General features: G+C 37.7%; 3 protein-coding genes across 4 annotated transcripts in view; all 3 read left to right on the top strand.

Annotated features, from left to right (window-relative positions):
- The window catches only part of ATP6V0E1 (ATPase H+ transporting V0 subunit e1), a 14,552-nt gene extending 7,874 nt beyond the window's left edge, over nucleotides 1-6,678 (top strand). Inside the window, exons 3-4 of the mRNA XM_039352179.1 lie at nucleotides 3,561-3,690; nucleotides 6,399-6,678. Coding sequence (XP_039208113.1) covers nucleotides 3,561-3,654 — 94 coding nt within the window. The 3' untranslated portion in view covers nucleotides 3,655-3,690; nucleotides 6,399-6,678. The remainder of the gene's footprint in view (nucleotides 1-3,560; nucleotides 3,691-6,398) is intronic.
- A 2,915-nt stretch (nucleotides 6,679-9,593) lies between these two features.
- Nucleotides 9,594-38,024, top strand: CREBRF (CREB3 regulatory factor). Its single transcript, XM_039352104.1, has 9 exons — nucleotides 9,594-9,750; nucleotides 22,228-22,423; nucleotides 23,081-23,206; nucleotides 24,246-25,299; nucleotides 26,996-27,190; nucleotides 28,334-28,523; nucleotides 29,513-29,586; nucleotides 30,278-30,400; nucleotides 32,203-38,024. Exons 2-9 carry the CDS (start codon nucleotides 22,310-22,312, stop codon nucleotides 32,316-32,318), a joined length of 1,992 nt encoding a protein of 663 aa, XP_039208038.1. The 5' UTR covers nucleotides 9,594-9,750; nucleotides 22,228-22,309; the 3' UTR covers nucleotides 32,319-38,024.
- Nucleotides 38,025-41,394: 3,370 nt separating this feature from the next.
- Nucleotides 41,395-47,836, top strand: BNIP1 (BCL2 interacting protein 1). 2 transcript variants are annotated; one of them, XM_039352126.1, is made up of 6 exons: nucleotides 41,395-41,526; nucleotides 42,196-42,270; nucleotides 43,356-43,447; nucleotides 44,677-44,778; nucleotides 45,835-45,953; nucleotides 47,271-47,836. In XM_039352126.1, the coding sequence occupies exons 1-6, from the start codon at nucleotides 41,443-41,445 to the stop codon at nucleotides 47,465-47,467; spliced, it is 669 nt and encodes a 222-aa protein (XP_039208060.1). In that variant the 5' UTR covers nucleotides 41,395-41,442; the 3' UTR covers nucleotides 47,468-47,836. The 2 variants fall into 2 exon arrangements, with proteins under 2 accessions (XP_039208060.1, XP_039208051.1); XM_039352117.1 differs by having other exon boundaries at nucleotides 42,196-42,288.
- Nucleotides 47,837-70,094: the final 22,258 nt, after the last annotated feature.

The following is a 70,094-nucleotide window of genomic DNA, read 5'->3' as shown; positions in this document are numbered from 1 at the left end:
CAGTTTTTCTTGTGTCCAGTGACTAAATCTATTTTTCAATGTATATTGTCTTCCATGTTCAGAAGATTTTAAACTAACTCTTAAAGAGTCCTTGGTGCTCTCTGAGCTTGACTGTTTTCTTGCAGACATTTCATTACCCAAACTAGGTAACATCATCAGTGCTAGTAAGGGGTGCTATTTGCTGTTGGTTTATATTCTAGTGCAGTGGTTTTCAACCTTTCTAATGCCGCGACCCCATAATACAGTTCCCCATGTTGTGGTGACCCCCAACCACTTATACATCACCGGGTGCCAGGGGCGTGACCAAAGAAAAGGGGGGAAAAATGGCAGACAGCCTTGTTTGGCGACCCCTGTGAAATGGTCGTTCGACCCCAAATGGGGTCCCGACCCACAGGTTGAGAACCACTGTTCTAGTGGCTCGCCCTGTCAATGTTGGTGGGGGTAGTCTTAGAGTTTCTTTGGTTGGGCTGTTTACTGTTGGCTTGTTTGAGAGTTCCTTGATTGGGGTATTGTTTATTAGATTGTTGGTTTGATGTTAATCTTGGAATTGATCTGTGCTTATTTGGGTGCTGATTGTTAGTGGGGAGGTGTTTGGGATTTTTTTGTTCCCTTTTTGGCTTATAATTTCTTTTGCACAGTATATAAATATTCTTTATGTTTGTGTGTCTATTGATGGCTAATTTTTCAGAGGGCCAGGCTTCTAGAAATTTCAGAGGGCCAGGCTTCTAGGATGGTCACAGTTTCCCATTTGAAACTATGGTTAAGTCTGTGTTCAAATGTTGTGAAATTAAAGAGTTTTCATCGTATCTTCTGTCTGCTAATTGATGTTCATGGATGCATTTTGACAATATTCTGCCTGTTTGTCCTGTGTAATGGCTGTTGCAGTCATTAAACTCTTGCCCAAAAAGATTGTGAGAAATCCAGGGTAATTTGGAAACTGGGTAACTTACCCCTGAATAAGATAGAAAACTGTTTATTAGCCATGGTACTTCAATGGGGAATTCACAATAAGTGCACTGTGCAGCATATTTGTGTTTTTGTGCATATGCTTTTCCAAAAGTCTTGAGTAATACTACTCTTCTTTGTAAAAACTCAGTATTCAGTACAACAGAAAGAATCTGTTTATATTTATTCAGTTCCCACCCCAACCCCATTCACTTTTGTAAGCTAGGAATGCATTTTCTTTTTCAAAATAATCAATTTTTGGAAACATTTCCTACATTTTTGTCATCAAATCTCTGTTAGTTTAAAAGAGTACATTCCACAGTTGGTTGGAATGAGGACTTATAATTAAGTGGCCAGGAACTAAATCCCTGTGTTTGTGAACTAAGTATAGACCATAGAATGCATTCCAAGCTTTTTGTTGCTGCACATGACAGGAAATAAATATTGGTAAGAGCAGAGACCATACCCTGTAGAAAACACTTTATCCACAACTTCTGAAGGACTGTTTCAATTTTTTGAAATATAAATTGATAGAAATATATTGACTTAGGTAGCCATAAGTAAATATTTGCAATGGTACTTGCACGTTATATGGAAAGAAGATAAGAAAATATGAGTTTTTTTTCTAGAAAGGACCACATATAATATTGTGCTACTAGAGGTCCTATTAATTTGATGTTGATAAAAATATCTGTAATGCAGCTGTCTATCCTGCAGTCCCTGTTGATTATCTTGTACAGGTAGCAGTAAAATAAGTAAAATGCTAATGTCTCTTAAGGTCCTATATTTTCTTTTAAAGGTTTAGACTCTTTTTTGTTTACTGTTTAACATATATCTAAAATTAGAGGGAGAAGTTGATTAACAAAATCTAAAGAGTTAATCTTGTATCTGTCTGTGGATGCTGTTGTTTTATCCCCCATCTGATCAGTATTTCATTTCCTGGTCCAAGCATCCAGGTTTGTGTGGAATTTTCCATGACTGCCAAAGCTCTCTGCATTTATAGCAGCTCCCATTACAAAGCTGCTTTGCTGTTTCTCCTCCTTCAAAAGCATTCTAGAAATAGCAGTTAGATGTGCCATTGTGTTTACAAAGTGTTTTGTATACTGAAAATTAGTTCAGCAGTAATTTTATAGATTTTAAAGTCTATTTTCAAATCTGAATTGTTAAATTGAGTGATTCAAAAACAAATGTGCTGCATTTTCCTCTGTGTTTTCCATTGTGAAAAATGTTTGTCTTAACTATGATTTCTGTTTGGTTAATGTGACCATTGCTTTGAGAAGGAAAGTCATGTACTATTGTAATATACTGCTGGGATTTCAAAAGCTCTTAAGAGCAATTTTGCATAACATTATTAAAATACGTGAGTATAAGCTTTTTCTTTGCAAGAGATGCATGATAAAAATAATTAACTTTTCTCTTATGTTTTTTTCTTGTATCCAAGGCAAAAAAGTCACCAGCAGTTAAGTGGCATACAGATATATACAGATTCTCTCTTTTTTTTTAATTTATTAGAAGATTTTACAAAGATTTTTTAAAAAACTACAGAAACATAGAACTATAAAAAGAAAGGTAAAAGAAAAAGTAAAGAATAACAAAAAAGAAAAATATCTAAAAAAGCAAACTCTAATCATCTTTGTAGCAGATATAGACATGATAATTACCATCTCCACCTTCTCATATTACATATCATAGTTTCCTTCTTTCTATAAACAAACCTTTGTAATCAGTCCCAAAATCATTTAATTTTTTTCCATTCTTAGGCAGAAATCTATAAAGGAAAGATACTTAAAAAAGCAAATTCTGATCATATTTGTAATATTTATAGACATGGTAATTACCATTTCCACCCTCTCATATTACTTAGTTTCCTTCTACAAATCTTTGTAACCATCCCAAACTCTCTTCATTTTTTTCCATTTTCAGCAAAAAGTCTGTAAAGGAAAGTAAATATGTATTCTCAAAGCAGGACACATTTACGTAGAAAACAAAATACAAGATAACTTATAGTTCAGATTAATATGTATACTAAAGAGGTCTGCAACAAAATATTGCAGTTTATAGTCCTCTTGCCAACTTTGCCCTTCTCGGTGGTATTCCTTTCAAATTCCTCTGATGTTCTCCTTTTCCATTTTTTTCCCCTCAGCATTCCTGTGGCTGCTTGGGATACTTATTGCCTGATTTCAGGAGCAAGGGAGGAAAGACTCCCCTCCCCCTTTTTTTTTCTTGTACTTCAGTTTTTTCCATGCATGTACGATGAAGTCATTTGGCTACAAAAACATAATTCAAAATCTAAAACTTGGGAATTTGGTAGGGGAAATTATTGGGATGTTAAACATGATATATCTTTAGTTTATATTATATAACATTTTATCCCTTTTCAAAAAAGTATAAACAAAAGGATAATTGATAGGATTATCCATTCCTTGAAATGAAAAAAAAGCATTTTCTAACAAATATATCCTGGACTTCTAAGGAAATCCTAAGACTATTATAGTTCTTTTCTTTTGAAACTATAGTTCTATTAGTATTTGTGTAGATGCTAGACTTATTCTATTTCTGCCTTGTCAATATTCTTTATTAGCCAATTCTTTAATAAATCTGCTCTTATTTTGCAGCTGGCTAATTGCCATTCTGGCTCAGTTGAACCCACTCTTTGGACCACAGTTAAAAAGTGACACAATCCTGTATCTGAAGGAACACTGGCCTTAATAATTACGTCTTTTTCTATGGCAGTATATGAGCTAGGTAAATGCCATTTTATTCTTCTTGTTTTTTACTATATTTATATATCTCTTTTTGTTCAAGGAGTGAATATTGTTCTCCCTGTTCCATCATTATTATTATATAGTTTTGTGATTACTTTAGTGTATGTGTGCAGCATATCTGAGATGACAGAACATAAACTGGGAGCTCAAAGCAATAATCTTGCCAAGTTAGGATAGTTATTGCATAAGATGAAACCAACTCACTTTGCTGAAAAAAATATAATCATAAAACTTTCTCTTATTGTGTAAGAGAAAAGACTTAGCTTTTCAGACTCAGCTTCTAGAGTTTGATTGCAGTTCATCAGACTTAGAAACTGGAATTTGGTTGGTCACTGATTAAAAGAGTTTGGATAATAGTCCAGTGATAGAAGGTTAATTATAGAAGGCCAAGGAAAGGACTAATGGAACTGGAATTGGCATTCTGGTCAACATATAGAACAGTTTCTCTTTAGATTTGTTGACAGATTACTTAATATAGTGTGCTGTATGAACATAGTGACTATATAATATAAATTGAGATTGATATTTATGTGCAGCTAATGGTCTCAACCAAAATATTGTTTTGTACCTGTTTCAAAACCACAATAAAAGATTTCCCTAGAGAATTTAGTTATGGTCATTTTTTTTAAGTTTATTTTTTCTTCAATTATTCCTTAATATTATTTTCATATGAAAAATAATGGATATTTTCTTTTACATTACTGAAAACTAGTAATAGCATGGATCCTTTTTATTATTGGCAATATCTTTTTTTTTTAATAATTTTTTATTTTTCCAAACTCTCCCCCATACATATACCGTAATACTTATCAGATATTAACATACATTCCCTCCACACTCACATACAGATACTTTTAACAAAATGAAATAAATACATACACATAACTTTGGTGTTGCTCGCCCATTTCCCCTTTCACCGTATCCACACTCCTTCTTCTTTACCTTCTTTCTCCCTTTCTTCTCTTCCCTACTTCCCTCTTCTTCCTCTCCTCTCCTTCACCACTCTCCTCCCCTTTCCTCTTCCTCCAACCTTCCTACTTCCTTCTCTCCTCCTTTACTCTTTTCTCTCTCCTTTCTTCCCTCTCATCCCTCTTCAGATACAATTCAGGGGTAATGTCCGAGCAACTCCCTATCTGTATTATATACAATAAGATTAATACTTCTATTTATCTAACCTTCTCGGTATATACTTCTATAAACATTTATACAACCCCCAGCTATTCAATACTGTGTCGCCTGGGTCTCCCTCCTTATCTGCTCCTTCTTCTTCCATCTAAATTGATGTTAACTATCTTTTAACTGTATTCTCTTTTCAGCCAATCATAAAACGTTCCCCAAATTTCATAGTAGTCTGACTCTGTCTTATCTTTAATTGTCATTGTTAGTCTATTCATTTGTGCATATTCCAGTATTTTCCCAATCACCTCTCCCTCTGGGGGGGGGGGGCTTTCAGTACTTTCCAATTTTGTGCAAACACAATCCTGGCTGATTATTGGCAATGTCTGTGTAAACTGAATTCTAAACTTCATATTGACATAGAAGACTTTTACTATACCTACAGAGTTATCAATGAGAACCTCAAAAATCAGACGTAATTATACTAATTATCTAAGCCAAACAGGCAAATCAGTCCCCTTTCTAAGCCATCATAAGTTATTAATTCACAAATACTTTTGTTCATTGCTACTGGCAATACTACAATATTCATTTTGTTTGCATTTTATATACAAAACAATAGAAATGCAGCCATGCCACTTGGAGTTTAAATGCACTGTATGGGATATGAGCAGGTTTTTCAGGTCCAGAAGTTAGGGAGTACTTCTATGGGGAATCTGGGGGATGGATAATATTGTTGATCATTTGAGCAGAAATGGTTTTGAGTGTGGAATGGCGAAGTTTGCCACACAAATATGATTATAGAAATACCAAACCATGAATCTGATTTCTGCTATAACCAGTTCAGTTTAGAAAGCTTCTTTGCCTTTTACTTCCAGAACTTTGAATTCCCCAAATATCTATCATTTGCTCTGTTAGAAACAAGCTGATGAGAGATGTTACACTTTTAATTATCTGTTTCTTCCCCCCCCCCTTGAGACAAAGTGTTAGTGTTTTCAAATCAGACATGGAATGAATTTGGGTGATGACTCGGGATTGGGGATGTATTTAAAATTTTAGTAGTTCATAAAAGTCAGCGATCATACTGTGCCTTTGCAAAGAGAAACCTTACACGATGAAGCAATGATCTTTGTCATATTTGTTATGGTGAATTTGCTCTTGCCAAATAGCTTTGATTTGGAAGTACGGAAATGTCAACAAAAGATTTGGAATTAGCTAGGCTCTCAGCCTTATTAGTCAAAACTAATACTCTGCCTCTAGGTTCAGTTTTCATTTTAGATGGCTTCTTTTAAATTTTTTTTAAATTAATATTCATATATTGCTGCATTTATCACATTTTCACCAAGGAGTAGCAATTATATTGAAGCAAAAACTAGTATTTCAACACCCAAATGATACTGCATATTAAAATAAAACTTTAAAGTAAAGTTTTGCATGTTAAAGTAAAACTTTACTTGGAACTGTTGCAGTGTCTTGAATATTAGAAGCTTTCTATCAGAAAACCTTATTATTGTTTGACTTTTGGATTAAATGCTTCGGAAATAAAATAAATTGTTTTTTCTTTCTTTATAGGTTATGATAAAAGTTCCATTAATTGAATGATGCCTTTACTGTATTTGAATCGATCCATGTCTACCTTAATGCCTCTGTTCTGTTAATGAAGAATATTTAACTCAGACATTTTTAATATTCCTGAAGTGCCTAAAGGATACTTTGTACCTGATTTCTGTAAACTTTTGCTTGAATTTCAAGTGTTACAAAATGTTCCATCATTTCCTGTGATGGCTAGGTTTATCGACAACACCTATATCTCACCAGTCAAACTTGGAATAAATTTCTATTCTGTTAACTTTTCTGGCTTTATTTGAAATGTTATTTTTGCATAAATATATAGAAATATAAGTTTTGAATCACACATTTATGAATTGATGACTTTTAGAGTGCTGTTAGTTTTATTCAAATACTCTCAATGGTTTAGTGACGCTTATCTAGGCTATTTCTTTATGGCTTCATTGATGGTATCCTTCCTCTTGCAGATATACCTGCACATTCAGAAAATCTAGATCTCATGTCCAATATCTTCTCAATATTATTTTCTCAAATCAGTTCCAGGGCCTAAATATCATAAGATAATTGAAATCTGAATAGCTTCATTGGATTTATAGAGTACAGCAGAAACCTGTAAAATTGTGTCCTAAAGTCCAGTGTAATAATGTCCAAATTACAAATAAGTGAATTTAGCTAGAAATTTCAGTATTTATATGTAGAAGTTAAGGTTACCAGTATTTGTTATATTCAAAATTAAATTATAAAGAGATCTATTCATTAAATAGCTAAAATCGTTGTTTAGGTCAGATCAGAATTTACAGTAGGAACATTGGTGTTGATTGAATGGTCAGAGCTGAATGATGTGTATCTAATTCGAAAATATTAATAAATTATGTCAGGTACAAAAGATAATTCAGTGTAAATGGTAACCTTGGATACATTTTTAAAGCAATATGATGCTCATGTGGAAATACTGCAAGGGAATGACTAAGCTTTCTGAAGACAATCATGAACCAAATCCAAATCCTAGGGGTTTGGACTTGTGGACTTCAGCTCCTATAGCTGGCTGAGGAATTCTGGGAGCTGAAGTCCACAAGTCTTAAAGTTGTCAAGGTTGCAGATCCCTGGCCTAGGCTGAATCCATATATGTGTATACTTTCCTCCCTCATCTCTGTATCATTTGCACTAGGGTGTATGAGCAAACTACATTGAAGAACACTCTTAGAGCTAATAAGAAATATTTGGTCCAGTATTTTGACCTCTGAAGGTATATTTATACATATAGGTAGTCCTCAACATACAACCACATTTGGGACCAGAATTTCCATTGCTAGCAAGTTGGTGGTTAAGTAAGTTGCGCCCAGCTTTATGACTTTCTGGATACAATTAAGTGACTCATTGCAGTTGTTAAGTGAATCATACAGTCATTAAGTGAGTCCAGCTTCCCACCCTGACTTTGCTTTGGAAGCATCTGGGAAGGCTGCAAGTTGTGGTCATGTGACCCTGGAATGCTGCAACTGTTGTAAATAAATACATGCCAGCTGCCAAGCACCCAGATTTTGATCACATAACTGTGGAGATGCTGCAATGGTAGTAAATGTGAAGACCAGTTGTCACTTTTTCAGTACTGCTGTAGCTTCAAGCCGTCACTAAACAAAGGGCTGTAAGTTGACAATTCCCTGTATTTAAATATAACCAACTTTAGTCAACTACAGATGACTCAATCCTATATTGAGATAAGATTTAGAGAATCATTTGGAGAAGACAATGCCTCCTTGGGATCTATTTGTAACTTTGTTATTAGAATTAAACAATTTTGCAACCACTGAGCAGTAATTTGCTTTCAGTAGTTCAGATCCCATAGGCTAGACCACAGGTCGGCAACCTGCAGCTCTAGAGCCCCATGCGGCTCTTTGAGCCTTCCCCTGTGGCTCCCAGCCTCCTCTGCCATTTGTAGACAGAGACAGAGAGAGGCAATTGCGCTTCCCTGCTTCTTTCTCTCTCTCTCTCTCTCTCTCTCTCTCTGTGTGTGTGCGCGTGTGTAAAAGAGAGTGCACTCACAGTGTTCTCGGAGGAGCTGAAAAGCTTTTTGGGCATGGTTCCTCCCTTTGCTGTGTCTCTGCAGGAAGCAGGAAGGGCAGGAGAGAGCTAGCTAGCCTAGCTATGATGACTCAGGAATTCTGGGAATTGAAGTCCATGAGTCATAAAAGAGGAAGGTTGCCTACCTCTGAGCTTGTTGGAGAACAGCTTGAAGCCAGCTTGCCAAGTGAGCAGCAGATAGGAGAGGGGGGGGAGAGAGAGAGAAAGAAAGAGAGAGAGAGAGAAAGAAAGAGTGGGGGAAGAGGACTGGCAGACCAAGGGCAGAGAGAGAGAGACCCTTTTAACATCTAAAATGAAGATAACACTGCATATACCTTTTTTACCTGTGTGTGTATGTATACACACACAAACCTAAAATAAAGGTAAAAAAGGATATATGCAGTGTTATCTTCCTTTTAGATATCAAAAAGGTTTTGTGGCTCCTGGTGTTTTGTTTTAGGTGGGAAACGGGTCCAAGTGGCTCTTTGAGTGTTTTGGGTTGCCTACCCCTGGGCTAGACATTCTGGACCCTCAATCCTGCAGCCAAGACTTGTGCAGTTGAAGATAGTTGCACAAGGAACAGGCCTTTAAGATTGTCGTCCTGACCCTCACTAAGCACCTGCAAAGCAACAGGACTATACATCCTGCATCTCTGTATTTAAAAAGATTAGGCTGAGACCCCATCATTCTGAATTAAGATTGCATGATCGACTCGGTGGGCCACGTACAGAGGTGTCGGGATTGCACCTCTCATCATCCTACAGGAGTTTGGCAAGACTGGAGACAATTTAGAGATCACTACAAATCAGCTGGGATTGATTAAAATCGGGCCCTTTAGTTCTCGCCCCATGAACGAGCGGCCAATGTAACTACTTTGCAATTAGGGGCTATGTTAGTGTTCCCCCCCTCTCTCCCCCGTTGAATTCCCGCCGTCGCCCCCGTCAGCTGAGCAAGAACCTTCTTTTCTCCCCGCCTTCGCCCTTCGGTCCGTCACATGAGAAGGGAGACCAGTTTCTGCGACCGCTGATTGGTCCTTGACCGCGCTCTTTCTGATTGGAGGCCTCGGCGGCCTTACTTTCTTCCTCGACTTGGCTGTGCTCGCCCTTCCCCCCTCCCCGTTTTTAAAAGGCCACGTGATGGGGGCGAGTCACGCGATTTCCGGGAATCCGTCAGGAAGGGACATAAACAAAACAAACCCCAGAGCGGCATGGAGGGGCCGGGCCAGAGCTATAGCCCCAGCAGAAGCTGGGACCACAAGTGAGACGTCCTCTATCCCCCCGCTGGGTCGGGGTACCAGGTGAGCAGCCACGAAGGGAGATGGAAGCCGTTGAAGCGCCGACAAAGAAGGAGGTGGGAAGGGAGGGAAAGAGAAGTTTGGGGGGGCTCCATGCCCCCGCGTCGGGGCGGGAGGGAGCAGCGGTGGCGGGGGGGGTGACGGGGAGAGCGGCGATCCCAGCAGGTTCTTGCATGAGCCGGGAAGCCCTGCGGCGGCAGAAGGATGCGGCGGCTCCGGCGGGAGGGAGGCGCCGAAGGTCCTTGCTGCCCGGGGCAGCAGGAGGAAGCAGTGAAGGGCGATTTAGGATGGAGGCTGCTGAGAACGGCGCGGTCGAGGTCGTCTTCGTGGGGGCAGCGAAAGGGGTGCTGTCCATCCGCAGCGTGGCTTGGGAGAGGAGATCCGGGGCAAGTGTGCATTGACAGCTATCGGCGGAAGGAATAGTTTAAGCAAATAGGCTATTTATGTTTAAAGTTAAGATAAAAAGCGGCTTTTTTCCGTGTTTCAATCCTGGAGGTGTCATGTAGGGTGGACAAGAACATGCCCGAATTCTTCGAGCGCTCGCCCTGGGTGGAAAGAGACCTTGAAGGGGGCGTGGGCTTGCCTGCCTTTCCTCCTCAGACTGCAGAGGAGTCCGGGGGTTTGTTTAGTCTCCTTTTCCATGTAAAGTGAAGGAGGGACTTCAGGCTAGGCGGTTTATTCAGACATTGGCATTGAGTCCTTGGATTAATTTAGTAAGGAACTTTTTCGTGTTAACCTCGTTTTCCCAAAAATGGATTTGCTCGGTTATAACAGTAGGAAGGAGAGACTTGGGAAAGGAGGAGACCTAGTTATTCTGTTTCCTGCAGGCTTCTGCATGTTTCCTTTACTAGCTGGGCGTTTGAAAGAAAATTCTGTCAGCTGTTCTAAAGCACGCTCAGGTCTTGTGAGGTCCATTCGGTTTGGTTCGATTCAACATTTTCCTCTTCAGAAGAGTTGCCTGTCTTAGATACGGATAAAAATATGCTCTCGTTTTTGTTAATAAGAAAAATCTGTAAACGCTGTTGAGTACGATTGACGAAATGGTGAGAGTTAATGTTCGAAGAATTTCATAGGTTATAAATCGAATTCACTCCAAAGGCTGCACACATTGTCCTAGCCTAGTGTGATAACCCCAATTTTACTTCCCGCTTAATTCATATGGGAAGGAAGTGAAACGAAGATATCTGGCTCGGCCCTCGTGGTTGTCAAGTTGGGTAATACCGGCGAGGGAGAAAGCCGAGTGATTGGCATGGGAGCCAAGAAAAAAAGTATGTGATTCATACAGAGCAGACATTGATTAGAAAGGAGAAAACCTTTCCCATCCATTTTGCAATGCTGAATGACTGGACGGTGTGTGTGAGGAGTCCTCGTATGCATTGCAATGTTAGGAGTTTGCAAAGTTCAGTTGTAGCCTTAAGGAGGAAAAGGGAGGTATCTTAGATTCACCATCGCTACCTTCCTTTAGTGCGGACACTTCTTCTCTGTGATTCTCCTAGGCGGCATACAAATATTTGTAATAAAATATGAAGAAACCCCACCCATCCCGCATTGATAGGCTACAGGTATCTTATCCCCCTTTTTTTAAAGTAACTTTGTAGCTCAAAAAAAATTTTTTTATTTCCACGATGGCATGCAAAGGGCTGCTCAGATCTCTTCCCCTCCTTGGCTTCGGGTCTGGCGTGGGTCGGCGGAGTTCTGATTAGTTTGGAACATCCAGAAAGTGATTTGTTTACATGTCGCGTCAGTCTAACTTGAGGGAGGCCGCTAGTCAGAAAGAACGACACCGGCCGCGCCCAATAGCGGCAGAGTTTCGAATAGAAGGAGCCAATAGGATTACAGGGAGGGCGCAGCGAAAGACATACAGTTAGGGTGTGTTTCGGTCCTGTTTGGTGGAGCGGCCATATTGGATGGGAGGTGTGTTCAGCTTAGTGATATGAATTGACGAGTTTCGACCACCGGAATATTTAAAAAAACACAATTAGAATTGAGGGATGGTTTTTTAAAAAAGCTACAGCTGTGAAACAACTCCATATAGGCATGCAGTATTGTAGAACTGGTAGGCAGTAATCAGGGCACCTTTTTCATAGCATAGAGGAAAAAGTTGTAAGCTCCATCATTACCACCAAAGTGCAAGAACACTAAATAAAAAGTAGGCAGGACTACTTTGTTTTGTGCTGTGTGTATAACTTCCCTCCCTGGGTTAATGGATGCACTTCAAATGCAGTGCCAGATTTCTATTACCATTGTACATTGATTAGGTAGATGATAGAAATGACTAGCTAGAAGTGAGGATGAAGATAAAAGTAAATGCAAGCTGCTCATTGAACTGATGTCCTTCATTACAGGACATTTTGTTCATGTGGTCACTGAAGATGGATTAGTGGATACTTTGGGTGGAACTTCTTTGCAAGCAGGACCTGTCCTAGGTTGTAGAATTTTGAATGGAAGAAATACAATTATTTTAGATAAGCAATAGATTGTCCAGTTTAATTGCATTTTAACACTGCTTGATATTGTGTTTTGTAACTTTAATTCTGATTGCAGCTTGTAAATTTTTTCCATGCATCTTTTTTAAAGAGGCAATGGTTCTGTAGATTTAAATCGGACATATTCATCCTAAAATAAGCATATTCTTATTCAGGCTCTGAAGTAGGCAGGTTTTAAAGATTTAAATCTTGAATTGACACAAAATAATTAGCAACCAGTACATATTTTTCAAATGTTATTGGATTATAATTTCAGTAGTATAAGTCTAGCTGCATTTTGTATTAGTTGAACCTTCCAGAGGCTCTTTAAATGGTAGTTCTATATAACACGTATTGCAAACTTCTAAATATGTTATCAGGGATGGAATAATGGTCAGCTAAGTATAGAAAAGGTTGAAACTTGTACACTGAACTTTAAGATCCAGTCCAGTACTGGTAAATCTTAATTCCTGAGCATTCAGATATATCACCCATGTTTTTGGTATTGTTCAGTAACATCAATAAATTGGTGCCATCTCATTTTACAGTCCCCAATTATCCAAAAGATTCAGATTTTAAACAGTAATTGGGGCAAAATAGAACCTGTAGCATGTCAAAGGATATGGTATCAAAGGATATGGTGCCAAACTTTCTTCAATAGGACTGAAACTGTTGCTGCTGTATAGCATCTGAAAAATCTTGTCTTTTCTAGGTGATAAAGACAGATGTCTTGGCTAATACTATAATACAAAACCCCCTGAGTTAATTTCAGAAGAATTAACGGACTGTACTTTTGTTTTGTAAATTTTAAACTAATACAATCAAAACAGTTTTACCAATAAATTATTGAAATGAATACAGTATTGTTTACAGGTAGTCCTTGATTTATAACCTTTCACTTAGTGAAGTCTGATATTTTATTATATTTGTACTGCAAAATCAGAAATTGTTCAAAGTTAATCAATTTTTAATTGCATTGATATTTTTATTGTCAACTCTACAAAATAGAAATGATTGTTGCATACAGTATTTCTAAATCAAAAAGAAAAAAGACATGAAGATCAAACTCTTTGTACTATGAAACCTCTTATTGCCTGATTTTGCTTAATTTAAGTCCCCACTTTTCCTTCTTGGTATGTTCACTTAAATACTATTTTAAATAAAGTAAAATAAAATAGCATTTTATTTTAAATTGCTATTAGTATTACTAATAAAAGAATGTACTGTGGTCTTCATTGCAGAAGCAACATGAATAATAGTAGTTTATGCCTGACATCTTAAAACTTTAGTTTATTATAAGATGGATTAATTGTCCCGCTACTACATCAAATTTGTATGTTTTCTTGGTTTATTTCAGCCTCTACCTCTTGTAATCCATTAATGCAGGCTATTATGTATTCTGACCTTTCAAAGGTTTGAGTCCTCAGGTGCAATCTTCAGCTTCAAACATAAGCAGGCAACATGAGATTTGATGAATCAGAGATTAAGCTAGTTATATTAACAATTACTTTTGAAAGCAGAAAAACCCTTGTACGGAGCTGATCATGAAAAATATTCAGTATTTTTGAAGAATCAATGAAGTAGAACTTTTAAGTTCGTTTACTCTTGGTAGACTGGAAGGTGCAGGAGAAATTTGCCTCTGCTAGAATTTTAGCTCATAGATATAAGAATGCTTCAGTACACATAATCAGCAGAATATAAATTTTAACTACACAAATACCAGACCTCATAAACTAAGGGATGCATTACTGATGAATCTCCTGCTTCACTTGTGATTCATCCATATATTTTTACAAAACGATTTATTGATGTTCATTATATAGTATATCTATAATGTTATGTTTGTAATGCATTGTCAGGCTGTACCAGGAAGATTTTTCATGACAAAGTAATCTCTGTTTTGGCTGATATCTCTTAGGCCTACAACAACAAACGTATCCTGAGCTGGAAACAGCAAGTCTATGAAGCAAGCAGGGAGAACCAGTTTATGAAAAATCAGTTTATTCACTCTTTCTTAGATGAAAGATCTCAAGTATCTTGATTTAGAATTGAAAATTAAGAACTGATGCAAGAAAAGTTATTTGCTGAGGATAAAAATTACATGAGTACCCTTTTATTTTTATTGCTGCATAGGGCTCTCAGGCAGAAATGGAATGAAACCAAATATTTGCAAGCTGCTTTAACAATTTGTATTATGTATTGAAAAGTATGTACTTTTACTTTGATTTTTCTTTTTAAAAACCAATTTTTGTTTTAAATATTTTCCCTCAACTTTTAGTTTTATTTCAGGGTTGCGCAAATTTGGGGGGGCAAAGATTACAGTTTGTTTTTAAGTAGTGTGTTTGGGGTAGCACTTCAAAAAATGAACAGGACCTAGGCATTAATAAAGGCAAATAAAATTACAATATAATTAAATGATATTACTTTCCATGTTTTTTTAAAAATGTGCCTTTTATGACAGAGTAAATGCCTATCTATTTAATTTTGCAGCAGCTGTTGACTAGATCTCCAGAGCTAAACACAAGTACCTATAATATAGTTGTATAATCTGAGGGGAAATCTGGGTCCTGCCTTATACACCAGTCAGGTTTTTCAGTAGTGAAATATTGACATACTTATGTCATTCAGCTTTTAACTTACCAGTACATGTGATGAGTGTTCCATACATGCAGTTAGTCCTCTTTCCCCTTCCCTACAAAAATTGTGTCTCCTGTATTAAACCGTGTTTGCATTGGAGAAGCTAAGGCAGCTAAAGTTTTAAAACTCCTTTGAAGAAAAAGAAAACAACTCTTAGCATTGATAGTATAACCCAAGAGAAACCCCAAATCACAAGTATTATATTTTGAAAGTAAATTTGTATTGCACTGAATGTGAATTTTTCTCTAGATTGATTTATTTTCTTACAAAATTGCTATAGTTTTTACTATATAGTAGTGAAGAGATTGTTGTGTTTTGTTGGGAGTTTTGATGCACTTAGAATGGTAAATAAGCTAAAATTCTGCATTAGTTTTTTTTTAAAAAAATCACAGCTGTCCTATGCCGAGAGTTATGTAAATTCCAGTTGGGATTGTAAAAAATAATTATTAGATAATTGTTTAGTTGCAATTGTTAACATCTGTCTTCAGAAGGCCTATCGTTTATGGAACCTCAAATGACCACTTGATAGCAACAAAGACAATTTCCAACCATATAATGCCATCTAATGATAATCTGGAGTTTGCAGTCTAGATATGTTACCAAATCTCAAAACTAATTTGTGTTTTAGAAATAAGGGCTAGTTCTGCAAATTATATCTGAACTATACCTAAAATCAATGTAGTAGTTAATATATCATTTTCAGCTCATCCAGTCAACAGCTAAGAAGTTATAAGCTATCTTCCATGAAAACTGACATTTAACTAACATAATAAAAGGATTACTAATACCCGGTTATCATTGAATAGATTGGGATTTGGCAATATGTTGCTCTCCAGATGTACTTTACATAATATCTTACTACTGCTTTTAGTGGCTGGAGATGATGAGAACTATTCAAAACATTTGGAGGGCACTGGATTCTATATCCTTCCACTAATCATATTTGTTCAGGAGGAATTACATTAGTCCCACCATCCAAAGGTGCTTCATATAATACAAAATATTTGTGCAGGAATACTTGAGCCTGATCTGATTCATTATCAATTAAAGCATTTACACTACTTTACTTGGAGGGGAAAAAAGAAACATATTTGAATTATTCTGGCTTGGTCATGTAGCTTGGGCAAAGAATCAGTGATCTCTTAGACATTGCTGAATTACAGCTTCAAACATCCCTCACTATTGATATGAAAGTCATGAGACCAACAATATTTAGATAGCCAGAAATCTTCAATTCATTGTATACTTAATAGACTACTATAAATAGCCTTTATATTAAATTATAAATGTTGGGTTCCAAACTTACAAGCAATTTGTAATTTTATTTCAAATTACTTCAAACAGGCTTGTTGGTATGCAAATTCAATAAAGCATCATAACTTTAAAAATGCCATAATTTAGCCACAGAGTTAGGGCAGGTACTGAGTTTTATGTGTGTTCCATTAAGTTTGCTCTGACTTTTCTTCTGTTTTAGGTCTGATTTATTAGAGGGTCAGGGTAGAACACAGGAAACGGTAAACTCAAAGCGAACTTTAAAAATTCAAGAAACACTCAGAATTGTCAATTACATAAAACTGAAAGAGGAATGCTCTGTCCTATTCTTTAATACTTTATCCTCAAAGCTACTATCCTGATCATAAAAGAGAATCTATTAAGCATTAAGTAATTGATTTTGCAAAAGCTGATGGGGTGAGATGTGGTTAGTATTTGCATGGTAAGTCACCCGAAATCTGAGACCTGAAGGCTCAACTGGAAAATAAATAGAAAATTACCAGAAAATGGCATTGGCAAATCAAATAAACTACATTGACCTGCCCATGTCAGTAGCACTGGAGCTTTTCTCAAAAAATTGATTCTTCAATACAGCAGGATACAATTGGATGGCAAGAGACAATTTACAGAGTAGTTTGAGTTATTTGGGTTGGGGGGAAAAGTCCTTTAAACATTTCTCTGTGATATTGGATCCCTTAAGTTGATGGATGCTACATTTCTTAGGTATGTCTTGATTAAGCCTGCAGAAATAGATGGTAAGTCACTAAAGTCAATGATACTAAAGTGCAAGTGTGTTTTTTTTTAAAGAAACCTGTACTATCATGTTTAGATCATGTTTCAATTTTGCTTTCTATCCCAACTTCCAAATATTTTAGAGGAACTGGCTACTGCTTTTTCTTAGAACAAGACTAAATTCACAATTAGTCTTTCTGCACAGTTTTATTGCTACAGCATTTCTGTTTTTTCAGAGTATTATCACAGCGATTGTATCTCACAAACACTGTAGCTGTGCTTTTCCAGACTGCTACTTATCAATAAATCCTCAGTTTAGTTATGAAGGATTTAAAAATAATTGGAATATTTCTGCTTGAACATGAAATTAACTAGGTGATTCTTGTCATGCTTGTTCACTGGATGTATTGTTGAGGAAATTGTAATTGTACATGCAGGGATTCTCTGTGCCACTGCAGCTAGACTATGTCATAATGAAAGTAAGGACCCTGCACAAGTTGAGAAAGGGAGGCATAAATGGAGCTTTTCATTGTCAGCTATGATAATTGATCTATAGTAGTATTATGCACAAGCAGAATCAATGTTGTCATTCTGAATAAAAGGTCTATACAGTATACATTATGCATAAGGACACATTCATAGCATAAAGCATAATTTTTATAATCTGGCATAATAGTCATGAGTGCCAAAGTTGTTTGTCAAAGTTATTAACAGAGAAAATTACTTTTGTGTGCACATTTGAAGTCTGTGTTGTGTTCTGTACACCAAGCTGTACACAGGAAAAAAAATTTTTTCCATAAATACCACTCTCAAGAGTGTGAAAGGCCATTTTCTGGAAGTCAGTTTTAAAATAAATGAAGGAAGCAAGAACTCTGGAACTAGAAAAATGAAGACTTCCTTATTCTTTTTTAAAAACCCTATTGTTTTGAGCAAAGAATTCTCATAGTCCTTTAAAATTTCAAAAAGAAAAAGAACATTTTCCAAGACTAAATAGTCTATGTGTGGTTTGTAATTTTGCTTTTCCATTGAAGGCAAAAATAGAAAGCAAATTGAAAAATTAGATGCCTCAGGATGCTACTCTGTTCAGCTGCTTAAAGCAGTTTAAAGGATGCAAGCAGGATGATTTGAGTAGTCAGAACAAAGGATGATGGAATGCTACTTAGACTTAAATCTGTGCTCATTTTTCCTTGCAATAATTATTGTGAATGGACATTATGATGACCTATATCTTTCATTTTTCCTCATAGCAAAAAAAGTCAGATGTTGCTCTCTTTTTCTTACATTACAAGCAATACATGCAGTATTGCTCAGGAGCCTATATCCTCCTCTAGGTGATGCAACTGGGGGCTCAGGAACTATGAACATAGCGCCTGTCTGTTTTTTAAAGGCCGGCATCTTTGAGCCAGCTGCACCGTCCAAGAAGAGACACAGTTTCAGACAGGTGCTGTATTCATTGACTACGCAAAAGCCTTCGACTGTGTTGACCATGACAACAAGCTCTGGAATTGCCTCAAAGAACTGGTATATCAACACACCATATCCAGCTCATTCGGTCATTGTACTCTGATCAGGTAGCCACTATAGGAATGGAATATGAAGACACAAAATGGTTCAGAATTGGAAAAGGCACTCAACAAGTTGAATCCTGTCACCCATCCTATTGAACATGTACACAGAAATAGTTATGAGTAATGCACATTTGGAGAATCTACCATTGGGGTTAAAATCAATGGTATGAATATCAATAACCTCCAATATCAGATGATACAATGATTTGGAGTGGCTAATCCTGAGAGTCAAAGATGAAAGTGAAAAATTTAGACTGTACCTTAACATCAAGAAAACAAGATGATGACAACTGCAGAGAACACACAGGTCAGAATTTAGATTAACAGTGAGATCATTGAAAATATAAAGAAATTAATCTTGCTGGGCTTTAAAATCAACCAAATTGGTTTCTGCAGCCCTGAGATCAGAAGGCATATAGCACTTGGAAGAACTGCAATGTCTGGCATGAAAACATCTTAAAGAGTAAAGATATCAGCCTCACAACCAAATGCAAATTATTTAACACAATTTTTTTTTCCAATTACTACTAATGGTTGCAAAATCCGGGCTCTAAAAATGGCAGATAGGAGAAGAGTGGACATCTTTAAACTGTGGTGCTGGAAGCAACTATTACAAGTCCCATCAATTGCAAAAATAACAAAGAATTCCTAGACCGACACTGACCAAAAATATCACTTGAAGCCAAGATCGCCAAACAAAGACTGTTATACTTTGGTCGTGTCGTGAGAGCTGACTCACTTAAAAAGTCAGTCATGCTGGGAGTGATCAGCAGAAAAAGGAGAAGGAGCCACTCTAGTACCCGCTGGCTGAACACCGTAAAGGAAGGAAGACACTGGCATGACCATGGTGGATCTAAAGAAGACTGTGTGAGACAGAGGGCATGAAGAGTGCGGCTCCATAGAGTGGCCAAGAGTTGGACAGGACTGAATGACTGACGATGACAATGGCTGTATTTTGGAACCAAATCTAAATGGATCTTTTTGGAATTAAATCTAAACCAAATCTACAGCTGTAAAATCTGTGTTAATTACTAACCTATAAATAAATAAGTATATACATACACTGCCTTTGTAGTGCTCCTGAGTTAACTGAACTGGATCCTTGTGATTAAGAACTTTTTCAATGTTAATAATTTGTATCTACACAAGTTAACAGGATTCTACAAAACCCATCCAAAGTTTAATTCTTTGCATATTTAGTAATTTAAATGACTATGTTGCACTTAATGTTCAATAAAGGCAGATTTCCTTTAAATAACAGTTAAATAGTAACATGAAGATTAATTTATTTAAAAAGCTAGGAAAACTGCAATTTTACTATGGTGCAGACATAGTTTTAAGACATTCAGTGATAGCTGTTGTGAGTTAGATTATATTCCTCTATAGTCTTCTAGTTATAATCGTTATATATATCATGGCCTGCATAAATATTTCAAAAGAGAATTTTCATGTCAATAAGTATACGGGATGAACAATTTGTTCATTTCTAAAATGTTCATGAAATAAATATTATTTATAGAATAACAGTAGATGATGCAAATAGGCAGAACCAGGTATGATCCTTGTGTTTTTTGTTTATTATTGCATGGAACCAAATTTGATTATTCCAGCACATTCATATAAACTTTGAAACTGACCAGCAGTATCCTTAAGTTTAAACACAGTCTTTTATTACACTTGCAAAGAGAGACAACAAAGCATGTAAAACGTGTGAATAAATCAAAACAAAATATTAAAACGATAGAAGTCAGCTTTAATTCATGAATATGCTATTTTTATCTTGCCAAAAGCTGTAAGGTATTTTTTTTACCTTACTGTAGGAACTTAATTTAAAATATTAAGTTTAATATCAACTTAACTTAAAATATTTGTTCAGTGAATTGATTTAATTGATGCCTTTGCTTCTAAAGTCACCAATGAACAATGTCATTTCTGTAACCTAGTAGAAAGTGGCACAGCATTGTATGTTATTTTGCTAATGCTATCTGCTGTGTTCAGTAGACTGAATGTGCTTAGCTTAGTTGGTACCTTGCAACAATCTGCCAAATCTTAAATATTAGTTTATCAAAATGCAGCTGCTATACATGGAAATTCTAAGAAAGTTTAATTCTTTACAAAAAGGCTGATTTTTTATATAGCCTCTAAGGAGATTTTTTATTAGAAATAAGAGTTATTAGGATTTGTTTTGTTTCCTTATTCTGGCATATCCTAACGTGCTAATGTTTCACTAATTGTTGTAATGTAAAATTGTTCTTAGTATGTAAAGTAGTCATCCTGCTTTAATATGCTTAACTTTTGGGTGCTTATTTTAATAGATTTTAGACCATAAAATAACAGTAATAAGCAATAGTAGAACAATATAAAGGCTTCACAAAAACACCACAATCATAACGTGGGATATTAAAAACACTGATAAATGAAGTTAAAATCAGGAACTAATAAAACATTAAAATAATAGCAGCAATAGATTAATCATTTACTTCTGCATAATCAAATACAGACTAGAATGGGAACTATTCAAACTGGAAACTTGATATGCATATTAATATAATTTTCATATTTTATTTGAATTACATTTGGAAATATATGTTTTCTTACATTTGAAAAAATATAAAAAGGGATGGTTATGCTTTTATGAGTCAGGATAATGTGCCCATCTGAAAGTAATTCTATTATATTAGGAATAATTGTACAAGTAGAACTTAAAATATTCTCTTTCACAATGACAAAATAGCCTATCATCAGCAAAGACTGAATGCATAAACAACTCAAAATAATTGTCTCTGTAAAGTCGTAATAGGCAGCTTCTCTTGTGTATGAATATGAATTCCTGTGAATCCATAGGACCATTTACTTTCTTGTGACATAGCATAGAAACTACCAGTTACTGTAGAAGCACAAACATTTGGCCCATGTTAAAATAATTCATCTGAATATTAACATTAGGCTGAAGCAGTTCCATTCTCTGTTTGTACTTTGATACTCATTTTATTGAAATGAGGATTCCTGGATCAATTCCACATCCTGGTAACACATTGTTCAGTTTACATACAGTGCGTGGCTGTCTTTGAAAACAATTGAGAAACAGTCATTGCAAATGTTCTGAATACAAACTTGTATTTCAGAGCAGAGCTAGATGAAGGAAACATATTAAAACAGCTGCACAGACCATTTCTTTGTTTCCAAACTTAACTCAGAATGTTGATACTAAATATGACAATAGATAAAAAGAGAAAATGTGAAAGAGATAGAATGGAAATGAAAAACTGGAGGAATAGAAAGTACAAGTCCAATGTGGAAAAAGTATTAGATTAAATTAATCTCGTAACACAATCCCAGTGGACATAATATTATATGGAAGCTGCTTGGAACAGAATTGTTTTACAGATTGCCTCCGAAATATATGCAGTTAGTTACCGTAATAGGAAGTATTAAAAGATAGGATGAAGAGAAAGAGAAAATAGAAGAGATGCATTTAAAAATAATTGCAGCAAAAAATGAGGACTGAAATACTTGGGTTTGATGAGGAAAATGGAGTAAATTATTGCAAGTTGTACATCAATAGTGAACAGTTTAAAGAAATGAGTGAATTTGGGTTTTTAGCAGCATGTTTACTAACTAAAATAGGGAACATGGGGCAGATCATGGTAAAAAGGTGTTAGGTAGCGCATGATCTGTTGTGAAGAATAAATAAAGCCAAAATGATTCTATGATTGTGGTTTCGTTTACCCTAAAGGAAAATAACAGGTATATATGTAAGCATGCATTTAATGTAAAATCACTTAATGGTTTTCTTTTCATTTCAGGCAGAAATTCCCCAGAGAAAAAAATATTCTAAGTAATCAGAGTAAACATTTTCCTAGCAAAAAATCTGCAACTAGCCATTGTATGAGTTATATGCTGTCTACTAACCCGGGAAAAAAGCTGGAACAGAATTTGCAAGCAAGGAAAGTAAAAAAGTTGGAACTGAATTTGGAGGATCTGGGCCTGGAAATGCCTCAGGTAAATGTCCAATCCATTTATCTAAGCAATTTTTAATACTGTTTCAAAAGCAAAATAATAGCTTAAAAGAGCTGCATCTAATTTGGTACCTACCAGCATATCATCATTATTCTTCCCCAAAAGAATGTACTTTGGTGGATTGCTTAGAACAGGAATACATGGAAGAAGGCATGTAGAACTTGCTCCCTCTTCTGACCATTATGTTATGAAAAGAGAAGAGAAGAGGAGGACAGTTTTTATTACCAATAAAAGTAAGAAGTTTAGATGGCTGTAATATACATTTTATTTAATTCCAGATATTGTAGATAGGATAGAAAGATGTTGAGGTCACACCTTCTGCAAACCCATCATTTGTTTTAATCATTTTTATTGAACGAATGACAGTGGATAGATTCACAGATATAAATAATGGTGGGTTTGGAAAAATGCTAAACCAAACTCAACCAAATTGACTTAGCACATCTCAGGAAATCAGCCAGAATCATAATACATTTATATGTAGAAAATGCTAAAAGGTTACGTTCAAATGTTTATTCCTGATGCATTGTAAGAATGAAAAAAAAAGAAGTTAGGATGTTTGAAGGGTTGATATTTTTGTTTTATTTTATAATAAAATTGAGATGTTTTAAATTCCAAACTAATATTAATTTATTATAGCCTAGTGTGAGTGGAATGGACCCTCCATTTGGAGATGCCTTTCAAAGCCACATGTTTTCTGAACAGACTCTGATCAGCACAGATCTATTGGCTAATAATTCTGACCCAGATTTCATGTATGAATTGGTAAGCTACATTCATTTGTCTTTAATTTTATGAAGCATATTTCTTGTTCCTAAAGAAACTTAGGTGAAGCTATTCTTTGAAATCATAAAAGGTGCCACAGCCTCTCTTGATAATTTGTTCCATTTCTGCATTTTTCTTCCTCTTGAAGTAGTTTAAAACAACTATTAAATTATCATGTAATAATACTTTATAAATATATGTATCTACCATGTGTTAGATGTATAGCATATAACTTGATTTTTATACTTCTGTAATAATTATTTTAATTCTGGCTTTTCTTAAGCATACCACCTGTATTATAATGGGATAATATAAAATGTGTGCATATGTGTAGGTAATTGTAGGTGTATTAAGACTTCTATATGGTGGATACTAAAAATTCATGGGCAGATTCCTTTGGATCAGACCAAAAGCCTTATTGGTTACCTCTGTCATGTATACATTTTTAAATTATATTATATATGCTTTTATTCACTTTTTTTCTAAATCTCATAATTCCAAACTTACAGTCTTTCCTGATTACAGGATTAATTCAGACTTTTGATCGTTTGGGCTGATGTTTTCTGCCCGTTTTAAACATATTCTCATATATTTAATATATAATTAAAATAAAGCACTTCAGAATCTGACTGTTATGGGATTAATTTGTGAAAGAATGGATTCTTACCACTTTGTCTCTGGTTCTGATTCATTCAGTGTCATTGACAATGTCTTGTTGAGCTTAAAGAGAGGAATAGTCTATAAGACACTAGAACTGATGGCAGGTAAGTACTGAGATAAGCATAGGAATTGTTGACTCCTCAGATGTTCAGAACCGATATACAGCATAGGACTATGTATGCTCATTTGGTAAACCCACTGAATTGAATGCAACTTACTTTAGAATTACTGCTTTAGCTTGCTTTGTGCAATATGTTCTTCAAGGTGCACCTAATATTAATTATTAATTTATTTTGGTCTCAGTTGGCTGACGGGTAAGAATCTGGATAGAAAATGCGTGAACTGTTATTGATATGCTTATGTATATTTACTTTAATAGGACAGAGGAATGGATTGCCAGCAGAGTTCCAGGGACAATCTCCTTTCTCTAGAGGACTGTAAAGAATTTGAGAACTTAGAAACTTTTACTGAGATTCTGGATACTGAAATGACTTTCCCTGCTAATTGGGATCAGTGGGATACTTACTGTGAAGATTTAACAAAGTATACAAAACTAACCAGCTGTGACATTTGGGGAACAAAAGAGGTGGATTATTTGGGTCTTGATGATTTTTCAAGCCCGTATCAAGATGAAGAGGTAATAAGTAAGACTCCAACTCTGGCTCAGCTCAACAGTGAGGACTCTCAGTCTGTCTCAGATCCACTATGCTATTCAGAGTTGCTGTTCAATGCAAAACAAACCCAATTAACTTCTCTGCCAACCAAGAAAATTACAAGAGCAGCCGCCCCAGTTTGCTCCTCAAAAACTGCTCAGGCTGAAGCACCTTTATCTGAGTTTGCTCAGAAAGCAAGCAAGGCTAATTCAAGCACACAAATCATGGTTAAGGCCAATATGTACAATAATGAGAAAGTGAATATTCACATTGAATGTAAGGATTATGTTAAAAAGGCAAAAGTGAAGATAAATCCAGTGCATCAGAACAGGTCCGCTATGAGCCAGGCAAATGCTGATGCTGCAAAAGAAAACACCTGCTACTGTGGAGCTGTAGCAAAGAGACAAGAGCAGAAAGGAATTGACCCACTTCAGAATCACAGTGCTCCTGTATTGCCTTTTAAAGAGACTCAGGCTCTGCTCCTCACTCCACCCCAGGAAACTCCAGGACTTATTGCTGAGAAGAGCAATCTCTCCGCTAGCACTTCCGTGTCAGATCCTTCACAGAAAAAAGAAGAGCATAATTATTCTCTTTTTGTCAGTGATGGCTCAGCTGATCATGCAGGCAATGCTGATCCTGATGAGGATGAAGATGACGAGGTGGAAGATGAAGATCATGATGAAGGCTTTGGAAGTGAGCACGAACTCTCTGAAAATGATGAAGAGGAGGATTATGAGGACGATAAAGATGATGACATCAGTGATACATTCTCTGAACCAGGTAATTAAACTCATATGATCTAGATACAAACTATTTAAACCACTCTTCCTGGAGATGTTTGATGTTCTTGAAAGCATTATACATTCTAAAATCAAAAATGAGTATTTAGCCAGGTGAAATAATTTCTTGCTTAATGTAACCAAAGGAAGCACAGTCTAGATCAGTGGTGGCGAACCTATGGCACGGGTGGCACTCAGAGCCCTTTCTTTGGGCACGCGCGCCGTCGCCCCAGTCCTAGGCCTTCAGCTGGGTTTTATAAAATCTTTTCACTTTAGGACTCCGCTGCCATGTGAAAAAAAAAAAAATGATTCAAACAGCCAATTTCAAATTCTCGCAGAAAAAAAAAAGATCTTGCATAGTTGGAATTGATTGATTGAACTTTTTAGTTCCACCCAGTCTGCTGTTACCACTGCAGCCACGCCCACCCAATTGGCCACACCCAGCCAAGGGGCCACATCCACCCTGCACCCGACGATGCATAGGTGGGTTTTGGGTTGCAGTTTAGGCACTTGGTCTCTAAAAGGTTTGCCATCGCTGGTCTAGATTGTAACAATGTAGTATTGTAACTTCATGTCTTGTACAGCACTGATGCGGTTTGTTTGTTTGTTTGTTTATAGTTCATATTTCTAAACTGCCCATCTCCCACAAAGAGGGAGGCCCTCAACAGTGTAGGTTGTTTTTAAAATAAGCTGTAAATCATCAACAATATATATAACAGTCTGTCAAGCATCCATTTAGAGATGTAGTTTTGGAAATGTTGAAGGTTTTCTATGAAAATTTGATGGCCATGCTCTATGATGATCTATGTAGACATTTTTCCATAAATAGTGTTTATCATTCTAATGAATAAATGCCACTGCTTCTTGTTATCCATAAAGTGATTTATTATTCTTTCTATTGCATAGCCTAATATAAATAATTCATGGATAAATAGCTATCTAACATTCATTTCCTATGAGCATAAACAGACACAAGTGCAAATGACCTCTGGGGAAAATAGCATCTGGTGTGTGAAACCAGGTGGCCTATTTTAATAGGAGATTAGAAAAATGCCTATCTAGGATGATTTGGAATAGTAAAATTTCACTCTGTGTTTAAAGCAGGGGTTGCCAACTCTCAGTCCACGGACTGTTGGGAATCAGGCTGCACAAGCGGTGAGCGAGTGAAAAATTGGTCCCTGGAGCCAGGAATATTGGGGACCATTCGTTTAAAGAGTAATATGGAAGCTAAAAAATTACATGCATATAATATAACGTAATACAATATAATATTACTTTAACTCCAGTTGATAACTTTTATCTGTAACTGAATGTGCGCTGTATATCTGTAATGAATCAGTGATCATTTTGACTTTCTGAAATCAAAGAGGTAGAATGCTGATTTGAAGAAAGCATCAGTTGAAGAGACAATTCAGTAAAGAACTCCTGGCTCTGCTTAACAAAAAATTGGTTTAGAGGTGCTCTGGAAAAGACCTATGCCATCAGCCCAGTGTTGTCCATTGGTCATCTGATAATTCTCTGTCAGCAATTTTGGGAGATAAAAATTGAACATTGCCAGAAATTGTCAAAGTTTAAAGTCTCGTTTTCCCTTTACTCCAATCCTTTTTACCCTTACTTTTGATGTACTTTCTTCTTTCTATCTCTGGTCCATTTGCTACAGACAAGCTCTAAAAAAGTATAACTTTATAAATGTTTAGGTTTTGAAAATGATTCTGTAGAAGATTTGAAAGAAATGACTGCAATATCTTGTCGAAAGAGAGGCAAGCGAAGATATTTTTGGGAATATAGTGAACAATTGACACCATCACAGCAGGAGAGAATGTTAAGGCCTTCGGAGTGGAATCGTGAAACCTTACCAAGCAACATGTATCAGAAGAATGGATTACATCATGGTGAGAGCTACTGTTTACAGGGGCATGGCACGCTTCTTAAAGTTTGCCAGAATTCCCTGTATCATTTAAATAAAGATCTATAAGCATTTCAAATCTGTTTAATATGTGTTGGGTTAACATTGTGTTGGGATTTGGAGGTATTGAAATATGCATGGATATGTGTTGATAGTATTCTAAAATTTCCTCACGGTAACTTCCTTTTAAATAAAATATGCAGCTTTTATTCACTGTTCCATTGATTTATTGAAGTCATTGGATGGGGTGGGAAGAGGGAGGAGTCATAAAACAATTTGCTTTTGCAATTTGGAAACATTTCTTCCCTATTTTTTGGTTACATTTGTGACACTTTGGCGAAATTTGTTCCCATCTTCCTCTTTGCAGGAAATGGATTATGGGTAGTCCTTAACTTAGAACTACAATTGAGCTCAAAATTTCCGTTGCTAAGTGAAATAGTTAAGTGAGTTTTGCCCATTTTACAACGTTTCTTGCCACAATTGTTAAGTGAATCATGGCAGTGTTAAGTGAGTAACACAGTAAAGTGAATCTGCCTTCCCCATTGACTTTGCTTATCAGAAGGTTGCAAAAAGTGAGCATAGGACCCTGGGACACCGCAACTCTCGTAAATAAGAGCCAGTTGCCAAGTGTCCAAATTTTGATCATGTGACCATGGGGATGCTGCAGTAGTGTGAAAAAGGGTCTTCAGTCATTTTTTTCAGTGTTGTTGTAACTTCAAATGGTCCCTAAATGAAAGGTTGTAACTCAAGGACTACCTGTAATAGTTTGTGTTTGTAGACATTAGACTTGGTGAAAGAAATGAAAATATTATGTCATTGATGAAAGTCGTTGTCATTAGTTACATCATTTATCAAAAATGCTTTAAATTAAATGCATAATAACCTAAAATAAACAGATGTATTACTGATTTTCTGACTATACGTCGTGCAACTGCAGCATGATATTTATTTATTTTTACCTACCGTGACTTCTAAGATGTTTTGTAGGTTGTTTAAAGTCCATATAGACTTCTTATTTGTATTATAGTGCTGGCAAATAACATACAATAAGCATTGTAACATAAATACGTATCTACAAATTGAATGTAACTTTACAACCTATTGATTATGACTGTATATATTTAAATAGGAAAATATGCTGTTAAAAAGTCACGAAGGACTGATGTAGAAGATCTGACACCTAATCCTAAAAAATTGCTACAAATTGGAAATGAACTTAGGAAACTGAATAAAGTAATTAGCGATTTGACCCCTGTCAGTGAACTTCCCTTAACAGCAAGACCAAGATCAAGAAAAGAAAAAAATAAACTTGCCTCCAGGTAACAATTTCCTGAATAAATATAGCATTGGCAATTCTGTTTGTTCTGTTTATTTTTGTGTATACATGTGTGTATTATATATATTTTATTGTGAGCCCCCCCCCCCGAGTTGGGTAGTATACAAGTTAACTGTTGGGTAGTACACAAATCTGATAAATTATTATATTCCTATTGACAAGCATTTGTAAACTGGTACATTGAAAAAGCTATTCTATAAATGACAGCTTTGTATCTGACAGTTTAAGTCTAATCATATGCAAAAAGTTGTTTCATTTGTTTATTTAACAAATTTATATGGCAGCCCAATTCATGGTGACTGAGAGCATTAAAGTCTTCCTTACTCCCTTAATTAGAATTCTCCCTTATGTCTTGCCTTACACCTCTCACAGCCCATTGGAAGAATGCTTGATCATAATTGCCTGCTATGTATAGCCAGAATGCTTACATTTAATTGTATTGCTGAAACTTGTAATATTCTGGGACGGTAAGATGTTGCCGATTGTTTTTTATTTTTATAGTATCATTTTTGCTTTAATGTCAATTTTTTTATTCCTATTTATGACTGTCGGTTTTTAAGATTGTACTGTACACCTTTTACACTATATTATTTGCTCCATGTAAACCCCTTAGAGCAGAGGTCCCCAACCTTTTGGGCACCAGGGACCGGTTTTGTAGAGAGAAGTTTTTCCCCAGTCCAGAGGGAGCGTGGTTTTGTGTGCTGCCTGCGGATGGGTCTTTGCTTGTTTGTGCAGACCGGTTGCTGGCGTGCCGCGGCCCGGTACAGGTCCACGGACTGGGGGTTGGGGACCCCCGTCTTAGAGTCTCTTGATTGTGATGGGATAGAAATATGTTTAATAAATAAATAATCACAGAGAAATCCTTTTGTTGGGGAAAGGAGAAATGAAAGCTGGAATCAGGAATTATAGTCTGGGTACTGCTTGATAACATCAATATCTCACCTTCAATTCTTTTCCTTTTCAATATCACAGGGCTTGCCGACTGAAAAAGAAAGCTCAGTATGAAGCCAACAAAGTTAAACTTTGGGGACTCAATACTGAATATGGTAAGCTTTTATAGAAGGAAAAAATTTGTCTTGCACTTGAAAGTACTACTGTAATTTCCGGCGTATAAGACGACTCGGCGTATAAGACGACCCCCGACTTCGGAGCCGATTTGCATGCTTTAGAAAGTCGTCTTATACGCTGGAAAATACGGTACATGTAATCAGTTTCAATTTATCAATATTAGGGTACCTGACTAAATCTTTTAAGTATGCTGATTGATGAAACTATCCATTTTGAAGTATGATAATAATTAACTGAAAGCTGGTCTAGATGGGTAATTCACAAGTTATTCAGTAAAGCTATTGGAGTTTTGTAAGGACGTTAAAAGATTTAACCATCTGAAATGTTTGCCACATTGCTTGATGGGAAACTAGGGAGAAGGGGGTATTGTAGTTTAGGGTGTCCCATAGAGTTTTGTCTGGCATCCATTTGTTTGTTAGATCCAAATATTTTTTTCTTTAAATGTTTTTTTCTACCTTTCAATCTTTAGTCTATCTTTTTTTTCTGTATTACTTTTTATGAGCTGTCTTCAGTATTAATGTAGTTTTATTAGTTATTTTATATCAATATGGACATTTCAGGTGGAAAAGTGGAAGCAATAAAATTGCTTTTACCTAACAGATGTATTCTTCTTTTTCAGAAAAAATTACAGTAGGGTGGACTTATATTGTTGCTTGATCTCTTTTGCAGATAACCTACTATTTGTGATCAATTCTATCAAACAAGAAATTGTGAACAGAGTGCAGAGTCCTAAAGATGAGAGAGTAACAAATATGAGTCAGAAGCTTGATGTACTTATTAAAGACACTCTTGGTAAGTGAACAACAAATATAGTACTATTTGTAAGCAGTAAAAAATAAAAATAGGGCTCCTGCTTAGTATTTCTAAATTTTGAAAATACTAGTTTTATTTATTTAATTTATGAAATGTATATGGCCATCCATCTCATAAAAGGGGGCTCTGGGTGGCATACAGCAGAAAAAGTATTAGAACAATAAACATGTCAAGCATAGCCATAAAAACACATACACACAAGAGAGATCCATTTAGCAATGGAGCCATCTCAAAATCTCACTGGTTCCTTGAGACCCCTAGACCTGATGATAAAGCCAGGTCTTGAGGGACTTCCAGAAAATAAAGACGGGATGGAGCTGAATCGCTTCAGGGGGAAGAACATTCCATAAGGTGGGAGCCCTAGCAGAGAAGGCTTGCTGCCTCAGGCCTGCCAAATATAGTTTCCTGAGTAACGGAACATGCAGCATGTCTCACTTGCCAGATTTGATGGGATGAGCAGATGTAATTGGTAGAGGCAGTCCCTCAAATAACCTGGCCCCACGTCATAAAGAGTTTTAAAGATCAAAATACAGCATCTTGAATTGGACCCGAAAGCACACTGGCAACAATGCAGCTCACAGAGCAGATATGTAATATTTATTTTAGAAATACACATAACTGCTCGTGGTACTGCACTTTGCACCAGCTGAAGCTTCTGGATACTCTTCAAGGGTAGTCCCATGTATAGGTTCATTACAGTAAGCCAATCTGGAAGTAATTAGGGCATGAGTAATTCTGAGCACTACCTCCCCTTGCATGATCCATGAATGGATGTAACTGGTCACAGCATGAAGCTACAAAGGCAAAATTCTAGGACTAGCAGACACCAAACTCAAAGTGACTCAGTTTTGCTAGGGTTCAGGTAAGCCTGTTGTTCCCCATCCAGACCCTCATTCCACTGCTAGAACCCAATTATAAGACACACATACCCGGCTGCTTTGACAAGCCAGATCTAAAGAGCAGATGGTTGAGCTCATAGTCGTAAGGACTCTGTCCATTTTTTGAAGCCCAAAAGATTCAAACTGAACTCAGATCTGGTGGCTCAGGTACCATGTCATCTTTTACCCTTATTTATTTGATGTGCATCTTCCCTTTCATCCAAGAGCTCAACAATTACCAGTCTTAAAAATCTTATTTCCCTCTTTTGTCACTTACATTTGTATACACTGTGAGAGAGAGAATGCCCATAATGTACTGGTTTTAATTTAAACAAAAATGGTTAGATGACACCAAAGTTAAGCTCCCTCTCTGTAGAGTGGTCTCATAATTTACTTTTTTACTTGCTTATGTTTGTGTTAGGGTTGGATATATACCAGGCAAAACAAAAAGGCTGCTTTTTGTTTTGCCTTGTATATAGCTACTTGCTACTTTGAATGTAGCTGCTTGCTCTGACGTAGATTATGATTTCCTAATAAAAGATTGTATGCACAGTGCTACACATAGATTTAAAGGTTATAAACAGTGCGTACTACACTGAGATTTATCTGACCTCATTATTGACTAAACTATCCTCAAGTTACCTAACAACTATAGTCAGCTTCTTCTGTATTCTTCTCTGCAATGTTGCTGACTACCCAGGTTTATCATGTATTACATGTACATATTCAGCTTGTTGTTGTTCATCGGCCATTTTTTTAGACTATTCCGGGTGAGTGGAATCAGATTTCACATACTTTATATGAAAATATGTTTGATCTTATTAACACTGTAAGGATTAAAGAACAAGGTACAGATAAATTCTTAATAATATTCTGAAGATGTGTTTTTACTCATTTTTCTAGGACAGCCAGTATCTGGACAAACTTCAGAATTTGTAAACCAGGTTTTAGAAAAAACAGCAGAAGGAAATCCTACAGGAGGACTTGTTGGGCTGCGAATACCAACATCAAAAATTTAACAGACATCATTTTATCCCGTCACACTGATCAGAGCTCTGCCTGCATCATGAACTACTACATTGTAGAATTAATTCTGGTCTGCATGTGAGTTTAGTGCTGTATAAAACACAATTTTCAGTTCCATTATTTTTTTATTTTGTTTTTATAACAATGTAGTATGGTAAGTGAAAGCATGATATAAAATGCTTAATGGCATTTTGAGGCATAAACCTTGTAGATCTAAATCTGCTTCTGGCATAAATGTAATGGCTACATGTTTATTTTAAAATTAAGTTTATCTAGGACCAGATTATATAACTTATGTAGGAGCAAAATATGTTTTTTGCAAAGAAAAAATTAGTAAAATGCCAAACATTTTGGCAGGTTTATGCTCTAAGTTTAAAAAAAAAATGTAAACTCAAGGATTTTTTTTTCAAAAATTGTTGCTTTTTTCTTCTAAATTAAACAATAAGTTTTCTTTGTAACCTAACTTGTAAATAGCACACTTAGCAATAAAGCTAGTGTGCCATATAAAAAAATATAATTTTCTGAGCTTGATACGGTATTTAAATGTCTGTGCAAGTAAGAAATAACGTATACTCTTTGTGCCTTGTATTGAATAGGGAGGGAGGGAAGGGGAAGAATAAACATGGAATAGTACAAATTTTGTAGGATAAAGAAACTCCTATGGGAGAGAAGATATATAGATGGTTTCGTGGGTTTTAATGTATTTGTTCCACCTCTTACAAATTTTTGAATGTATATAGGAATATGTTGAAAATGTAGATATGCCACAGAGTCTGTGTATTGTATAAAAGATGGCTCTAGAAAAATAATTTTCGGTACTTGGCCGGAAGAAAACAAATACTTGCACATTAATGCGATTGTTTATTTTTGTACCAAAGACAAATGCAACTGAAATGGCAAACTGCCAGTTTAAGTAAAGTTTTGCACAGCTTACATGATACTGTACTGAATGTATAAAAAGAAAAATAACTTAAAGGTCAGGGTTAGGGATCTTACTGAACTGTGAATTTCTTTCTCTCTTTGGGTCCAATTATCTACAGAAGGAGCTTTCATACATTATTATTTTGCTGATCCTCTAGTTTGTTCATAGTAGATAAATTGGCCATCTAGAAGACTGTAAAACCTTTTTTGTTTTCTGCACTTATCGTAGAAATTTTAATATATTTGGATTTTAGTACGCTATTGATAAAACAGATTTCAATTTTGGGAATTAGAAAATTTAGCTTGTAGTATACTTCCAACCAACCAAAATAAAATTATTTTTATTGTAATATGTATATATGTAAAAAAAAAGCTACAAATATTTAATTCCTTAGTTGCCACTTTTCCAATTGTATTATTGTGCATGTGATGTTTCCAAGAATCAACACAGGCGAAAAAAAAAAAGAATTTCTAGATTTTATATTTTTGTACAGATATTTGAACTAGCTTCTTCAAACTTATACGTGACTTATTGTTAATTCATAGTTTCTATGATTGGGGGAATACAAATGTGTGTGCAGTTTGCCTCACGAGAGTTTGCTTTTAGTCAGTGTTAAAGTACCAATGAAAAGCTTTATCTCTTAAGGAGAGAATTATTTATGTTAAGACAGGATCATTATATGGCTTCATGATTGCCTTTCTTCCCCCTTTTTTGATATAGATGACTACGTAACACTGTTTACTAAAATACCAAATAATTTAGATGTAGCTCCAAGAAAATGCAAAAAGCTCATGGATTTCCCCCACCTCCCAATTCTTTACATACATTCTGTAATGCAGTTGTTGCATCTTCAGTGGATTATTCCTAAATGGAACCTAATACTCATTTTTTTTAAGTTTGAAAGATTGGAAAATGCCAATATACCACTACAGAGTTGTACCATCTTACAGCTTTTTTCTTTTTATGTCTCTCAAATCACTGTTTATTGCCATTTATTTTTTTAAAAAAACATTGGAAGTATTTGTAAGACGTCAGCAGAAATTTGCATGTCCTGATGGAGCAGGATTTTTAAGATAAACTGCAGCCGTAATAACACTGGCAGCTCAGTAATGTGCCTGACTTAACACTTGTTGTGGAGCTTTTGTCTTCTGAGTATTTTATATCCATCTACCGTGCTATACTGGAATAGTGTTGAGTTTTATTGGTAAATGGCATTTAAATACCGTTCATGCTAAGATTCTAACTCTGGATTAGAATAGCATGGAAAAGATACATTCTACAATACAATACAGCTGTTTTCTAATCAGGACTTATTTAGCAAGATATACTGACAGTAAGATATGATATCCCCTTTGTAGCTCAGTCTTCTCTGAGCTAATACTGCTTTTGCAGCTTGTATGTGTGCGTGTGCGTGTGCGTGTGTGTGCGTGCATGTCTGAAAACTGGTATGATTTTGTTCTAGCAATTAAAGAAAAAAGACTTTGAACCCTTTTAGTGGATTCCATACCCTTGCATTTCAGTGTTTTCTATGTATTAAGTTATAGTCAAAAAGCTTTTAAATAGTTGAGCTTTTTAATGGTGACACTTTATTTTGTATCTATTTATATATGTATGTATATCTTAGAAAAGCACTTTGTTTAAAAAAGAAAAAAAGATATTGCATTTTATATGATTCCTGCCATTTGCTGCTAACTCTGGGCTGGTCAGAATGCTGCAGCGATACTTGATCTAAATAAAACCTGGCAGTAAAATGTAGAGTAAAGTTAAGACCTTTGCTGGTTTAATCTTACTGTAAAGATGACATAGGCAAGCTGTGCAGCTTTACATTTTAACCAGGAGACTCTGTGGCATTTAAAACAGTCTAGAAATGGTTGTACTTTTAATGCCAGTAACAATCTGCTTCCTCTAGTGTCATTAAATATACGTTTAGTGTATAATTATCACAAAGATTTTTAAACACCCAAATATTCATGTTTTGTTTGGGAAAATTGTGGCATGCATTTTTGGCTGATTATCTTTAGAAGAGTTCTAAAGGTTTTCAAACTTCATACATGGAATGTGGATCTTATTGAAGACTTTGGTCATTTTCTAAGCCTAGATGTTGTGGATATTCTAATGTCCCTCAAAAGCAATTATCCATTTTTATTTTTATTTTTAAATTCCTAAATTCTCTTTCATACACTGGATATTTTAGAGTTCATTTCCATTGAAAGCGTGCTCTTGCTAAAAATATTGTCAGACTGAAACTGAGTGCCACACTTCTACTTTTGAATGGCTATGATGAACTACTTACTCTGTACCGTGTATGGTTCTTGTCCTTTATCCACTTACTCCATTGACAGATTATGATGTGGCTTTATATTGTGCCTTACTTGTATATTAGAACCAAGTTTATTTTTCATTCCCCAGGATTCCTTAAACCCTTTTAGAAGCAAACAATTAAAGCATAATAAAGGAACTTCAAATAGATCTGATTTAAAATTATATTAATAGTTTGTACCGGCATAGGTTGACCAATTTTTAGTGGTCTTGGAAAACAGGATTTTTATAATAATTCCACTACATCTCTTAACAACAGCTTCTCTGCCTCTTTTATTGAGCAAATCTTGGTATTTAATTTTCTGGGGCTCATTAATACTACTAGTCTTCTGACTAGTTGAGAACTGGTTCTTTCCATGCTACTGTGGCATCAGTGAAAACAGTGAAACTGTTGTAGGACTTGGGCAAAGATATACATACTTCACTAGTCTGGTTGGTAATTTATTTTTAAATTCAGGTTGAAATGTACTGGAGAAAGAGCAAAAACTTCTATAACAGATTAAAGATCTCTTAAACTTAAAAGCAACAGACATTTCTCAAATACCGTACTGTCAGTGTGAGTTTCACTTAAGTCTGTACCACTTTTCTGATGTTTGCCTTTGTTAATAAATCTGCTTGTTTATTCACAGATGTCAATAACTGATGTATGGTTTCTCTTATGTAAGTCTTATAAATATGACTAGTTTTAAAACGTTAATAATCTCCTACTTGTTTTTCATGGGTTTTCTTACAAGTTGCCTTCAGCACAAATAGCATAGCCAGTCTGTTCCTTGACCTTTAGCAGTCTTCCTATTGAATTCTGTTGAGGCATAGTCACAAAACATTGTACAAACGTTTAGGCCTTAAGGCCTGAATTTCACTCCTGTCTACTCATAGTTTCCTTCTTTTTTTTAAAGTAAGGCTTTAGGTGTAAAATCATGTATTTTAGTCTGCTATCAGATGGAAAGCTCTATTTTGTATAATTGATTACTGCACTAAAATGCAGTGTCTTCAGCTTTTTATTTTTATTTTGTTTTTACCTGAGGGATTGAGCAAATTATATTTCAGTCAATTACTAATCCAATCTCTTTAATTACCGTAATAAATCATGGCATGTAAGGGCATTACCACAATAATACTTAGGCTATTTCCAGAGTAAAACTGGATGCTTTGACAAATGGCACTTTAGCACACACTTCCTTCAAAGCATTCTAACGATTGGATCTCAGAGGTATACTCTTTAATTTTCCTCCATTATTTTGGGTGATAGTGTTCATGCAGTGAAATGCTTAGCCTCTTAAGATGTTAGGAACTTCCACAAGAACATACTGGTCACTCCCTAATCCTAAGCAAACATCCTTAAAAATACCCCATTTTACATGGAATTTACTACACTGTTGCATATAGGGCTGTAGCCTTAACTTTTTCTAAAATAGAAAGTTTAAGCCTAAATTAAACCTAAGTAAAAAAGAAAAAAATATGTTATATTAGGTCAGAGAATCTTCTAGACTACCATTTCATCAGGAATTAACTTAGTATCTCCAGTGGTATAAAGGTCATACCTCATCCCAATGCTCTGAATTGCCTCTAGGTATGAAGTTTCTAGTTTAGTTCATCCAGATATTGTTGGTATTTTTCCTGTATTAAACATATATTTCTTTTAAATATGATTTTAACATTTAATGGGCTATAAAAGACTTTAAATATCTATTTCTTAAGTGTTAAAAGTACATTATTTTGATTTCCCGTTGATTTCATTGGATCTGCCTTAAATTCCTATTCAAATGTGTGCTAGCCATGGAAGTTTCAACATGAAAGCTTGAAGTTATTTCTAACTTCAACAACTTTTCAAAAAATCATTTCTAGCTTCTAAAAATAATGGAAATTTCTGCTGCTGCAATACTGTTCTCAAAAGAACAAAACATTTAGTATTGGTTACTGTAGTATATTCTACAAATTAAGTCGTCTTTCCTTAAATATACTGAAAATCTGATTAAGAATTAGGGCTGCAGCCTTAAGCATTCTTACTTGGAAGTAGATTTCACTGTATCATGGGATGCCTCTGTAAACCTGTTTAAGATTGGGGAGCAAATCTGATAGTATATGCAAACACAGCAAAGTTTTTGAAAAGTAAAAATAGTACATTAAAAACTATTGTGATTTTCCTCTACCAGGGTTATGTTTGTAATGCTGTTATAATGTTCTGTGGTCCATTTCCAGCTGGAGCTCAGAGAAATGTATTGAAGGTCTTGTCTTTGTTTAGAAAAAAATATCTTGTTCAAAGCATGATCTGTTTGCAACTTTTATAATGTTTAATGTTGTGTATTTTTCCTTTTTTTAAAAAAAGACACAAAATATTGTTTTTTTTCTGTCATCCTTGAGCCCGAGCATTTCTAGTCACATACAGACTCATCAATGTATGCAACATCCTTTGTAATTGAAAATAAATTGTGAAGAGAAGTTCTGACATTGTAGTACATTTAGTGTGTTTATGTCTGTGATTTTTAACCTGTAGATTGCTGTCAGGATTCTGGGCTTTTTTTCTTTAGTATCCTTAGTACATCTATATTAAAATGGTTGCCCTTCTCATGAACATATATTGCTTACACAGATGAACACACACACACACAGAGAGAGAGAGAGAGAGAGAGACAGCCAAAAAAAGACATTCTGAATATGTTTTGGTATATTGCACGTATCTCCTACTTTATGGAATGTGGGCAACAGTAAAGTTTACAAAATAATCTGGAGTAGAGATCCTATCTTCCATAGAAGAGCATGAGTGAACCTTAAATCTGGTCTTCAGTTCCACATTATAAGCCAAAGTATGTCAAAAGTGATTGATATTTTCTTTACTATGAGTCAGGAATGCTGCACGTTAGGGTTGGACTACACTTTTTCTTACTTACTTCTTACTACTTTTTCTTACTAAAAAGTGTTATGTAAAAATTTCAGTTGACCAATGCCATGATTGGCAGCTGTGGAGATCAGTATCTATGGGACCACCTCATAGAAACATCAAACTAATTATTATAACTTATACATAGTAGTTTGTGGCTTATGTAATCCCATATAGTTGTGATATGTTTAGTAAACCAAATCATGACTGTGTAATATGTGATCTCAGTCACAGATTAGTATGGCTGTCCATCTGACAATTGGGAGAGCTACTTAAGGATGATTTGGTGGAGAGCTAAAAGCCCCTAACTCAGATGCATCTTTCTAAGGAAACTAAATTGTCAGTTCAGCCATATAACATTCAGAAGACCAAGAAATGCTCAGAGGTAAGCAGAGCTCTGGGAAAGCAAAGGAAGAAACTATATTTATAAACTGCTTTTCTTTCAACCTCTCGTTTTTGTAGTCCTGTCCCTTTATCTCATAGTTAATCCCAATAGCTTAACTTTTCTCACTAGGCACATGATGTCTTATATTCAATCAACCACTATGTTGTTGAATACAACCTTATACTCTAATTTCAGTGGTGGGATTCAGCCCGTTCACACCACTTTGGCAGAACTGGTAGCTAATTTTTTGCTGCCCACACCCAGAATGGACTTCTGGAAGCGGCATCCACACAGAGAACTGGTTGTTTACATATTTGAATCCCACCACTGTCAAATTTGCATGAAACAGACTGTAATCCCTCCTCTCTTTAGGCCTGCCTTTGTCTCTAGGATAGTCAATAATCAGTAAATCAATTTTTTTCTCTATAATTGTGTCCATCCTCAAAATTCAACTCTGGGATTGGTAACACCAATCAATCTGTGGATTCCTACTTTCATACCCACTCATAACATACCCCTGAGAAATTCTCCAATAATACCAATCCCCTTAGAAACTCCATAAGTAAATATAGTAGCAGAAAATAAATGGAGAGGGGGGGGGACTATAATTTAAATATGGCCTGGTGTGACCAAATTACAGTTATGCATATGACTGGAGAATGATGAGTATTGACCTAACCTACATAGTATCTGTTTTACTGAAAAGTACTATATGAACATTTCTATTAACTAAGCCATGATGGGTAAAGGAGGACAGAATCCTGTTGGCCTGTTTGTTGAGAATTATGGCATATGGAAGACTCTGGCTTAGAATATAAGAGCACTAAATGCTGAAGAGAGGGATGAAATGAAAATATTGTACATCTGGGAAATTAAGAAAAGGTGAAAAAATTAATTAATGGAGGTGGTCTGATCTTGTGAAACTGAATTTATGAGCACATGCAGGAAAATGAAGGTTTACGTTTAATTCTAAATGAAAATAACTAAAATTATATGGCAGTGTGCATAAAATGGCATCATTAGGATGTTATGTGTGGGTATGAAAGTAGGAATCCACAAGTTGATTGGTGTTGCCAGAGTTGAGTTTTGAGGAAATATTGAGCAACATTCTAATGATGCAATTCAGAGAAAAATTTACTCAGGTAATATGAATCAATAAATGGGAACAAGATGCAGAGCAGAAGATGAAAGTTTTGGGGCTATTTGGTGATTCCTGAAAGAATGACAACTCATCTGCTTGATTTAAGTAAATATTTTTTCATACATATTATATGGGGGTGGTATTTTAGTTAATAAACTAAAAATGTAAGACTCCCAAGCTGATGAAAATCACTTATCTGTTCTCAAGATAAAAGTATGCAGGTGTAAGGAAACTAACTGAAGAATAAACGTAGATATTTATAATATAATCCTGTTTTGCTATTTATTACAAGAAAATTAGTTAAATATTAACTAACTGGAAACTTGTATATTCTGCTCTAGTTTCAAGCCATATGCCTTTTTCCTTTTTGAAGAAGTGCCTGGTATTTGATAAAATCATTGTTCATTTTTTATGGAATATTTAAAGATGACTCCAGCTTATTTTAACTTCAATAGTTTCTTAATATACAATATTTTAATGGGCAAAAAAGTGTTTTGTAAGTGGGTGATGATTGAACTAGATTTACCTGCTTTTCTCATCTCATGTCTTCAATTGCTTTAGCTTTTAACGCTTATTGTGTGCTATATAACTTTGCTTATCACAAAAAGGAAAGGCACAAAAGGTATCTAAATGCATCAGTAGCCCAAAACAACAACCAAATAAACCCCAGCATTCACTTAAACAATTTAATTCTGTAGGATGTAATTATAAACAGTAATGAAAATGATAAATGAGCTGAACTCATTATATACACTAGCCTATTTTAGATCAATTCTGAATTTGAGTAAAACATTTCAAAACTTCAGAAATTATCAAATAATGTTATTTATTTAGGCTTTCTGTAAAGGGGATATCTTAAAAGTATAAGAGCCTATTAAATAATTTCAAACTAATGGCTCATTCAATGCAATTTCCACAGCGATCCTGCAGTCGAGTTCTCCGTTCCTATCTAGGATGACTTCATCTGGGAATACTGGGGAATTGGCCTAACTTTCCGCAAAGAAAAAAAAAAAGCATATACTCAAATATCGAGTTCTCCCTATTGAAGAGAACAACAATAATGGTACAAATATAAACCCCAATAAATAACATGACATGTTATAATCAAATGAAAGATGCTACAGCAAGGGAAAATCTGAATTACAGTTCTTTCCAAGTAATTCCGTCACCGCAATCTTAAACATACTGTAGTAGACCCTGTTTTTTCTCTCTCCTGACTGCAAACACACAGGTAAGCGCGGCTGCCGGGAAAAACGTGGCAGAATTCGAGGCACAAGAAACACCTCCTTTCGTCCAACAGCACTTGGTCCACCCTACGCAGTTGGAAGTCTCGGGTAACGCCGCTTCGTGAGAAAGGAACACGTCATGCCTACACCAGCCAATGACTTCTCTTTGTGGACGTTCGGTCTCCAAGTCCGCTCGCATTCCACATTCTCTTGCCTTCCTTCTCGCTCGCCGTAGTTTGTTCCAAGATGGCGGCGGCCGGTGACGTGCCGGTCCGGGTTTGCAATCAGGAGATTGTCAAATTCGACCTGGAGATTAAAGCCGCCGTGCAGGTAGAGTTCCCGTCGCCGTTGCTCAATCATTCACGGTGTGATCGCTGGGCACTTTATTTATAAGCCCGTAACCGCTTGTCTCTATTATCAATGGTCGACCCTCCGGTACAGGTTTGTTCAGTTGCATCTCTCAGTCAACCTTGTAGCTGGACGGGTCAGTTTGGCTCAAGATCTGTGCTGTTATAAATACTGCAGGTCACTTGACCGTTTCGGCGACCCCAGATTTGGGCAACTGCTTTTTTGGACGCTGCAATGTTTCAGCTGTTTGTCTTTCCTACTCTGGTGTATGATGGTAGTCTCACCGTGGCAGCCCTCCTTCAAATGGTTATTTTTTAAAAATAATAATAATACTTGACTTAAAATATCCTACTGGTATATCATCCAGCCTTCCTGAAATTGCTGAATGTTGAGGATCCAGATATATGTTCCAAGAGAACATCGGTGCAAAAAGTGTATTGTGTTGGTTACATTTGTTTTTCGACTTTTCTCTGGGAATTCACAATGATGTACATTACTATTTTACCACAACAAACAACTCTGTGTAAATAGGCTGGGCTGAGAGGATGACTAGTTCAAAGTCACCCAGTAGAATTCCATGGCCAAAGATGGATTAGAATCTGGGTTTCTCCAGTCCTACTAGACTGACATTATAATTTTCTTGTTTTTCAGGATATCCGGGATTGTACAGGACCTGTAAGTGTACTTGCAGAATTAAATGCAAAAGTAAAAGAAAAATTCCAGCATGTACGTCTCCGAATACAAGTGAGGAATATTGACAAAACATTAATGGTGTTTTGAAAATAAAACCATAGATGTTTTTACTAGCTTCTGTCTCTCACATGTTTGCAGTCACCTGCATGTAATTCCTTGTTGCTTGAACATTAAACTATTGTAAAAGTTTTTTTTTAAAGGAGTTTAACATTGTTGAATTTATATCTGTCAGCAATGGTCAAAGATCACAAATTACACAGCTTGGTTTCACCAAAACTCATAGTAAGAATGTTGAAAATGTCATGAATTTATTTTACTGCTATTTCAGTTACTGTGTGTGCATTTGAAAATCTTATAATACATAATGTTAAATATCTGTTAGATACAATCTATGCATTATTATATTACTATAAATCTAAAAGCATGCTTCATAGTCTCAGTATGTTAAAGACATATGATGAAGTGGATGCAGAACTTGGAGAGGGAAGAGTGGGAACTTCAATAGAATAAATTTATTTCAAACATACTTAGAATTGGAACATTACTATTAGTTGCTGATATATTTTTTTGGTAAAACTTGCTGAAAATCTAACAGAAAGTTGGCTCAGTTTTTGTATGTGGTGACAATGTTGCAAAGTGCAATATTGGACAATGATTTAATCAATTAAAATATAGTAACAAAAGTAATCCTACTGGGGGGCAGGGATGGGAAAAGTTAATGTCCTTTAATTAGAGGAATAATGTGGAGGATCTAATAATTGTTTTCCTTTGGTGATGTGTATTTTCTTCATATCAGCTGGTTCTGCATCAGAATTGTCGCATCAAATACGGCCTTTAGTTTTATTCTTTTTACTAAATAAGCAATGTCTTACCCTCAAACGCTACTAAAGAACACCAGGTGTTCTGTTCATGCTCTGTAAATAATCTAAAAATCAAAGGTATGTACTGACTTGTTTCTGGGTAAGATAAGGAGAGAGATTGCAACATTCCATGGCTCTTGATCATTGGTGGGAATTTTATTCGCAACCAAGGCATTTTGTATTTGTGCATTTACTAACATATTCCCTTTTTGTATATAGAAGTATTCATAAATAATGTGTGTTTATGATGCTTCTTAGGAACTTGAACAGATGGCTAAGGAGCAAGATAAAGAATCAGAAAAACAAATATTACTCCAAGAAGTAGAGAATCATAAAAAGCAAATGCTCAGGTCAGTTAAAAATTTCAAGTTACAAAGACCAATGAAGCAATATGTTTTATTAGCTGAGCCTGCAGAATAGGAAATTTGGAATATAGGAAGCACTGAAGTTATCCCTCACACAAGATTTGATTGATTGTATATTTAAGTTCTATACTTCCCTTTCTGTAAGCAACTCCCTACTTGTTTTTAAAGTAATCAAGGCTCTGATTTAACCATAAGTGGTTATTATGCAAGAAGGTAATCACCTGCCTTCAATGATTTTTTGCTTTTCTTCTGTACTACCAGACTTACTGAAAGAGCTTCTTCAACCCTGTAGAGCAGATTTGGAAGGCATATGGATAGGAGAGAGGAGTTCAGTTGGACACAATCCAAGAACTCATGAGGGAAAAAAGTTTTTTAAAAAATAAATATCTTGTGCCATGTTTGTTCAGGGGAAGAACCTTTACTATGTGTTGCTCTGCACATAGCAATTTATCAATTAAATATCAAGGTAAAATTCAGCTCTGTAAAATGGGCTGGAATGATGGGATTGGAGAATCACATGAAGTAACAAGGGACCAGAACAGTTTGCTTGTTTGTTTGTCTCCCAGTCAAGTATCTTAGTATTCCTTTCTCAGATCCCACATATTCCCCACAATACAATAAATCATGTGCCTTTCAAGCTTAAAAGTACAGGTTTATGATAGCAGGACTGATTTTTGTTTGCAGCTGGTACTCAACCTGTTATGCATGAGGGTCTCTAGAATGCAGTATCTAGACATCTTTACATCTCCATTAAATTTAGTGAGGTTTTCTTCCAAAAATGTGAGTTCTTCCTTCTTTTCATAGAAAAAAATAGCTCCCTACAATACTGTGTTACCACAATTAGCTATGATTTGCAATGCAACTTTTGATCAATTGATGGAAAAATAATAGTTTGATTCGGGCCATCCATCCAGTGCTAGACACATTGTTATAAATATTGCCAAAAGTTTGGATAATAGTTATTGATTTCTGTAAGCATCCAGATATTTTCACTGTTAAATGGACCACCAACTAAGAAACACTATTTATGTGGTGATAAGATATAAAGAAATAGAAAAATAAATATATAACACAGTTAATATAACAGCTAATATAATATGAATGCTAATAAAATGTTAATTAAGCTAATGGCAAATTGAATGCTTTAATTTTATGCATTCAGGTATTTCAGGAACTTTGTATATGATATGAACTTTGTGTATTAATAATTTCAGCAATCAGACAGCCTGGCGTAAGGCAAACCTAGCTTGCAAAATTGCAATTGACAATTCTGAGAAAGATGAATTGCTGCGAGGAGGAGATCCTTTACGACAAAGGTATGCCATTATTCTTTTTCATTATTATCAAAAATCAGCACAGAAATTCCCAACCTCCTGCCAAGTACTATTTCAGAAATCCATTCATGTGAACCATTATAAATCTAAGTTGTTCTCTCTTAATGAAGCGTAGCAAGCAAATCAGACAACCTGACTGACAGACATAAGTGGGAGAGCACTACTTTTGGCCTATAGAGGAAAAACAGAGGTTGCCTTCCTAGTGATTTGGGGCTGGGAAGATAATTAAGTAATTTTCTCCTACCATCAGGAAATGGCTAGTACGTCATACTCAGGCTGGAACAATTGGGGTCATTACTCTAAAGCAAGTAAAGTTGCAATGAGCTCAACACTTGATGTCGTCATGGACAAGTATGAACAACTTGGTATAATGTAAAAACATGTTTTCTATTACTTTTTTAAAAGATGTTTTTCTACTTCTGTATTTAGCCTATCACTCCTTAATTGCGAGATGGTGTTAGTAACCATAGCTGGTTCCTCTTAGCTTTCTCTGTCAACCAAGGACAATTCAGGCAGTACTGAGTTCACTCAAAATAATGCCTGACCTGAGGAAGCCTAAGAATTTCAGCAAATGACAGCATCTAATTGACTTTGGTTGCTTTAGAAGCTACATTATGTAGGCATAGACCTAGTTAACTGATGGATGCAGGAGCCTCATAGTTTAGAACCACAAACTAGACTGGATAATTGAACAAAATATCTCAGCAGAAGGGAGTGGCAAATCCTCTCTGTGTCATCCCAAGGAAACTGTGTGTAATTGAAAGCATGTTTACAACGGTACTGCAGTGTTTCCCAAACTTGACAATTTTAAGGCATGAGGACTTCAACTCCCAGAATTCCACAGCCAGCAACGCTGGCTGTGGAATTCTGGGAGTTGAAGTCCACATGCCTTAAAATTGTCAAGTTTGGGAAACACTGCGGTACTGGAATGCAAGCTTGATGCCATCTTCTCTATGGTCCTTCTGATTTTGAAGAAGAAACTATAAAGGAATACTATATGAACCTCCATGCTGGATTTCTTTTTCTCTTCTCTTTCAGAAAGTCTACTAAGGAAAGCCTGGCAGAGGGAGCAAGTAACATCACAGAGAGCCTGATGGGAATTAGCAGGATGATGTCTCAGCAGGTTCAGCAAAGTGAAGAAGCCATGCAGTCTCTAGGTATCTAAATAATCTGGAATTAAGTTCAAGATGGACAGTTGGTCTTCTGATGCAACAGGGCTATCCTGGTTCTTCCCACCCCTATATCCTCCCCAGAGCTATTGGCCTTTAGTCATTTATATGGTCCTTTGATGAGAGGAAGAAACCAGGAGAATTAGGCCTGATGTACCTCACTGGAGACATTTGTGAATTCAGTTTTCTGTGTGAGAAATCATTGCTGCTTTCATTGCCAAGAAAAGAAATGCTTGAATCTGACACTTAGATTGAAGGGGCAAGTTGCCTTTTCACTTCAGTGATTTACACTTTTTTCTCCCCAATATTATTTTATTTTAATTCCTTTGCTTATGGTGATGACCTCAAAAGAAGGCAGCACCTAGCCTGTCTTGCTAATTCCAAAGAGAATGGCTAGCACTTTGAAGGGAGACCAGCAGAAAAATCTCAAGAGATTGAAAATGCATATTACAAGGAATTGAGTAGCACAAGGCAAACTGACTGTAAGCAAAAGTTATCACTGTGGACCCCCTGCTCATTTTCCATAGGGTCGTTAAAGTGCCTTTGAGATTATTTGATTATGCTGTAATCCATTCTGGGGTTGGGGAGTCTGATCTGAATTTGCTTTTGGTTAGATAAGGAAATGATTGGTTTTATTGTGCAAACTCTTCCATTATATGTTTATCTTGGCGCTTTCCCTCTCAGTTTTTAACTGTAGGCCTAATGCTTTTATCTGATTTTAGATGGATCAGATTGCTTTAATTAAATGCTTATGAATGTTTATACATTGCCATTTTAATTATTTACATCTGCCTTTTTAAAGTGCTTGTGAACAGCCTTAAGGGAGAGCATGGTCTGTTGGGATGCAGAGTTTGGCTGAGGTGAAAGTTTTGAAGGTTCTGGAACTTGAGCCAACTCTGATCTCAGTCTTTTATGAATGGGCTTCTTCAAGATGGTAATATATCATTTGGACTTTCAGGTGGTCATCGGATAACATGAGAGCCATTTGAACTGATTTCATCTGGTTCCAGATCTAAAAATGTGAAGCTTTAAGCCAGTTTACCCAGTGAACTACATGTGATATGTTTTCTTTCACAGGACACAAAAAAGATGCTTCCACAATATATGATTTTGCTAGATCAGGGGTCTTCAAACTTGGCCTTTTTATGACTTGTGGACTTCAACTCCCAGAATTCCTCAGCCAGGCACATTGGCTGAGGAATTCTAGGAGTTGAAGTCTACAAGTCATAAAAGGGCCAAGTTTGAAGACCCTTGTGCTAGATGCTTCAGAAACAATCCACTGAAATGTACATTTTTATCTTTCAGTTAATTCTTCACGAACTATCTTGGATGCCAATGAGGAGTTTAAATCCATGTCTGGAACAATACAGCTGGGGCGAAAGCTTATTACAAAGTATAACCGCAGGGAGCTGACTGATAAATTGCTCATCTTTCTTGCCCTTGCCTTGTTTTTGGCCACTGTGCTTTACATCTTGAAGAAAAGACTATTTCCATTTTTGTGAAAGGAGGAAGTGTGACTGTGAGGAAAAAAGAAAGGCAATATATTGCAGAAAGACTTCTGACAGAAGAGACTTCCATTAGGCAGAACTTTACATTGTACTAGTAAGCTAAATGAGCAGCAGATTAGAACAAGAGGAAAAAGTGTGCTTGTTTGCTCTGAGGCTGGAAGGCTGTATCATTCTGTGAGGCATATTCCAACATCCCCCATCTTTGGCCATTTCTACTCCTTTTCTCAGTTCAGTACAGAACTGAGAGGACTGGAAGAATACTAATACAAATAAGGTTTATATATTATTTTAGATATATTGTATACTATACCACGTGGATGCCAGTACTGTGAAAATTTTATAAATTAAATGAAGCAAAGTGTATAAGCCTTATTACTGGTTCTTTTTAAATTATAAAAATGAACTTTTCCTCAAATTGTCTCCAGAAAAAGCAATGAGGCAAATCTCCAAATGTCTTTTTAATTGATAGGTCTATATTATTTGTTTATATGTTTCTCTTGCCAGTGTTATTTAGACACTGCTTCATCCCAGATTCTAGTTCTATCCTAGGCCAAGTAATCCGTCTCAGATCTAGATTTCTTCCGAATAATCAAAAAATTTCTCTGCCAACTGTACTGGACCAGTGTACTAGATTGTATCCATGGTCTTCAAAAAGAGGACTACATCCTGCACTGGATTGATTAAGCTTGATTGTACTTCACTAAATGTTTGTTACTGAACTGAAAGAAGTTTAAAAAAAGGTAAATATATTTTCCTCATTTCTACTTGATAGAGGGCAGAAGCTAGACCATTGTTCATGATTATAGACAGGTAAAAATTACTTTAGTTTATAAGCCACTTTTGAAATCTTTTATCTGTAAACGGTCCAGGAGTCGCTCTATGAGTGAGCTGGGTGGTATCTAAATTCGATAAATAAATAAATCTTGCCAAGAAGACTCCAAGGACTTGTACAGGCAATTGCCGGGAAGTGAACACTGACTAGAAGGCCTGTATGTGCACATGTACGTGTACGCACACACAGACAAACACATTGAGAACCAGACTGATTTTGTGCATATGCCACAAAATAGCACTGTGATTTTGTGCATATGCCACAAGATGGCACTAAAGGACCATGTTTTTTAAAATAACAGACTGTTCTTTAATTTGCAGCCTTTGAATGGGCATCTATTCAAAATAATAGTGTTGCCTTAAGCATAAAATGCTAGACGAGGGGAATCAAAGAAGCAAACTGCACTTGGAAAAAAAAATTACCTATCCAGCTCTGGTATCTTTTGCACTAATACTTATATTTAGCTCTCCTATTAAATTGGCATTTATTTCAATCTTACAAGCAAAAGAACTAAATAAACATTGTTATTTGTTTATGTGAGTTTTGTAGCACTAGGTGAACTTTTTTTGTTATGTTTAAAACCAACTTCTGCAAAGAGTTCTCTGGCATACTGTAAGAGGGTAAAATATGCTGTGGGTGTATAGAATTCTGTTCAGATCCCAACATCCAGAGCAACCTTAGTGGAGATGGGATAAAGTGAGCTACAGTCTAAGGATCTTATGCAATACTGTGGATGACAGTCCCTTACTTTTCAGTAAATTGACCCATGCAGAGAGGCTTGCTTTCATAAAAACCCATAATAATAGTGGTCCAATTGATAAACTGCAATCTAGTTTTCATCAACTGGGTTAGTCATTTTAGCCACAAATGTCTAAATGCTTAAATGTCAAAAATGGGGGACATTTTCTTTGACTAAGAAAACTGTTTTTCCAAGATGCTGGCTTCTAATTACGCTCTATGGCAGTGTTTCTCAACCTTGACAATTTTAAGGCATGTGGACTTCAACTCCCAGAATTCCACAGCCAGCATCGCTGGCTGTGGAATTCTGGGAGTTGAAGTCCACATGCCTTAAAATTGTCAAGGTTGAGAAACACTGCTCTATGGTTTATAAAATTGAACATCATCAACAAAAGAAAGCAGAGCAAGGAGATCCTGATTAAACCATGAACAGGATCTCTCTACCTGTTCACTGCAATGAGCCTTGGCAATGTGCTGAAACCAAAAAATCTTGCTTAATGCAGGCCTTGTGGACTAATTCAGCCTTGCTGACTCTGTCGGTTTATTTGGAAATCCCTGATTAATTAGTAAGTTCCCTCTTTTTTTTTTGTACAGTATATTTCTCATTACCAAATAAATTATATTTTTAAGCCCAGAGATTTGGCTGCTTTTGGCTTAATAAGTTGATTATTTGTTAAAGCCATCTCCATGTGCAAGCAATTACACAACTGCTACTTGTATTTCATAAATGGCATATTTAATAACTGTGGTAGTTTTGGGTTTTGGAGGGGACGGTCCGAAAGATTTTTTTTTTTAGTTTTCTTAGAGCTGATCTAAAGGGAGAGGTCCTTGGCAGAAAGTCTAAGGGGGCTGGGTGAGCCCCTTTAAGTTAGAGGTGGGCTGGAGGCTATGTTGCCTCTTATACAGAGGTTTACTTTTTTGCTTCTTTTAACTGATGATGCCACAAGAATAGTTTCAGAGTTGGGTGGCCTTGAAATACAACCAATACACGGACTTGAGTGGACTAAAAATTTCAGTTAATGAATCAGGATTCCGCAGACAGATTAAAATATATCAAAACATTCGGCTTCACAAGTACAGCTTATTATTTAGTATATTTCACTGGGAATCCTTGTCAAAAGATGCCTGCTAGTGAGATTCTAAATTATCTCTCGCTCCAGTTCGGTAATACTAAATGAAGGATGAAAATTTGATTCTCCAGATTTTGTTGAATTACAACTTGCAATGCCCCACCAGCAGGGCCTATCATTTGCTGAGTTTGAGAAACCACCAAACAACTTAAGCAAGGAGAAGTGGGGGCAGGGGGGAATCTGCAGTGCTGAAATGAGTTGAGGGGGGGAGAATGTGCTTACTGTAGAGAAATGCTTTCCACATTAAGAAACTTCTCCCAAATGGTTGGATGAGTTTACTGCTGGAGTGTTTCTAAAAATGCCACCACCAGATGCATGCAGTGGCTGTCACCTGCCAAGTGGCGCAGCCACATATGCCAGCTGGGAGAGGAATGGGCATGGCTGGCTGGAATCTATTTGGGTTGAGAATAGCCAAGCTCCAGATGCAAGTAAACATAGCTCCTCTCTAGAGCAGAGCCAGGAGACCAGGAGGACCACCCTTTTTCTTGCCTTGACTATTTTTACTAAATACCATTTGCCAAGACCATCTAGACTAATAGGGGTCTTCAAACCTGGCCCTTTTATGACTTGTGGACTTCAGCTCCCAGAATTCCTCAGCCAGCATGCCTGGTTGAGCAATTCTGGGAGTTGAAGTCCACAAGTCATAAAAGGACCAAGTTGAAGACCCCTGATCTAGAGAAAGACATCTCCAGAAGATTTGCCAAAACCTCTGCATATTTTACAAGCAGTGTGAGATGATTTCCCCCCCCCCCCTATTTGGATTTAAACTCGATAGTACTTACACATTTCGGAGTTTCCTTAGGGTAGGTTTCTTTTGCAATTTGATCCCATTCTCATTCATGGAAACAAGAAGATCTGTATGGTGTTCATTCTGTTTTCCAGTGAATTTTGGCCAGCTCAGTTGGCTTTGGTAATAGGCATTTCTTGGCTGGCGTGTGCTAGCAGAGTACATAATACAATTTGTATTAGGAAGAGAATTGCAGACTTGCCAGCAAATTTATCAAGAATTACCAAACACCGTTCAGTCTGCTCATTATGGTCTTATTCAGAACTTACTTCTATGGAATTCCAATGAATTTCTCTATAAATAAATATATTTAAGAGCAGTATTGTTTGACGCATTCTGTTTACCAGAGTGAATCGCTAAATGTAGTTTGGAGTAGACATGCATAGAGCTGATCTGCCACTTTGGTTTTTCCCTTCTATTCCTTTCTTCTTTTAACATAATTTTTAAAATATAATTCACCCCTAATTTCTAAAAAGAGATGGGCTTGATATGTAAATAAAGTAAATGCAAATAGATTGCCAATAATGATGTTGGATGAACTCCTTCCAAAGCAAAATGCTAATGTATTAAGAGGTTTGATCAAATCGATCAATCCACTGCAAGTTAAGTATCTTTACTTTGGAGTTACCGCAATTTCAGTCTAGGAAATATAGGTTCAAAAATCCTGCCTTGGCCTAGAAGCTCACTGGCTGATTGTGTCCAATCTTTCTGTCTCAGCTTCATCTACAGAGACTGCTATTAGAGACCATGGGGGGCTTTGCGATGTCTCATTGGGTTCAAGATGTGATGGACTTTAACTCCCATCATTTCCACAGTCAAACTGAAAATTACCAGCTCGATTACAGCTGCCATCAAGGAAGGCACAATCTCAATACAATTAATAAATAGAGTGGATCGCATTGATGTGCATGGAGAAATATGTGCTTGCCGCATTCTTTGTTGCTGAACTCATTAAGACTTTTAAAAAGTGCTTATCTTTCCCCGGATTATAACATAGGCTCTTGGATCCATTTAGCAGATTAACACAGAGACACTTTATTCCTGCCTCTTGTTCAACTGCTAACAACTGGACAGATTCATGCACCTCTTTTTATTTCCTTGCCATATTGGCAGGCTTAACCAAGTCTTTTCTAATGCTTGTTGAGATAAAAGATAGATAAGAGTTGCTATTTGAGTTAAGGAGATAACTAAGCCTCAGTACACAGACTTTATGTGTGGCAGTGGGGTGCTGCCATGCTGTTGGGCTAAGAATCAATTCACAGGGACCAACCAAAATTCAGCCTTATGTTCCAATACCCAAATGATTGTCATTTGAAAACTTGTCAACTTATTGGGCCCCAAACTTATACATGATTTTAAAGCCAGGAATTGGGTTTTACATTTTTATACCTGTGGGAATCCGCCTTGAACTGGGGTCTGGATTGAAAACCTCAACCTAGCTCTGTGTGGTGGGCTACCATGGTTGTTGATGTACCATCAGGGTGGTTGCTGGAAGCATTGGTGACTCTCAAGAAAACCTACACATGGCAGATAGAATTGGAATCAGTGCACTTAGACACAACGCTACTCTTTAAATCCTTAGAATAAAACCAATACGATTTCAATTGCAACCGCATGAAAACAAAGTTAAAGCCACGATGCAAAATACAGGAAATGCCTCCAGTTCAGGGGTGTCAAACTGCCAGGCCGGATGCGTCACGAGGAAACCGTGTCCAACCCATTGCCGGCAATGGGCAAAAGTTCTGATACGTCTGGTGATGTCACATGACGTCATGAGCTTGACATGTCTGCTCCAGTTGAATAAAAACAGATGCATAGTGACCTTGGTGAAGTTAGAACTAATATTTAGTTCAAAGCATCAAATCTACTCTCAGTTGCAAGTTGCCTTCTTTTAAAGTATCTGGCCTTTCAGAAATAAAGCCGACTGTTCATAGGCAGATATTTAATATTTGTAAATTCACAGTAAAATGTTATTTGAAATGCCAAATGTTATACCAATGAAATGTATTCAGTTTTTAAATGGAAAAAGGGCCGATTTAATTATAGAGGGAGCTTTAAAAAAAATTAAGTTGTCTCATTCAAAACCAGAGTTCATATTGCATTGGTTCATGCTTTCAATTCATCAGTTGTGTTTATTAAAGAAATGGATAACATTATAGATAATGTTTTTTGTTGGCATACACTTACTGTTTTTTTCCTGGGGCAAAGCCTAGCCCAGCCCAGCCCAGCCACTAGGCTGGATCCACCTGGTCAGCAGCAGGAGGAAAAAGATGCTGAAGGTCAACTGGGGCAGTGGCAGGAGTCTCAGAGTACAAGGTGGCAAGGACAACTGTAGCTGGGCCAGGGTGAATGTGGCTTCCTGGGGTACAGCAAGCAGCCCCAGAACCATGTAGTTCTTGGGCTACATGCCATCCCACAAGCAGAGTACAGGGGCAGCCAAAAGGCAGGGATGGGGACACTGGTGGGATTCAGCACCACTTCGGCAGAACCGGTAGTTAATTTTCTGTTGCCCAGGCCCAAAATGGATTTCTGGAAGTGGCATCCACACAGAGAACCGTTGTTCATATATTTGAATCCCACCACTGGATGGGGAGGAGATAGATGAGTGAGGGGAGTTGGAGACAGCAGCCCCATTCCTCACTGAGGTTTGTGACTAGGAGGGACCAAGCCTGGAATGGCTTGGAATGGGGCAAGCACTTTCTTAACAGCCTGCAATTCTCAGTTAAAAACAGCACTGGCAGGATGTGGTTGCTAAGTGATGCAGTTGTATAATATCTTCCTTTACAAACACATCACTTAGTGATGGAAATTCCAGTCCCAATTGTGGTCGTAAATCGAGGACTAATGGTATTAAAAGTCAACATTTCAAATTTATCTGTATCCTTAATTCTTTTAGAACTTTCTTAGAACAAATCTTCAGTTTTTTGCTGTTTTTATTTCAGATTTCAAGTTCTTAAATTTATAGTTATTTTATAATTGAAGATAAAACTCGCCCAATGGCTTTTAATTTTATTGCTTTTAAACTAATGACAAAAAAGGAAAAACAAAATACAAAGATAAAAATACATACATTGTCAAAGGAAAAGAGCACATAGAAAGTGCTTTTAAAAAATGAAAAACTACAACAAGAGGAAAGGATAAAAGATACTTTAGCACTCATTACAATTCTAATATAGTTATCTAATGCAATTATTCAAGTTGTTGTTGTTAGTTGCGAAGTCGTGCCCAACCTATCGCGACCCCACGGACAATGTTCCTCTAGGTCAGTGATGGCGAACCTTTTAGAGACCGAGTACCCAAAATGCAACCCAAAACCCACTTATGCATCATCAGGTGCCGGGTGGGTGTGGCCCATTGGCTGGGCGTGGCTGCGGTGGTAACGGCAGACTGGGTGGGACTAAAACGTTCAATCAATCAATTCCAACTTTGCAAGATTTTTTTTCCTCGTGAGAAGTTGAAATTGACTGATTGATTGACTGAACCTTTTTTTTTTTTTGCACATGGCGGTGGAGGCCTAAAGCAAAAAGGTTTTATAAAACCCATCTGAAGGCCTAGGACTGGGGCGACGGAGCGCGTGCTCACAGAGAGGGCTCTGAGTGCCGCCTCTGGCACCCGTGCCATAGGTTCGTCACCACTGCTCTAGGTCTTCCTGTCCTCTACCATCTTTTGGAGTCCATTTAAGTTCACAATTATTCAAGTACATACATTTATATAACTCTCATGTTTTTTAATCTACTGCATTTTGTATAAATGAGTTCCTTATTTCATTAGATGTTGGAATTATCTGGGTTATCTGGCCTGTTAGGCTGAGTCATCAGCTGCAGTAGGCCAAGGTATGCGGAAGTCAAAAGTGAAAAAACAAGTTTGTGCCGTGCGGTGCAAGGGATTGTTGTTTTGGTGTTTGTTAGTGTCGTGTGCAACAGCTGTATAGTAGCGTGTGCAAAACAAAGTTAGCACGTGTAATATGCTAATATGCTGGGTCATAACAAATGTGGTTGGTGTAAGGTGGTCACCAGGTGCCTATAAACCCGCCTTCTGATAACACAATAAAAGTGATGCTTCGGCTTTGTTTGGGGCTCCCATCCCGAGGAAACCACGTGTACGTGTCTGTTCTTCAACACCCATGGGAGACCGCTGGGCGCGTGAAAACCCACAATTAATGTCCAAAGTTTACATCTATATGTCTAATGAAGAGAAGGACTAGGGATGACATGATAGCAGTGTTCCAATATCTCAGGGGCTGCCACAAAGAAGAGGGAGTCAAGCTATTCTCCAAAGCACCTGAAGGCAGGACAAGAAGCAATGGATGGAAACCAACCAAAGAGAGAAGCAACCTAGAAATAAGGAGAAACTTCCTGACAGTTAGAATAATTAATCTGTGGAACAATCTGCCTCCAGAAGTTGTGAATGCTCCAACACTGGAAGTTTTTAAGAATAGACTGAATAACCATTTGTCTGAAATGGTATAGGGTTTCCCGCCTGAGCAGGGGCTTGGACTAGAAGGGACCTCCAAGGTCCTTTCCAATTCTATTATTGTTATTGTTGTTATTGTTATTCTAAATATTGACTCTCTTGCTATAAAAGTGAAAACATTCTCCCATTGTCTAGGCAATTCTCCAAATTCTTCATTCATTTTTGCATAGCAATTTTATTTATTGGTAACCAAAATCTATAGAAATTAATAGTAGGGGTTTTTACTTTTAAAGGATTGAACGAGTATTTCAAGTATTTCAGAAACTGAAAATGCAGCTCGTTCAATGTTGTTAATAAATATTGTAAGTGTAAATATTGCCATTGGGTTACATCAGGAGTATCAAACTCAATTTCAATGAGGGCCGCATCAACATTGCAGTTGCCCTCAGGGGGGCGGGTGGGTGTGGATGGAGTGGGTGTGGCCTACTGGGTGGGCGTGGCCAGCTCTACATCATTCGTGTCAAGTTTGTATCTGTAGCTGTAGCTAAAATTAAGCATAGAAGTAATTTATATTATCTCTAATCAGCATGTTGTGGTGTTTAGGATGAACAATATTTCCCTCTAATAAAATATCTCTCTCCCTCTCTCCCCACCTCTCTCTGCCACACACACACACACACACACACACACACACACACGCACACGCAGAGGAAGGGAGGAAGGGAGTACAATGTTTAAAAAGTGCAGGTGAGATGTTTTCAGCCACTCAGTCTGTCCTTTTTAAAAAGAAAAATGTATTTTTAGCTGCTGACTGTGAAGTTGATCAAGCAGGATTGCTGTCAGCTTTTCTAATGGCCAACTAAAGGCCCATTCTCATCCCTGTTATCTCCACCTTTACGACCCTGCCAGACCCAGATTGCTGCCTCCGCCTTGTGGTTTGATCCGTGTTTGTTGTCACTTTCTACATGAAAGGCAAATGCCATTCAGAGCTTTGTGTGTCCCTGCGATAAGGACCCAGAGGGAAAGCAGGGAGGCAGATCCTGAAGGAATCAGAGCACATGCCAGCCTCCTACGATCGATCCATGGAGATGAATCTCTTAAATAAGATTAAAGCATGCTGTCTTCCTCTTTCCAGACACATCACAAACAGGGATGCTTTTTCAGGGATTTTATCTTTCCTTGTCCTCAATCTTTGCCACTCGACATACTAATCCAGACTGGGGAAATCATGTAAGTGACATGGACACGTGTAGCAATTGGGATTAGTTTATAGTGATGATAAAAGGGCTGCAGCCACAAGGGAGATATAAATGGCAGTAAGTAAAAATGACATTTTCTGTGATTTCCTCACCTAGCCAGAAATCCCAGGCCAGCCTTGTTTTTAATGATAGGAAAGACTAGGAGATCCAGTCCTAGTCTGGACGTGTCACTAAGTCAACATCAACTTTAACTTTAACCATGGTTTACTGAGCAAATCTCAATTAGCATGGTTCACATATCTTCTAAGCAATATAGTTTACAAGTACAACGACCAGGTTCACCTACAGTATATAACAAAAAAGTATATCTTGGCTTAGTGTGATGGATAAAATCAACCTTGGGTGCTTTTGCTTATCAACTATGTTTGTTTACAAGCATGGAGATTGTGCAGATGACAACGAACCATTACATAGAGTCCAACATCTTTAGAATAGGAGTGACAAGCTATACTCACCAATAATTTTCTGGGTTGTTTTCAATATCCTCACCACAGCTGCTGCTTCTTCTTGTGCCATATCCATTATCAGACATTGCCGATCATGTTGGCGATCCTGTTTTTATCAGCAGCCGCACGAAAAAGTGCTGCTGAGTTTTGTCCAAACCAGTCCCTTAGATTTTGAAGCCACAATGTTCTTCTTCTGCCTGGACCTCGTTTGCCTTCAATCTTTCCCTGGAGGATTAAATGGAGTATGCCGTATTTTTCTGGGTGTCGCATCACCTGTCCGAAATATTCTAATTTTCACTTTTTAATTGTTTTGATGATTTCCCTTGGCTTTCCCAGGCGGCTTATCACCTCCTCATTTCTGATCTTGTCAACCCAGCTTATACTAACAGCCGCCTGTAAATCCACATTTCAAATGCTTCTCGTCTCTTCAGGTGGCCTTCTGTCAGAGACCAACTCTCTACTCCATAGAGCAGGATAGAAAAAATATAGCATCTGACAAGCCTGATTTTCAGCTGGGGAGTTAGAATCCTTGCTCTGAAGTCCTTGAGATGCATCCTTAGACTTCCTCTTGCTCCTCCTGCACTGCATGACTCTTAGTGTTTCTGACCCATTGCCTCTGCTCCCTGGAACCACCACCTCTTTTTTTTTTCCTCCTATGCTCCATGATGTTGCCTTTGTCTCCCCCAACATATATATTTGAAGGAGCCACATTTCAATGAGCTGCTTTGGTATGAAGCAAACAGCAATCTGTGGTATTTTTCAAGTGATGTAAATTCAATTCATTCATTCGGTTGGTGACACTTCAAGAGATTTGTAGGAATGAAATCAGACTGGCACCTATTAGCTACTTTAGGCTGACATGGATGCCTAACCTCCCTTCTGGTTCCATGCCTCTGATTTTTAGGGCTATTCTGGTTTAGGCAGTGGGAGAGACCATCCCTTTTAATCCATATATCTGCCAAGTCTCCTTCCAGGGATCAGCTGATCTTTGGGACCAGAGATTTGGCTTTGAAAGACTTGTTTCTTCAGTCCCACTGATCAGCTGTTTCCTGGGCTTGGAGACCTGGTAGCTAAAGGGAGACAGCTGACTCTTTAGCTGCCTGGTCTCAGATCATGTGGACTAGTTGATCCTGGGCTTAGAAACCTGGCTTTGACAGAGGGATCCCATGTTCATCAGCTGTTCTGAGCCGGCTGAAAGATGACTAGACCCGTGCCTATCCATCTCTCATCAGCTGTTATAAGCGAGCTGCCCGTTTTCAAAGATGGTTAGATACATCTGCAGGCTTGTACAGGCAAAGTAGAGCAATATTAGTAGAGCAAATATACTCTCATATCCTAATATAAATAGCAATCCTATTTATCAGCAGTGCTGTGACTGGCAGAAGAATTCCCTCTGCTGGTGACATTCAAAACAAACTAGCCTTGCAAAACACACCACGCACACACAAAACCCGAACATCATTATCTGGTAGCAATCCAAAGCAGAGTCAGGAGAGGGATCAGCAGTGGATTCTGCAAATGTTATGCAAAAAAAAAAAGTAAATAGCACTTTCACTGAGATGTGGGGGAAAGCCGTACAGTCAGCAGTCTTTCTTCTTTAGATTGCTCAGTTTTATTTGTGAAAGACTTTCTTGTCCATGGAGATTCTCTTTTCTATAAAGTAAGTCTAAATTTAAAGACTTTCTTCTGCTTTTTGTGCAGAACTGACGATGCTCGGTGTCTCTTCTGCAAACCTTATGGCATTCTCCTTTTCTCTGGACTTTAGTGCTGGTTGCTTCAGATCAGAATTAATGTAACTTTTTAGCTTGTGCTATGAAAATGTGGGAGTAATAGTAGATTTAGCCTTGTGTCTAGATGATTTAGTTATTCCGAGTGTATGCTTAAAGTCAACTTTTGGGCAGTATTCCCATTTTTTCACATTGCAGTGACTTGAAAGTAATAATGAATATCAGAATGGAGGGTGGGTGTGGATGGATTGTTTCTTCTTTGTCAGTTTGTCTATATTTATTGGGTTCAGTCACTCCCTGCTTTCCCCTTTCCATAAAGCAAGAAATGATTGCCCAGCAGCTAGTCTGTTTAAGATTTCATGCTTTATAGAAGTGATCTAGTTGGACTTGAGAGACACCCCCCCCCCAAGTTGGGTGTGGGAAGAAGGGCAACCAAAGCCATCTAGAGGAGCCTCTAGAGCAGGGGTAGGCAACCTTGGCTCTTTTATGACTCGTGGACTTCGATTCCCAGAATTCCTGAGCCAGCCTGGCTCAGGAATTCTGGGAGTTGAAGTCCACGAGTCATAAAAGAGCCAAGGTTGCCTACCCCTGCCCTAGAGAAATCCAGAGCCCTGGTCACTTTTCCTATTTGGCTGATGACTTTCTAAAGAGAATGGTAGCAAAGCCAATGGAGGAGATGACCAGGCCGAGCCCAAGGGAGGGATCAACTGTGTCATCAGTCATGAGTCCCTTCAGGTCCACAAGAGATCTAAGTCCAGCCCACCTTAAATTCCTGTGACTCTTATCTACCATCAAATTGCTTGGGCTGTTACTCATTCAGATTCTTGTAATTAGCTTAAGCTTGGGATAAATCTTTACACCCATTTGAACTGCCTAAATCTCCTTGTTTCCCTGGTGCTTGACGATCAATCCTTTGCTTTTTACATGTGGCCACCCCCATACACCAGGAAGATTCCATACAACAGTGACTTACAACCCACTGGAGAAGAAGGATGGGGATTGGCCAAAGGAACAGCATATTTTGGGGAATCTGTGTCTATGTGATTATATGAACCAAATCAAAGTGGGGTGAGTAGCAGTAGATGTGAAGAGACCCATAGATAGGGCCCAGTGAGGACCCTGTTACAGCATACGGATTGCTTGGGATTCTAAAATATGCCTTGAAGACCTTTTTTTTCGCCTTTCTCTAGTCAGATTCAGTGGTCTTTTCAGGGCCATTGATACCCTGGACTTACCACATTAGCCCCGGATATTCATCAACCAGCCTTATTCGTGATGCCAAAATGACATTACGGTTGACGGTTATAGATGTGCAAGAGTACCCTGACAGTCTGCGGAGGGGATCCTCCTTTCCACGGTAAGACAATTGCAAGCCGTGTCTTTCCCTTTTCCTTTTCACTGAATTGCCCCCCTAAGAATTCTCCCCAGGCTGGGCCATCCTCTGAGTGCTGGTTTCTGCTAAAGCCTGTTTTTTTTTTTTTTTTGTTTAATGGAAGGCAGATTGAAAAGCCTTCTTCCAAAATAGCACAAGAGACGCAATGGAAGGACAATAGGCAGAAAGATCTCGGCCAAACAGTCCTTTTTTTTTTTTTTTTTAGTGAGCCCCTGTCACTGTGGAGGCCAAAGAAAGTAGCTTAGCCTTCTTGTTTTTTTCCTTTTGTGCAGCCAAAAGCCAGTAGACATTAACAACCCTTTCGCCATCGACCCACAATCCTCCATCTTGACATATTGGTTATTTTTCAAGTGTCGGCTCTAACAATAACCAGACGTGTTTATTGCCCATTGAAATATGGGAATGCAGCTCCTCTCCCTCCTTGGAGATACCTTGTCTGGGACTCAAAAGGGGAAGAACGTTCCTCTAAATAAACAAAGAGGCTCTCTACTTGGCCTAAGCTCCGTGCACTCCAGACATGAGAGGCTTTCTTCCATTTACTGGCTAGCCTGGGCTCCAGATGTGCTTGGCAGCAGGAAAGTGGGTGCGCCCCACCGTTTGGGGAGGCAAAGGCGAGATTGTACTGTCCACTAAACAGTCCCAACTGCACAAACGCAGGTAGATGTTCGACCAAGCCAGCCCCATCTAGCACTGTACTTGAACATCAGCCTCACAGAAGTGAGTGAGTGAGATGGCTTCTTCAGTGGTTAGGATTGCCCTTGCAACATTCCTTGATGGACTAAATTATTGAAAGAAAGAGTAACCTTCCTGTTCATTTGGCCCGCACTGCTTCTGAATCCCAACCCATAGGAAAAGAAGGAAAGAAATGTTATTTCCTAGTTCATTCACTTAGGCTACCAGTAGTAGCACAATGTGGGTTGGAAGGGAAAGTGACTTGGGCGGTAAGAGTATGTGTTGTTTGATTTATTTGCCTGAGCTACTGCATTGCTTTTCCCAAGAGTTCCTGCCAGTGGGCCATCTGGAATTTGCTTGAGGATACGTACATTTTGACCAATGAAGTTAAAGGGGAAGGATTCTTTTGTCTAAGAAAGGAGATTCTTTTCTCAGAAATGCTGAAGAATGGCAGAAAATGGAAAGAACACGCTTGCAGCTAACAGCATGCACTAGATTCCATGCTCTGGGGGCTATCAGAGAGGAGGAGGAGGAGGAGGAGGAGGAGGAGGAGGAGGAGGAGGAGGAGGAGGAGGAGGAGAAAAAGAAGAAGAAGAAGAAGAAAAAGAAGAAGAAGAAGAAGAAGAAGAAGAAGAAGAAGAAGAAGAAGAAAAAGAAAAAGAAGAAGAAGAAGAAGAAGAAGAAGAAGAAGAAGAAGAAGAAGAAGAAGAAGAAGAAGAAGAAGAAGAAGAAGAAGAAGAAGAAGAAGAAGGAGAAAAGGAAGAAGAAGAAGAAGAAGTTATATTTATATGCCACTTGACTCCCAGCTCTCTGATTTACAAATTGTTTAAAATATTAAAACAAGATGAAGAGCAAAGATGGCAGAGAAGAAAGAAAAACCTTCTACATGGGTTAAAGGGGCCTTCAACCACTTTTACCAAAATCCTGAGTTAAGAGCCAGGTCTTCAAGGTTCTTCAAACCATTAGAGTGGAGGCTATTTGGATCTCAGATGCTGCTACAAAAAAGATGCACTTCCAGAGTCCTCAGATAGATGGTATTGTAAATCAAAGGAACCCGGAGTGGGCCTACGCTGCCAGGTTGAGTTGGCCAGGCAGATTCAGCTGGTTCCTCAAGTAACCAGGCCGTGTGGTAGGTAAGGCTAATGATGCGAGTGAAAGATTCTAAGCCACTCCTTCTTTTTCATAGCAAATATGATACAAACTGTAATGAGAAATCCTGGAAGGCAAGAACACAACACTCCCAGCTCCCAAGAGCAGTTCCATGAAGGAGGCAGAGCTTTTGTGGAAGAAATGGGTGAATCTTCACTCTGATTTCCTGGATAAAGATTCCATTTTTCTTCAAGGAAATCATCTGAGATGGGGCATTAGCAGTACAACTGTGGAATACAGAATGGTGGGAGAGAGAAGCACTGTACTTCATTTAGCACAGCAAACATAGTACAGCTTTTTCAACAACAGAATGTTATGAGTGCAATTTCTCCTCCTCCCATCACCATGTTAACCATGTGGACTTCAGCCAGTCATGTAAACCAAAGATGAATCGTTCAGCTTTTGTCTGATTCTGCATCCCAGATTTTCCTAATTGGGTGCTGCCTATAAAATGTGCCAGAAGTGGAGGAAAGTGATCGTATCACAGTAGGGTGACAATCTGCATGTTGCTGAATTATAGCTCCTGGAATTGATCGGATCTGTTCGAATTGCATAGTTCGACAATATCTGAAGGAAGCACCATCCTTTGTTAGATTTTTATCGTGTTCCTCCTTGAAGAGGGTTCTCTGATGCTTGTTATAGTACAATAGTGCATACATTTATGAGATCTGACTCACAAACTTTCCATCACTAGGTGGCAGGGCAATATAACCTCCAAATCAAGCCTGCTCTGGTTCAAAGCAACCTGAGGTTAGTGTTTTATGATTTCTGATGGCACAGTTCCTTCTGAGTCCTTTTACAAGTTCCACGTGATTTGGGGTTTCCGAGTAAACATATTTAGGCTCATCAGGTGAAGGTCTCAGTTGCAAAGTTTCCTATTGCAGTTAGAGGATAAGGTGACCCAAACTAACAAATCTCCTTGGGGCTTCTCATCTGGCAATATCCATGCCAGTGAAGTTCTTTGGATCAAAAGGTAGGAGGTTCACCAACAATAATCTCAGGAAGCGTAAAACGTAGAGTGCAATTTAATGTCATGGATTTAATTTCCTTTACTTTGGACAGCTAATTAGGATCCCAGTTCAGGTTCCCCTGCTACAACAGAGGGGATTTTGAGATAGTTTGGGGTAAGTTTATGGTCCCTGTGTTGGCTGGAAACCCTGTGTATCTATAAGATGTTGTGTAAAGCAGGGCTTTTCAACCTTTTCACCCATTGTACCACTTTTAGGATATGGCAACATCCGAGTACCATCAGTCGCCTAGCAAGGTGTCAAAAACTTGATGACCAAAAAAAAAAGGAAAAAAAGTGATAAAGTACAGGTAGTCCTCGACTTATAACAGTTCACTTAGTGACTGTTGGAAGTTACAATGGCACTGAAAAAAGTGCCTGCCCACCCGGCCGCGCTCTTCCTCCTGTCCGAGGTTTTCATTGTGAGCATTTCTGTTGAGAATTGGCAGCGAGAGTGGGGTAGGGGGTGTTTGGTTTTTATCTCCCCCCCCCCGTCTGCTGGGTGGTTGCAGCAGGTTTTGGTCACTTCACATGACCCAGTGGAGCCTGGCGCTGATCCTGGCGCTTCCACTGAGCCCTGACAGCCCAGAAATGCCGATCACTGGAAAGCGGCACTGAGCCTGGCGCTTCTGCTGAGCCCTGACAGCCCTGCAGCTCCAGCCATCTCTCGCTCAGGCTTGTGCAGTGCTGCCACCAGTTCAGCTCATTCCCCTCCCCCACTACCACTTTTCCAGGATGGTTGTGTACCACCTGCCAGGTGCCAATGTACCACAGGTGGTACCCGTACCACTGGTTGAAAAGCCTTGGTGTAAAGAGAATGCAAAAAATCTATAGTTGGTAGAGACAAAGACTTTTCAAATAAGGAAACACTGTTAAAATCTGACCTTCTTAATATATCCTGTGTTGTTTTAATAATAGGAAGATACTGGACAGAAAAGATTTGTTGGCTTATTTATCTATTTGACTTATACTCTCCTTTCTACACTGATGAGCATTCAGAGCAGCTAACAAAATTAAGGTGAAAAACTACTAATATTCGGTTGCAATACCTGGAATTACAACTGATCTTGGTTGGTTGAACTGAAGGCTAACAGCCAAGATGCTGCTTCCCACTGAGGTGGATAATAGGGTGTGCCTCAATTAGGGTTGGGAGCCATATTGGACCCTCCAAATCCATGTGGTCTTTCTTGGAATTTCTTGGGTTCTTGGGAAAAAAAGTGTCTCGGTTTTTGCAATTCTTGAGTGGTTTTCTATTGTACTAAATTCTGTAACATAGTACAATAGGAGATCATTTAATAGAGACTCAGAAAAGAATTTTCCTGTTTGGGTAAAATCTTGCTTAATTCATCCTAAATCCCATTTATTTCTCTAAATACATAGGACAGATTTCTAAAGTGACCAGATCTGGATTGTAAATCTCTAGACTGACACTAGATGGCAGCAGAGACATAGGGAACATACCAATTGCTGCTCTGGAGTTTGGCAGCCCTGACTATGGCCTTAGGTCACAGTGTTTCTCAACCTTGACAATTTCCACAGCGAGCAATGCTGGCTGTGGAATTCTGGGAGTTGAAGTCCACATGCCTTAAAATTGTCAAGGTTGAGAACACTGCTCTATGGTTTATAACCATAGAGGTTTTTAGGACATTAGGAGCTCACCTAATGTCTAAGTAAGAGGTAATCTGAACTTCATCTCACGTCTTTATATTCTTTGTCTATTCATCCTTTTAAATTTAAATCCCACAGAGCTTGCTTTCCCTTAAAACATTGTACAGATTATATTTTGATAATCAACAGTGCAGATACATCATTGTATCTTTGGACTTAATTGACTTAAGGGACGGACAAGTGGTAACTTTTATTTTTTTCCCCCTTAAAATGTGATAATCTGGTATTTAAAGAATTTACTGCTGAGGGTGGCCATGAAGAAAGATCCTTGAAATTGTCTCTGAATTAGAGCACTGTAGCATTATCTCCTGCTTTAGAGTACTACCATCAGTTCACACTTACTTTTACAAGCACTCACTTTAACCTGGTTATTTGCACAATATCTGCTTCAAGTTTGCACCTCCCTGAGGATCGCTAAAGACCGTCAATTGGCTTACATCAATAAACCAGCAGCACCTGGAACCAGACATAAACGTGACCTTTATTCTCAGCTGATCCATCACCAGAAGGAGTGCTTTGAAGGACAAGGAAATGGTAGTCATTCCTAAGGTAGCTAAATAGTCATGTTGGAGTGGCAAGATAACATAACCATCTGCTTTGAATCATTAGTTCTTAGGTGTAAAGTTGTTATTATTGATTTGAATTACTGTTTTTAGTGGAAACAAGTTTTTTTTCCACCTAGCAACGTTTTGTTAAATGCAAAGCAATGTGTTCAATCTGGCATTATTGAAAAATAACCCCTATGTCTTTTTTCCCCATAGACTGACTTCTGGGATGTCCTGTAATCCTATACAAATGGAATTCAATGGCCCGGACTCCTAAGCGATTCTATTTATGAATGATGAGATAAGAGGTTTCTTTCCTGATGTTTTGAAATCATTACTGATGGACAACTGAATACAAGTACATGTTACTTTTCTTCAGAGAAAAAAGTTGGGTGGTCCTGGCTAGAGTAAACCAGTCTTCTGTGCTACTCTCTTAGCTTTCCACTAAAGCACACAGTCGCTAGATTTGTACCTTTAGGTACCAGCACATAACTCTCACTGTGGAAAGAAGGTACAGGAAAGCAGAATGACCCAGAGCTAACTTTAGAGATTTAATTTGGAATTCCATATACAGCAGGGGTGTCAAACTGCCGGCCTGCGGGCCGGATGCGTCATCCCAAAACCACGCCCACCCCATTGCCATCACATGACGTCACGAGTTTGACATGCCTGATATATAGTATATGTCAGTGATGGCAAAACTTTTAGAGACTGAGTGCCCAAACTACAACCCAAAACCCACTTACGCATCGTCGAGTGCCAGGTGGGTGTGGCCCATTGGCTGGGCATGGCCCATTGGCTGGGCGTGGCTGCAGTAATAACAGCAGACTGGGTGGGACTAAAAAGTTCAATCAATCAATTCCAACTTTGCAAGATCTTTTTTTTCCTGCAAGAAGTTGAAATTGACTGATTGAACCTTTTTAATTTTTTTTTTTTTTTGCACTTGGAGGCGGAGGCCTAAAGTGAAAAGATTTTATAAAACCCAGCTGAAGGCCTAGGACTGGGGCGGTGGCGCGCGTGCCCACCGAGAGGGCTCTGAGTGCCGCCTCTGGCACCCGTGCCATAGGTTTACCACCACTGGTATATGTTCTTGAATACTTCATGAGTTTCACCTATGTAGTTTTGCTAACTCATACTCCACGCAGACAAATAACACAGACCACTAGATGTCTGAAATCTGATGAATTAAACCTGAATAAGGAGAGCTCTAATAAAACTTACCAATTTATCTGCCCACTTTGCAACATGTTACTTTGCAGGGATGCTCAAAGTCCAATCTTCTCAGATTAAAGATGTAGCATTCTATTGTTATGTCGGCCTTTGATGAGTCTTTTCATCTTCCTCATATTTGAGGCCTCTTGATGTGTTGTTCCTGTAACTCCTGTCATGTCTTTTCTTCTCATACCTTCCCAGAGGACTAATATTTGTTTCTCATCACCCCTTCCCTTTCATTTTTTAATTGCTTTTGACATGAAGTATCTTTGCATATTTTCTTTTACTTGGCAAACTTGTAAATACCCCTCTGGTCTATTTTTATACACCAAGGCCGAAGGGGCAAATCCAAGACTAATGACCCCCCTCATGTGCTTTTCAGACTCCTTGTGTGTATGAATGAATTAAACCAACTACAATGACAATGGGACATGTGTACTGTGTCAGAGAACAAGTTTGCCACAAAAAAACAATTTGCCACAAAAAAGAGGGGGTCAACCTATTCTTCAAAGCGCCTGAAGGCAGGACAAGAAGCAATGGATGGAAATTAATCAAGGAGAGAAGCAACTTAGAACTAAGAAGAAATTTCCTGACATAACAATTAATCAGTGGAACAACCTGCCTCCAGAAGTTATGAATGCTCCAATACTGGAAGGTTTTAAGAAGAGATTGGACAACCATTTGTCTGAAATGGTATAGGGTTTCCTGCCTGAGCAGGGGACTAGAAGACTGTCAAGATCCCTTCCAACTCTGTTAGTCTAGTCTAGTCTAGTCTAGTCTAGTCTAGTCTAGTTTAGTCTAGTCCAGTCCAGTCCAGTCCAGGCATCTGAGGTCTTCCAGAGGAAGGCTCTGCTGCTTTGATGCACTGGGGATGTGAGGGAGATGCTCCTGGAGCTGGTGAACTTGCCCTCATTCAGTTGACCTTCTTCTATTATTACCCTGCTGAGCAAGATGGTTTTGGATATGAGTGCCTTTGATCCTGTTTGAAACTACCCTTACTAATGGGTGCACCAATTCTCAGGGGACTGTACATTGCTCCTACTTAAATTAGGCCATTAACTGCATGTGAGTCCCTGTGAGTGCAGTGGGCGGAGACTGGATTGTCAAACTATAGGAGCCCCTATATGAAGAGCTCCACTAAGTAGCAGAAGAAAGCTGGTGAGTATTTTAAAATGCTGCTTTTTTTCACGCCTTGAAGACTGGCAATATGGCCTTGGCTCCCCTAGGTCTGTCAAGCATGTGACCTGATGCTGTGGGTGATCTCCCATCAGAGGTAGAGGTTGATGCTTGGGACTCCTAAGACAAGATGCAAAGGCTTCATTGTACAGGAGACAATGATCAGACTAATGAATGAATTCTTGCAGCCCTGCAGGAACACCAAATTATTAGTCAGAACACACAGACTACAGATCTGTGTTTAAAAGTGCCAGCGGCATATGCAATACTTGTTTCTGAGTATCAAGCTGCTTTTGACTAATATGGCAAGTGGGTGACCTCATGTTAAATCTACACGTCCTTCTTCCACTGGATTTGTGGAGAATTGCTCTACCAAATGGCCTTGTGCCTATTCATCATCTCTTTCAGATGAGGACAAAGACAGTAACTTTGCTCTCATTCACCCACTGCTCCAACAATGGTCTCCTGTGGCTCAAAGTGAGTGAGGCATTCATGTTCATTCCAATCATGTCCAGGTTGTCACAAAACAGAGGAGAAGGCAGGAGAGGTGTCGTCCCATTTTTGAGGTGAACAAGTGTGTGCACAGCAGCAGCCTACCCCATCACTAAACTACAAGAGTTACTTTCTGGAAAAGAAACATTAGCAGTGTGATCAATAGCTCCATAAGGATAAGGAGATTCATTCCTTTTTGAGTGATTGATTGTAACTCTTAATGATCCCAAGATCCACACTGTTCAGGGTAATTAGTTTCCAATCTGGACGTCCAGGTCTTCGGCTGATGCACCCATTGTCACCCACCTTACTGTGGTTTTCTCTCTCTTTTTTCTCCCACCATTCCCAGCTTCATGAACTTCTCAAGGGAGCTGAGTATTTTTTTTAACATGTCCACAATATTTTAATTTGAATCTGGTCATTTGCACTTCAGATGAGAATTCTGTCTCAATTTGTTCTATTTGGTTTTTTTAAAAATTTGGTTTTGTTTTATTTTTTGGTTATCCATAGCATAGTCTATGCTAGAATCATAGAATCATTTTGCTGGGAACAGAATGAGCTGCCAATAAAGGGAATTGTGGATTTGCCATTGTTTCAAAAGTTCTGTGGATGGATGCCCTATAATTACTGTTTTTATTTGTCAAAGCTTTCCAAGGGACCCTGTGAGAAAGGGCAACCATGGATTGCAGTGTAAAAGTAGAGGCAACCACATGGTAGCAGTACCCTTTTGTACTTGTACTACAGGGATTTAATGATTACTCTCGAGTGGGTTGCTTATGCTGGAACCTGCACAGAAGTCTAACTAAAAAATTAGTCATAATGATTATTCAAGAATGCTGGTGGAGGTCTACTTTCCAAATCTATGATCCCTACCCAAAGGTAGAATCATTCATGAGGACTAGCACCCAATGATATTGCATAACAGCAAATGATTAAACATTGGCCTCACTTGACAGATTTCTGGCCAAAGTACCATCTTCTAGTTTAATTTCCCACCATAATGATGGTATTAGTAGTAAGTGTAAACATATCCCTGCCCTTTGCACCTGTGACAAAGCCCATACTTACTTTTGGGCAGCAAGAAAATCTGTGATGTGTCTGCCATAAATGCTTTAGATGAATCTAAAATGAACATGATGATATAAGTAGGAGCTAATTGTTTGCATTCTCTCCCACCCTTGACATCTGTCCCTCTGTTAAACTTGACCTTGATCTCTGCACAACACAACTCTAAACTTGATCTCAATGCATTGTTGGAAACAGCTGTCCCCAAGAGAGTTGAAAGAAACAGGTCTCTGGCGTGAAGACCATAGCAGGAAGAAAGATATACATTCTAGTTTTCTATTCAGCACATACATTCTGCTTTCCAAGGAAGAGCCATATTAAAAAAAAATAGGAAGTGCAAGCAAAAAAAATTGGAAGACAAAGTCCTTTAGCTTTAGTGAACAACATGCTCTGTTGCTGGACTGGACTTTGAAAGCAGATGCTTCAGAGAAAAAATGTTGCCTTAAAATAAACTGAGCAAGGGAAAGAGAGCAGAAGGAAGTATAGAGAAATAAAAAGAGAAGGAATGAGGTTTGCCAGCTGGTTACATTTCAAAACAAAAGTGTTTCAAAAGCTCAGCTGTTCCTTGATGTGTCAACAGATGTTGCCAGGTGCTGCATAAGGACTGTGCAAATTTCCACACAGAAATTTAACACTTAGGGAAGCTGAATATGCATTTCTAGTAACTGTAGAAGTAATGATCCCATGATATAAAGTTCTTGTCTCATAAGAATACATGTTCCAACAAATGCTGGTGTTAGCCAAACATGGCATATGCAATGTATTTATCTCAGGATGCATTGTTAATCAATGAGCAAATCTGGTGTGGAAGTCATTTGTCAAACATTTACAAAATCCCTGCATCCATTTTTATAGCCTGAAGTAACGCCGGTATCTTAAATCTGAGATCATATATAATCTAGCTTATAACA

The sequence above is a fragment of the Crotalus tigris genome, unplaced genomic scaffold (genome assembly GCF_016545835.1).
Source record: "Crotalus tigris isolate CLP2741 ecotype Arizona unplaced genomic scaffold, ASM1654583v1 scf7180000017568.12009008, whole genome shotgun sequence".
In the NCBI taxonomy this organism is placed as follows: domain Eukaryota; kingdom Metazoa; phylum Chordata; class Lepidosauria; order Squamata; family Viperidae; genus Crotalus; species Crotalus tigris.
Note: the sequence above shows the minus strand (reverse complement) of the source record. Positions and strands in the feature narration are given on the sequence as shown.

Bases quoted from the DNA above. Each gene is read 5' to 3' on its own strand.
- CREBRF (XM_039352104.1), top strand. From the start codon at position 22,310: ATGAGTTATATGCTGTCTACTAACCCGGGAAAAAAGCTGGAACAGAAT. The intron at 27,191-28,333 runs GTGAGAGCTACT...ATATTTAAATAG, and splicing joins GAAGAATGGATTACATCATG to GAAAATATGCTGTTAAAAAG. The intron at 30,401-32,202 runs GTAAGTGAACAA...TCATTTTTCTAG, and splicing joins ACTTATTAAAGACACTCTTG to GACAGCCAGTATCTGGACAA.
- BNIP1 (XM_039352117.1), top strand. From the start codon at position 41,443: ATGGCGGCGGCCGGTGACGTGCCGGTCCGGGTTTGCAATCAGGAGATT. The intron at 43,448-44,676 runs GTCAGTTAAAAA...TAATAATTTCAG, and splicing joins CATAAAAAGCAAATGCTCAG to CAATCAGACAGCCTGGCGTA. The intron at 45,954-47,270 runs GTATCTAAATAA...TTTATCTTTCAG, and splicing joins AGAAGCCATGCAGTCTCTAG to TTAATTCTTCACGAACTATC.